This window comes from Cibotium barometz, chromosome 23, assembly GCF_041138505.1.
Source record: "Cibotium barometz isolate CiBa-2024 chromosome 23, ASM4113850v1, whole genome shotgun sequence".
Classification (NCBI taxonomy): Eukaryota; Viridiplantae; Streptophyta; class Polypodiopsida; order Cyatheales; family Cibotiaceae; genus Cibotium; species Cibotium barometz.
The window spans coordinates 9,474,344-9,546,432 of record NC_141068.1 but is presented as its reverse complement, the minus strand read 5'-3'; the positions used below and the strand labels follow the sequence as shown (position 1 = coordinate 9,546,432).

Sequence of the window (72,089 nt, the reverse complement as noted above, 5' to 3'; positions counted from 1 at the left end):
GTCACCTCACAGATTCCTGGACAGTAGATGATACTAGGAAGAATTCCCCAGGGCCAAAGAAAGCAAAACAATGAGGAAGAAATGAAAACCAAAAGAAATATAGGAATTTGCAGGAAAACGCGATATAGGGCTATTTGGAAAATGTTAAGCACTCTCCTCGCATTTTGTTGCAAACTTCTAGGTTCTATTGATATCCATCTCCAATCAAATAGATAGCTTCCAGGTCAGTAAGACTCTCTATATCCTTATCTTCTTGTTTAATAGTATAACACACATACTTTTGGGATGTGATGTAGCTTAGATATTAGGATAAATACCACAAGCAGGAAGACTTTTGAATTGGGCTGGTTGAAATGACTGAAGGCATGTTCCAGCAGGCTGCCTCATGAATTTGCAGCAGGAAAACGCGAGGAGAAGGCTTTAGGAATTTCAAACAGCCGAAATCGCAAACTAGGATGTGGAAATTTGGGATATGGGATGTGGTGGATGGGAATTGCCCAGATATCTGGACATCAAGAATTCTATGGATGGAAGAAATATATATCAAAAAACATTGAAAAGAATATAGAACTCTGACCTTTCTTTTCCTTTTCCATGCTGTTGGAGTTGCACTGGTGAATCTTCTGCTCTCTCCCAAACTTGAGCTGCAGCCTAGGTAACCTGGAGATCTGGCAGTGGTAGTAGTCTTCAGGCAGGTTGCAGTCTGGATGGAGTGTGTTGGGTAGGAAGGGATCAGAGAGGGAAGGAAAAGGATGATGGGAGAGTGCTGGCAAGGATGAAAGACGGGGAGGGAAGAGTGGTTATGGAACTGATTATGAAATCATGATTGGCACAAGTTCCAAGGCAAAAAGTGTCCCATTCACATGTGCCAAGTTTCAAACTCCAAGAGATCTGGGCCCCATCCACACGTGTGAAAAAACGACTCCATTCTACACGTGTGGTATTTAGTAGTTGCCTTGTTTGTATTTTGCACTAATCTTTTTCCTCCTGTTTAATCTCTCCTGTCTTGGCCCTCCCCTCTCAGCTCTCTTGCCTCCCTACCTCCCTACTCTGCACCATCAGCATCCTGACCAGTAGCACAGGTTCATCCCTAGCACAGGGTACTCATCAACAGCACAGCACACCCACCACACAGATAGCTTCCAGGTCAGTAAGACTCTCTATATCCTTATCTTCTTGTTTAATAGTATAACACACATACTTTTGGGATGTGATGTAGCTTAGATATTAGGATAAATACCACAAGCAGGAAGACTTTTGAATTGGGCTGGTTGAAATGACTGAAGGCATGTTCCAGCAGGCTGCCTCATGAATTTGTAGGAAAACGCGAGGAGAAGGGTTTAGGAATTTCAAACAGCCGAAATCGCGTTTTGTTGCAAATCTCACTTTTGGGACCTTTTTTGGCCGTTTCCGGGCCTCCGGATGTCCGATTCCAGCGTTTCCAGTGCCATTTTTGGGGTTTTGGGCCGTTCCGGACGCTACATTGTTAGAATCACCAAATTCTGCACAAAAAATAATTTTTTTAAAGATTCAAATTGGATCACCTTATTAATGTGACACGCTTCTACGAACATACAGTACTATTTATTTTTCTTATTTTCATCTTCTTTTGTTGAATTTTCAACATAACGTTGGCCCACTCCTGATTGGTTGAGAGCCTATTTTCTCTCTCTTCTAATGAGCTCCCTTTTTTCCTAATGTATTGTATTTAGTTGTAAAGACAGAGAAATCACTGTAGGAATGTACCAGCATGTTACTTCAAGTATTTGCAGGAAAACGCGAGAGTGAGCTGTTAGGAATTTCAAACTGTCGAAATCGCGTTTTGTTGCAAATTTATAAACGTTGCTTCATCCACCCCTGTCATTGCCTTTTTGTATCATTCCATGTTCTCCATGGCTGTAATCTCTTTCCATTGCTTTGTATGCAGCTTGTCAGAGTGATGGCAAGAACCAAGTCAACTGCAAGGAGTGCTGGCAAGGGGCCAGGGCTTGCAGTAGCAGCAGCAGCTGGGACAGGTATCAAGGAATTTAGTGTGCCTCCAAAGGGAAGAGTAGCACATGGCAGGAAGAAGGGGAAGCCAATGAGCCTGCTACAGCAAAAGGCCAAGAGATTGAAACATGGTGCAGGTGTGCTAAAGGAGATCAGGAAGCAACAGAAAGCTATAGGCTTTGCAATCCCCAAGGCACCTTTTCAGAGACTAGTGAAAGACATATGTGATAGTTGGCACCTTGGTTTTAGGTGGAACAGGACTGCCATTCTTTCCTTACAGGAAATGGCAGAGGATTACTTGGAGAAATATTTTGAAGATGCAATGCTGGTAGCAGCCCATGCTCACAGGATAACTCTGATGGCCAAAGACTTCAACACTTTGTCCAGAGTGAGATGGAGGTATGACAAGCTGGTCCATCCTGTGGAATGGCAGGACATCAAGATGAGAGACATATTATTAATTCCACCTACAAGAAAGTTGAAGTAGATGAGGTTAAGGTTGTTGAAGTAACCCACTCAAAGAACACCAGAGGGAAAGCTGCCAACCACTGAAGCAGCAAATAAAAGAATCCAAATCTGTTATAGATGTGGAGGCTGTACAGAGGGAGCTGCAGATACAGAGAAGGTTACAGGAGGTGGGCCCTAACACAGTTGTCCATATTGAGGATGAAACTTCAGCGAATAATTTTGACTTGACAAAACCATGCTTGGCAGCATTGGCTCATAAGAATGAGTATTGCTCAGATACTATCATTCTTGCAATGCTCTAGTAAGTGTCTTTTATTTTACATTTGTTTGCAAAACAATCCTTCTTGTACCTCCTTTACACCCTACCCTAATTATTGTTTGGTTTAATGCAACATGATGAGAAGGTGGCTTAACCATGCTGTACAGCATACAGTCATATTATTGATCCTGCCATTTCCTCCAGGTTAAGAGATGCAAAGGAAACTCCCATGATTATTGTTATCGATGTTTTGCTACTTCCATACCATAACAGGTATGTGGGTGACTGCTTCTTTTGGGATTCTTCTTTAAAATTGAGCACTCTTGTAGCCTTTGATTTCTTAATGCTTTTTTCTTACACAGTGACCACTGGAGCTTTGCTTCTATTGACATCCAGCTGAAGCAATGCTTTATATTCAACTCTCTTAAAAACACACACACAGAGAGCTGAAATTGTAAGTGGTGTGTGTGCTATTTTTAACTTTAAACTTCATTATTTTGATTTAATGCACACTAACTGAATTATATGTATTGCAGTTGTATTAGAAGGTTTCTAGATGCATTGGATCACTGTCCTCCTAATGTCAATCTTTTGGATTCAATAGAGTCAATAAATTTAGAGGTAGAAAGTCGTTCCCTCTACTGATGTCTATTTCATGCTATGCCTTTGAACCTATTGAATAATTTTGTTTTGTTCAGATGTTAACAATTTCTAACATATCTTTCCAACTGTACAGACACCACAACAAGATGATTCAAGTAGCTGCGGGGCTGGAGAGTGCTGATCAGTGCCAAATATATACTTTCAAGCTATTTTGAGATAGGACAGCCAGACCTTGTAAGAAAAAATAATTTTCATTTAGCTTCAAAATAATTGATATTGGTACAAAGTGTTCTAAATCATCATATGCCATTGCAGATGAGAGAAGATAGCTTCAGCTTGAACTATGTATATAGTTTCAGAGCTGATACAATTTGGAAGTTTTTGAAGTATGCCTCCCCCAAACCTATTGTACCAGCTACTGTCGAGTTGGGTGAGAGCTCTAAAGTCCGAGAAAGTGTCATACACCTTGATGACACAGATGATGCTGATGTGGTGCCACAAGAACAAGAACCTAGTGCTGATGAGGAGAAGCCACAGGAAGAAGATGGAGCAGCAAACAGATTCTCCAGGGGCAGTAGAGGAGACAATGGAGTAGCACCAAGAGATTGTACAGGACAGGATGGAGCAGCAGAAAACAGATTCTCCAAAAAAAGATGATACGGAGAGCTTGGACCATGTAGAGCAGCCTTTGGATCATCAGGCTGTAGATAAATAGAAAATGGTTGTCAAGAATATGTTCTACATATACAATTAAACACTTCTGTACAAAATTTTACTTTATTGAATATAATACCTTTTTTTATGGAGTCTGTGTTATCTCAATTTTCAAATTTTCAATGTCTTTGCATTTTATTGAACTCTCTCTTCTTTTGAGCACCTGCAAAAAAGCAATATGTTCATTAATAGGGTAAAGTAAACTAATAGCAGTGCCTAATGAGACTAGGATAAGTCAGATGGTCTTGTGTGTTAGCATTGTCCAGCAAAACTGATAAAAATGATCAGTAAAAAATATACCCGATTGAGCTAGCTCTGTTGCACATCGACCTTGGTATTGTTGTTCTCCTATCGATCCATGCAAAACATCTATAAATCCCAGAATACAATCGATGTTTTTCCATGTCTCATACGATGAAGGGTATAAATCTCAAATAAAATAACACAAGAATGTCAATAAGCAAAGAAAGAAAGCTTCATCTTAAAAATCCATACACCTCATAAAGAACAAAACCACAATAGAAAAATATACAATTAGGCCTGTGTTGCGGAAGATTATTTGGATAGTCTCGTAAGACAAGTTCTTTATGCATGTACACATGCTTAATCAAAACTTCTTTCACCGATATCTTCCCTCTAGTGATTTTAAAATCTCGTATTCTTCCCTTCCATGACGCCAAGAAAATGTTTTTTGTCTGGGGTCTCTTTCTTTTGCTAGGTTGCATGAGCACCCATGCTCCTTTCGAAACACTAAACCTTTCCCAAGTTCCTTCCGTTTTGATTGTACTTGAATTCTCTACCGAAGAAATAGAAGAAGCAGGTCGACGGGGTAAGGATGTGTGGTATAATTCTGCCTTCATAGCATTATCATCCACAAAGCGTCTTCCACAAGAACGGCCATAGTTTTTATTCACCATGGAGACCTTGTGAATCTGTAACAACAACAAAGTAATGTAAACAAGATAACAAAGTGAAGTTTCAAGAAAGAGAAAGTGGGCAGACAAACAGTTAACAAGAAACATCTTACTCTAAGCCAAACAGGATCAAGGGAGTAGTTTTGGAAAAGAAGAGGCTACTGCACAATGAGGCAGTGGTGCGCTTTCGAAGGAAAGGCAGCACAACATTTCAAAGTTCAAAGGAAGGTGGAAGCGGGAAGGCCCTTGTCAGAGAAAATGTCAGACTAGATTCTATCTTCATGTCCAAAGATCTTGTGAGAATAAAAAACCAATCTCCACATTAATGTAGCACGCTTGTACCTACATAAAGTATTGTTTCTTTTATCTATTTTCTCTTATTTTTGTGAATTTCCAACGTTACGTTGGCCCTCTGTTGATTGGTTGAGAGCTTATTTTTCCAAACCGTAAAAGGCCCCAAAATGAGCTCCCTTTTTTCCTAATGGCTTGTGTGTGTGTGTGTAGATTGAAGTAGAGGTAGATTTGTAGAGGGCAGGAGAGGTTGTCAGCAGTTAATGGCATCATCTCCTTTGCTAGTCTCCTCTCAAAGAGTCCACTTGAAGATTTCTTCAATACTCTTCCACATTTGGGATGTTTTCGTGCCTAGCCGGGTCACATGAAGCTTTCTCTGGTCCATCACGACTAGATTAGACTCTCCTATTCTATATGGTAAGAGAGAGTGAGGTGTACTAGCCGTATGCAGAGACCTCGAATTAACAACTTCATCATGAGATGTCCGTGGTTAAATAGAAACAAGGAAATAATTAGGGGCTATTTTTAGCCTAGGGGCTATTTTAGAGGGGTCTTTGATATTGTCAGACTATTTTACCAAAAACGTTTTTAGGAGAGATCGCCCAAAATTTTCTAGTTTACGTGGGTTTTGAAGACAAATTCGCCAAAAGTACACTACATACTACCATATAAGAGAGAAAATTTCAAAGATTCGCCCAAGTTTTTAAAGTTTTAGGTTCATATATAAAAACATTCACCAACCCATCTATACTTATACTATTTTACTCGTGTCTTATTTTTTTACCATGAATAGAAATGAATTGGTTTTCAAGAATGGCCCTCAGTGCTACGAGCCCAAATTGCTAATGGTGCAAGCCCTACAATCCTTTTGCATGTACATAAAAGATAGAAATCTTCACTCCTTTACATGGAATGTTCTAGAAAAAAGAGCCTTAAAATTTTTACATATTCTCTTTCCTTGTATGCATGTGGAATAATTTTGATGAGGTGGCTCACTTAGCTAACTAGCTAATTGGAATGTATGTATGTGTACACATGGAACTGCTACATTTTTGTAGCTATTGGAGCAGGCTGATGTTGAGTAGTAGCATAGTAGAGGACTTGAATTTAGAGAGCTGATAGTTCCATTTTGGTGCATCCTAGTATCTGGGTTGACCACCACTCTATTGAGATTTTGGGCCAGCCCTATGTACATACCTCAAGGGTTGTTTATATATTATTTTCCACTTTAATTTAATTATTTTCTTTTGACTATTATTTTAAAAAGTAAAGTCTCCTAAGGCCCTTACATTAAATAAATCTAAGGTAAGTTTTGAAAGCTATTCTTTTTGTGCGTGCACGTGTACATTTTTTGTATTACATGGGATTTACACTTTTACAACTTGGAAAAACTATATTGAATTATAACACAAGAATTGAAAATGCAATGACACAAAGGCATTATTACAAAAGCACTCTAAATGTATGCTAGTGACAACATAAATCATTTTTGATTGAAAAGAATAGAGTACCCTTGGGGCACTTATGAGCTCATGAGCCTAGTAACAAGGGTAAGGAGGCTAATAGTAAGGTGGCCGGGTTAGCTTCACATGGGGTCTTGTAGATGATTGAAAAATAGTATTACATGCTCTTCATGTGTGATCCATGCTATTATTGCAAAACCATATGAACTGATGTCTCTGCCCTCCTGACCACTCTCTCATACCATGGAAAGAAGGAGTTGGAACACCTCGCCCACAGTTTTTGATGTTCTTCTTACACTTGGCCACCTAACATAGTATTGTTTAGGTGTCACATTGATTTGTTAAAAAGGGCCATAACCCTAGTCTTGTGTGCTAGAGTAGTACGTACATAACCTAGAGAAGTTTATTGTAATTAAGCTATAGATAGTTGCATCTTTACTCCAAATATATTAAAATGGGATCAGATCTTCATTTGCCTCATAACAAAACAACCACATGGTGATTTCTTCTCTCTTTCTCTCTTCTATTTCCCCTTTCTTCTCTAAATGGTGGATTTCTATGTTAGCACGCTCTCTTTTGCATGCTCATTACCACACATGCACCACTTTCCTTCTATGAACTCGAGCTCTCTTTTACTCCCTCATCTAATCATGTCACAACTTTCTCATTTTGCTTTGTATCAGCTTCAAGCCTAGCAGAAGAAGCCTTTTTTCCTTCAAGGTATTGCCTTTAATGATTTTGGTAGTGTTGCTATAGGTATAAAGGCCCCTTTTTTTGTTAACAAAATCGTAGGCTACACAAAAATACATCAAAAATAGAAAGTAGGTTTATATTTGCACCACAAGTTTTTTCTCTATGTTTGCACCACAAATTATTATCAATACCTAGGCTTATTGACACTACCAGCGTGTCTTACACATTGGTAGGACCACCTAGTTTATTTTGAATATACACACAAAATAGACATTGGTCTCAAAATTTAAGTGCTTAGATACTCGTAAAGAGAGAGAGAGAGAGAGAGAGAGAGAGAGAGAGAGAGAGAGATCTTGTTCACTACAATAATTTCAACCTTCACTTAAAATTCTCTCTTTCTCTCCCATTTTTTTCTCTTTGCCTTATCATTCAATGTGCATATGCAAGTGTTGCATGTCATATGCAACATTCCCATCTTTACATGTATCATCCCCCTCTTTTACCTTCTATTGTAAAAAATATACGAGGTATGTAATCATGTATTTTCGTATATTACTTATTTATTTATATGCATGTCTTTTTCAGTATTAGTTCTGATTATCAATGTTAATTTGATTCGCGCTCTTGTATCCCAGTTCTAGCTACATTGAGTAATTTTGTGTGTGTGTGTGTGTGCACGTGAGAGAGAGAGAGAGAGAGAGAGAGAGAGAGAGAGAGAGAGAGAGAGAGAGAATCAAAATGATTGACTTTGTTCTTCAGTGGCTCTTGAGATTCTTCTCTTGTCAATGTGTTATTGTTAAACATTTTATTTATTATTAATTTTCTGTAACATATAGATTACTTATATGTTCTAAGTTTTAATCTCTCTCTCTCTCTCTCTCTCTCTCTCTCTCTCTCTCTCTCTCTCTCTCTCTCTCTCTCTCTCTCTCTCTCTCTCTCTCTTTCTCTCTCTCTCTTGTCGGATAGATCAATTTGGTCTCTTGGGATAGTTTCCTATGACGTTAAAAAGTTCTCTTCTCTCTCTTCTCTCTTCTCTTCTCTCTCTCTCTCTCTCTCTCTTTGTTGGCATGTAAGGGCATTTATAGTACAACTAATTGAGTTTTTTCCACTGGTCAGTTAGTGTGGTTTAGGGTCATTCAATGATTGCATATCTCAAAAAGCATAAACATGGACACTATACAAGATGACTATTGTTTTTGGCACTTCTTGTTTTGCATTAAGCCTCTCCTCTTTATTATTTTGAATTAGCCACTAAAGCTTGCTTATAAAGCGGTTGCTATCTATTGTATTATCTCATAGTAAAATTCACACATTTTTTTCTTTCTATAATTTCTTACAAACCTCTCCCTCTTTGGACATACAAGTGCATGCATGCACAAGTGTAGACGGTGCGTGCACATGCAAGCGCGCACGCTCGCGCGCGCGCGCGCACACACACACACACACTCGCATGCTCTCTATCAAACCAAGCATAGACGCGTGTGTGCACATGCAAGTGCACACGTGCGTGTGCACGCGCGCGCACACACACACACACTTGCATGCTCTCTATCAAGCTTCAAAATTGAACCGTAATGGTAGGTTTTACTGAGTATTTTGAAGCACAATAATGAAAATTTGGCAATTAAACAAGTGAATAAATTCAATTTGGAAGAGAGCCTTCTATTGACATTACTCTTTTAGTGTATACCATCAATGGAGTTTAAGCAATATAGAAATTATAAAAGTTGTTCAATCAGCAAATGCTTAAAGAATGCATTGAACAAAGCTATTTTATGAGCATCACAAAATATAAATTGCAACACAAATTTCCAAGGTTTAGCAACATGCACATACTCCTAAGCACTATATGTGCCACGAGCTTTAAGTGTGTGCACATATGAAATGGGAGTAAGGGCCAAAATTTAATGTGTGCCTTAAATTTCACATTTCATCCCTTCAATCTTCTCTTGACATAGTAAATAAAATGTGTGGCAAGACTTCGGCATTTTCAGCTCAGGTGCATTCAATCGCCATAAGTAGATCTAATTAAAAATAAGCCAATGAATCTTTAGTTAAAATCATAAGTTCTAATTTTAAATTTTTTAGATGAAGTAAATGATATTATATGTCAACATGTACAACATGTGCAAGGATTAAAAAAAACATTGTACGTTCTTGAGGTTTATGTTGATTTTTTAAAACATAAAGAAACATAAATCCTCTCCTTAAAAACTCGATGAAAAAGCTCACAATTAGTTCATTTATTTCTAAACCCTATCAATGAGGTGGCTTCGAAGACACCACTAAGAAACTTTCCCACAATGCTTTATCTAAGAAAGAGTGAAAGTTTAAAAGAAACCTCGTCTATTTTGAAGGCATAGCTAAGTGTGTTTTCTCACACTTGCTATTATTGAGGGCATAACTAAGATGAGGTTTTCCACATTGCCTTGTGCAATACACTAAGAAGCCAATTATCCCATTTTCAACTAAGAGGGTGTTCCCACATTACCTTGTTTGACTAAGGATCACATGTGTTTCACATTGAGAGTCTTTTTTCATTGTGGCAATGCTTTGCTATAGTTCCAAAAAGAACTTTACAACTCCACCTAAAGCAAATCAACTTCATAACTAAGTAGAGAAAATTTTAGAAAATTTTGGCAATTTTTTGGACACTATCCCGCATGTCGCTATAATGCACACACTCAAGAGAACAAGAGGCACAATTCACTACCACTTTTGTAATGCTTAACCTTGGGTATATCAAACATCACTTTGTACAAACGAGGTACATCATATAAATCAATGCCTTCAAAAAAACTCTATGCAATACATAGGAGAAAATGCCAAAACCAACGAGAAGTGAGTGAAACTTGAACAAGGATAGTGATTCTCAAATATGTGCTTCTCATGGAGAGAGAGAGAGAGAGAGAGAGAGAGAGAGAGAGGTTGCTTTTAGAGCGACAAGAGGTGTTAGTATACATTTAATACCCATCTCAGCATGTATCTCACATTGATGGATGGTGCACGTTTGTAAGGCCCCCATTATGATGAGGAGAAGCCATGGTGCACATGTCTTTGGTAGAAATCACATCTTAAACATTAGAAGGAGTTGTAGTTGTAACCATTGATGGTTAGGATATGGCTTAGGTAGACTTGGCACAATTCTAAATAGGATTTGCGCATATGTAGGCGGGTTAAGGCTCCTCACCTTAACTTGCAAGGCCCATACGATCCTAATCGTTGTGAATCTAGCCTCAGTGGTTGGTGACCCCAAAGTTTGTAAGATATATTTTATGCCTAGATTAGTGTTAGGTGGTCCGTTGGCTACGTTATTGATACCTGGGTGGTGGGTTGTATCAATGCAACGTAGTCGCCCATGCCATGGACACACTAATTACACCACCTGGAACACCATATATGGGTGCAGTGGTCACAAGCTCAAGTATCCAATGCTTGTGAGCACACACTATAATATATGAAAGATCCCTGCCCCCTCCGCGTAACGGATTCGGGGGTACTAGCAGTGGAAGTAGCACTTCTTGCGCGAATCGAACCCGAAAAAAACTTCCCCCTATCGGAAAGCACGGGTGATTACTCCAGGATATTTGTACTCTAACGTGGTCAGGGTCATTACTCTGACCAAACTGATCCGACCGAACCTGTGAGTCACTTGGTCAGATCAAGGAAGAAACTTGCACTTGGATCATAGAAACCAATGCTATTTTCCCCATCGAGAGGCACAGCCGTTGATTCTTTTTCCATAGAACAATTACTATCCGAGATTTACTTCATCTATCATACTTTAATAGAATTGAGTCTCGTTTTACAGATCCATCAGTCCAGCCATCCAGTCCCATGGGTTAACCAACCACCCAACCACTGATGGGATCCAATTATGAATTTGGTTAGGTTTTGTCCCGGGTACCAGGGAAAAGAGTTCCCAGGCCCCCTAGCCGGATATTCTATGCAAATTTAATGCCAGTCACACCACTTACACACCCAATATGAAATTGCCTTTTTCACAGATTCAGCTACCTTTAAAACAATCATTTAACAAAACCATAGTGTCACTGATCATAATCCTCCAAAATATCCGGTTGAATCCTAATTTCCAATCATTCCTTCAATGTCGGTGTACCTATGGCATCATTGGCAACCAGAACGCTCACCACCTGTCCCTCAGGGTCCTTGTTAATAGTTCCTAGCTCATAATACCCGACAATATATTCACTTATAAAAAACAAGATGGAATCTCCATTGAAGATCAGCAAGATCAACCAACAGATCCATATAAAAGAGCCATGGGCTCATCCGTTTGAGGACCAGCAAGGTCAATCAACCAGATCCATGCTCGGTTTCAGAAAACAACTCTTACTCCTTGTTCCAATATCTTCCCCCCGACACACGTGTGGGTATCTTTGGTGACCCAGAGCCCGAGCACCGTATGGTCAGCACCCTCTAGGATCCTTCGCAGGTCACCTAGCGCTTCACTCATAGGCCGCTTCCTTGGTCCCTCATCCACCGTACCGGCAGCTCACCATTTAAATCGAGGTCAAGACCTCGACCGACCTTGCTACGTGAGACGTCCTCCATTGACTCTCCGTCAGCTGTTGCAACTTTATCAGATTAGGTCTCCAAGACCTCATTCTCAAGACGGTCAAAATGCTTCCCCAGCATTATTGACATAAAACAGTCATTTAAAAACAGGTCATAAAATACAGTTTCTATAATGAACTCTCGTCTTTCACATTGTTCCACATCTGTCCACATTACTTAGTCTATATCCAATTCATATGTATTCCTATTCTCATCCAATCACATCATTTTTCATCTCATCGCATCTTTCCTCATTTATCCTCATCACATCTCATCCACTCGCATCTACCCATATTCACATCCCATCATACCTCATTCATTTACATCACATATCATTCATTCACATCTATCTCAATTTACATCACATTCATTTCACATCTCATCTCATTCATTCATATCCCAATACACATCCCATCACATCTCATCCATTCACATCCCATATCATTCATTTACATCCGATTCACATGACATCACATGTCATTCATTCACATCCTGATTCACATCACATTACATCTCATCCATTCACTCACATCTACATCACATCCTTTCACATACACATCCACATACATTCTTCCACATACACATCCACATCTATTCTTTCACATACACATCCACATCCATTTTCATTACCTCACATCTTATCACATCTTATTTTCATCTTATCACATCCATTCACATCTTATCGCATCCTATTTACATCTTATCACATCCATTTTACATGCTATTCCCATTTAGTAGCTTTTTCTAGTTTGATTCCGATAATGGGACTTTTTCTAAATTTCTACCAATTGTTTGGCCTAATTAAAGGTTCCTTTTCTCAAACGACTATTTCTATATCCTTCTCAATTCCTCAATTGAATTATATTCAATATTCCTCTTTTGAATAAAAGAATTCATGGGATTTACAGAAATCAATTCTACCCGTATTTCCACTTTTGATAAATAATCATAAATTGAATTATACTAAAAATTCCTCTTCTTTCCATTTAATTTCTTGGATCTCAAATACCATGGGAATTCCTCTTTTTTGCATTTAATTATTTGCATTCCATTGTCATGGGAATTTCTCTTTTATCATCATCAATATTTCTCATAATAAAATACCCATTAATTCAATATGCTAGGAATTTCTCTTTTCCCATCTAAATGATGAAATTCCAAAGTCATAGAAATTTCTCTTTTACCATTTAAATATTTCTCATAGATAAAATAAATTTATCTAAAATTCATCTTTGAATTTAAATAAAATACCCATTAATTTCAATATGCTAGGAATTTCTCTTTTCCCATCTAAATGATGGAATTCCAAACGTCATAGGAATTCCTCTTTTACAAATATTTCTCATAGATAAAATAAATTTATCTAAAATTTATCTTTGAATTTAAATAAAATACCCATTATTTTCAATATGCTAAAAATTACACTTTCTTTATTTAAATATTTGAATTCCAATATGGTGTGAATTTCTCTTTCATCATTTAAATTTATCTATGCAAAAAGATAAATTTAACTAAAATCCTTATTTAATTTTTAAATAAAATATACATTATTTTAGCATCCCAATTTTTCTCTTACTTCATTGGAATACATGGATTTCCATTGTCATGGGGATTACTCTTTTAACATAAAAATGAATTACTAGAAATTTCTCTTTTTTCTAATTAACTATTTATGCATAAACATAAAAATCAAAATTTCCATGATTATAATGAGAATCATTCAATTAATCTAGGATGATTAATCCTAGAATATGGTAGGATGTCCTCTTTTCATATTATGAATGAAAATGATTTATGTGTTTGCCATAGCTTCGCTGCTATTACTGATAATTCTCAATAATTTTGAAAACATAAAGTTTAGTAATATCATATGATAGAATAACCATTAATTGGATCAATATCCAATTATGGACTTGATTCCTAATTTTTTCATGAATTAAATAGCATAAAAGCATTAAAAAGCCACTTATTTGGCCTCAATTTGACAAGCATAGAAATTACTTTTAGATTAGAGAATTGCTTCATGAGAAGCTTCATTTGAATATAGAATAGGTCATAGGAATGACCATTCTTTGAGGGAGAGAGAGACATGATTTAAAAAAAATATTTAATTTAAACGTAAATGGAAATTTATGTGTTTTATCACTACAATTCATTAAAGAACTTCAATTGTATTAAAAAGCCATTCAATTGAATGCTTCTCAAGCTTGAGAGGGGTTGAGAAGAGAGAACATTTGGAGTTTTAAAAAAAGACCGTAAACCACAGTTTACCTCCTAGATTGCTTGATTCTTTAATCAATGTAGAGACCCCCAACCAATCAATTGGTTTGGTATGTTGATGAAGACTCCAAGGAAGATTGAAGAGAGAGAGAGAGAGAAACTCGAATCTCTCCAATTTGTAGAGGATTTTTAGAGGATAATAGAAAATATCATTATTTCAGTATAATACTGGCATGGTATAGTTCTCATATTTTTTTACAAAGGGCTAAGGATCTATTTATAAGTGAGGGAGGCCTCTAACCAAGTCCAACTAGTTTCTAGAATTTTCCAGGTTCAGTTTGGCTGAATTTGGACAAGATTTGGACCTAGTTTGGCTCCCTTTTGATTTGGTTTGATCCAGGAGAGGAGAGAGATAAAAATATCACAATATTTTTGAGTTTAAAACTCCACCACACATGTGAAATGGGCGCCTCCTTGAAGAGCCCCCTTCTCCTTACCAAGGTGTCAAAATTGAATCATTATACCCAAAATATCTGATTTTTTTAGTAATATTCATAGTTTTTTACTAATAAACCTTGTCCTTAGTTAACTCTTCATCTTATGTGAGTATTTGCTCATTTTTGGGGGTTTTTCTTTTAATTCTTCAATTTATCCCCTCCCTACATTTGGATTAATCTTAATGGTCCATAGGAACCTTAATTAGACCATAATCTAAAAATTTCTGAAAATCTGGACCCTTAGGCTAAGGTCCTTTATACTTATTTTTAATTAATTCCAAATGCACATTGGAAAGTTCTTTTTGAATTTCTGTTTCAGGGGAAACCATTTTAGACACTAGGAGGATTTTTATATCCAAAAATATCTCAATTTTGGATTACCTCTCTCTCTAGACATTTTCTCTCTCCAGGTCAAAACAGGGTAACATAGAATCTTTCTTTTATTTCAAAGAGGAGAATAATTACAAGATCAGAAGGGGAGGTTCTTACACCTGTACACCTCAAAAGCTAGAGGGAGAAATCTTACAATATATCCATTATAAATATAGCACATTAAGCATATCCCTTTGCAAATATAATTTAGGCAGTTCATTAATGATTGCATTTAGTGTTATTTTTATCACCTAAAAGTTGCTATTTTTAAAAATGAGCTATTTTTTGTTAGAAAATTATAATTCTGAATACAAATTTGAAATCTAGGTGTAGTTTTACACCCGTCAATAAGGAATTTTCTAGACTCATGGTTGGGCAACCAAAATAGCTTTAATCAAACCCAAGATTTAGAATTTGCAAACTTTTGACCAAAACTAGTATTATTCCTAAGAAATGAGAAAATTAAATAAAAAACAAAAATCTAAGCACAGCTTTACTCCAGTAGGTTTTTTCTTGAAATTGAAACGGGTATCCAAAGTGGCCTAAATCACACCCCGAAGTTTTGAAATCTGGCAACTTCATGCTAAAAATAGTAACATTTTGAACTTCCAAGTGACAAACAGACAATGCTCATGAGACTGCAAAATAATCCCAAATAGTTTCACTAAAAATATTCTTGGGTAGTGGCTGACGTGGGTGCCCTAGGGGAGGGCATTCTTGTTATTCCTTTTGTATTTATTTAAAAAAAATACTACATGTCATGCTCGCACTTCCCTTCCACCATGGAAAGATGCAGGGGAGAAGAGGGCTTGAGCTCTTGCAAGCACACACACACTCACACAAACCCTAGAAGAGAACACACAAGGTGAGAGGCTGAAAATTCTTCTTCTTCTTCATACAAAAAAAGAGGTCTACAAAGAAGATAAGATGACTAACACACATAATAAAGTATATACAAGTGGTCCATAATGTGAACATGCTAAGAGGAGTGAGTAGATGTGGACTAGTTGGTGTAGTCCAGTTGTCAAATTTTTGGCGAAGATATGTTGGTGCGAGCTACCAAACCTGCCACAATGATATAAATGTCGAACGGTCATGCAGGCGCCCTCGTGAGAGTGTTAGCTCATGTTGAGCTTGATATCTCAACACTCCCCCTCAAGCTTTACTCCAGCTCATGAACTCCAAGCATATCTTCAAATCTATAGAGATTCTCAACTCCCAAGGCCTTCGTGAAGATGTCAGCAACCTGATCCTGTGTGCTGACATATGTGTGCTGACATAGGCCAAGTCGATGTCGCCTGCCAAGACTCTCTCCCTGATGAAGTGGCAATGTACCTCAATTTGTTTTGTCCGCGCATGGAAAACTAGGTCTTGGCCAACTGTATACTACTAAGATTCTCACAATATATGACAACCTTTCTCTCCACATGCAACCCCAAGTAGCTTGCGTAACCAAGCTACCTCACACACTGCCACCGCAGCTCCTCTGTACTCTGCCTCTGTGCTCCACAAGGAAACTATGGGCTGCTTCTTGCTGCTCCATGTCACAACAACACTCCCCAATGAAAACATAAATCCACTGGTAGATCTCCTATCTGAGATGCTACCTACCCAATTTTCATCTCTGTACAGCCATATAGCTCCAATGGTACACCTGTTGCATAAAACAATGCATAATCAAGAGTGGCCCTCAAATACCGAAGTGTGCATTGCACATTGCCAAGATGTGGTTTGCACGGAACCTACATAAATTGGCTCTCTAAGCCAACAATGTAGCTCAAATCTGGCCTGGTGATCGTGACATAGATTAAACTCCCCACAATCTTCCTGTACATAGTGGGATCCTCCAACACATAACCTGAGTAGCTGACAGAGCGGAAGCAATCCCCTCATGCGCGGGGCAGGGTTTCTCACTCGGGGCCTCGCCCACGAATGTCCGAGCACGAGACTAGGCTGGTGGTCACTCCGAAAACCGAAACCGGGAAAATTTCCCATGCCCGAAAAGTGGGGACGATTCCACCTTTTTGAATTTTATTAATGATTTTTTTCTAACGAGATCAATTCTAAACTATCCTTCACCTGAATAAACCAGATGGAAGGAAATTATTGCTGATATAATTTAATCATTTGAGTAATTTCAACGCTTTTTTCCTTATCAAGATCAGGCACAACCGTTGATCCACTCAATTGCAAATTTTATCAGGGAATTAATTAGCTACTCGAATCCTAGTGTAATCCTAAGATTTTTCAGTTTGATTATTAAAACTCCACTGATTCCAGCCTACCCCATCCGGCCCATGACCCTACCACTAGAATCGGTAGAACCAAACAAGTACTCACCCACCCATAATTGAAATGCCTTTCTTAACTTTAGCTTTAGAAAATAGGTACGCACACACTCCTCTTTAAAACTTTAATATAAAAATAATCCATTGACAAAACAGATATGATCACACATTTCATAATTCAAAATTTCCATTCAATCCCTTGTTTCACAAAAACAGTACCACTCTGGACTCTCCGTTGTTGGGACCAACTGGTCAGCAACGAGATCCAGTAACAGATTACAATAGTCACTTCGTCAACATACATATATATATCTTCCTCGACATACGTATGGGTGTCCTAAGCACCGCGAGCCCGTGCATCGCTTGGTCAAAACCCTCCAGGATCCTCCTTAGGTGTCTTGTTACTTCACTCAGGACCGCTTCGTCGGCCCTCGCCCATCGTACCGGAAGCACACCATTTTTTACCATACCCAGGCTGGTCAAGTCCTGGAGGCAGGTTTTTGCCGTGTGAGCTATCCCTCGAACACTCCCCGCCAGTTGTTGTAACCGAACTTCCCTTAGATAAACATATATGCCAAATGCTCCCTCCACCTGAACTGGGCACATCGTCATTGATTGAAAGTCTTGGTCAATAGTCTGAATCAGAGTTTGGGTCTGGAAAGGTTCTTCCTAAGCTACCTTTCTCGAAAGGTACTATTTCAATTTCTCTTTTTCTAAATTTTATTCGACGAATATTTGTTTACACATTTCTAAAACATGAATTTCGTATGAGGAATAAAATAATCATTTATCTCGATCTCTGACTTCGATAGTTTTATTGAATTTTCTTATTACCATCTTAGTGAATATGAAACGGTAGCATTTCTTCTCATCACAGATTATCAACTTATTCATTTTTCTAATTTTTACGAAAATTAAATAGAGGATTAAGAGAACCCTTATTTAAATATAATCATTCTATATGCATCTTTTTATGCATAAAATCTAATTCTGATGAAAGTCACACTTTATCATCATAAAAATCATTTATGATAAAAATCACTCTTTTTAATATGAAAGAATTTCTTTTATACATCCATTTATGCATAAAAATCATTTATGATGAAAATCACACTTTTATTAATTATAAAAAAATATCTTTTATGCATATATTTATGCATAAAAATCATTAATGATGAAAATCACACTTTTAATATAAAAAAATATCTTTTATGCATATGTATGCATAAAAATCATTCATGATGAAAATCACACTTTTAATAAAAATATATCTTTTATGCATATATTTATGCATAAAAATCATTTATGATGAAAATCACGCTTTTAATATAAAAAAATATCTTTTATGCATATGTTTATGCATAAAAATCATTTATGATAAAAGTAACACTTTTATAATAAAAAATATTCTTTTATGCATAGAAATCAATAATGATAAAAGTAACACTTTTATAATAAAAAATATTCTTTTATGCATACTTTTATGCATAGAAATCATTAATGATAAAAGTAACACTTTTATAATTAAAAAAATATTCTTTTATGCATAGAAATCAATAATGATAAAAGTAACACTTTTATAATAAAAATAATATTCTTTTATGCATACTTTTATGCATAGAAATCAATAATGATAAAAGTAACACTTTTATAATAAATTTTTTTTTCTTTTATGCATACTTTTATGCATAGAAATCAATAATAATAAAAGTAACACTTTTATAATTAAAAAAATATTCTTTTATGCATACTTTTATGCATAGAAATCAATAATGATAAAAGTAACACTTTTATAATTAAAAAATATTCTTTTATGCATACTTTTATGCATAGAATCAATAATGATAAAAGTAACACTTTTATAATAAAAAAATATTCTTTTATGCATAAAAATCAATATGATGAAAGTAACCCTTTTGTAATAAAAAAAATATACTTCTATGCATTATTTTATGCATAAAAATCCATAATTAAGAAAGTAACACTTTCATAATAAAAAATTATCAATAAGTATCTTTCATAGAATTTAATTCTATTGAAAATCATTCTTTTATAAAAATTAATCAATATGCATCTTTCTATGCATGAATGAAAATGACACTTTTAGAAACGATGGGGATTACTCTTTTTTATTAATAAAAGATGAAATTTATTTCATAAATTTTCAAAACATTTTGCCATAACCTCCTTTTTATGGCTGATCATTTTTTAATTTTTAACTCACTAAAATTAATTAGAAGTTCACCAAGAGTATTTAAATCATTCTAGTGTAAACATTTTCTACTTAAGAGAACATTATGAAAAACTTGATTTTATCCAATAATCAATTATCTAGGATAAAGAATGGTTGGATTTACTAAAGAAGAGAGGGGAATGCCTTTTTTCAATGAGGCATAACACCATTTCATTTTAGAGAAGACAAAAAATCATAAAAAACCATAAAAGAAATAGAAAAGAGAAGAATCTCCAACTTACATGGATAATTTGAGAGCTTTCCTTTGGCTTGATGGTTTGAGGGTTCTACTCTTGTTGGAAACAAGAGTGGCCACCAATCTTTTAGAAGAGGGAAGGTTAAAAACTAATGAATTATGAGTAAAATTCACTGTTTTTGGCACTTGGGAGAGGCAGGGTAACAATGCAAAACACTATTGAGTTTCAACAAAGGGGAAGGCTTCTATTTATAGGAAAAAGTGAGCTTCTAACCAAGCCAACTGATTCTAGAATTTTCCAGATCAGTTTGGTCAATTTTTGACCATTTTTGGGTCAGTTTTGCTCAGTTTGCTCACTTTTTGGATCTAATTGAAACAAGAGAGAGGAGAGATAAAAATATCCCATTATTTGGGAGTTTAAAACTCATTCAAGCATGTGAAATAGGCACCTCCTTCATGAGGGGAATTCCCCCATACTGAGGTGTCAAAAATGCATCATTTCATCTAAATATCTCTCTTTTTTTAACTATTAACCGTGTCCTTAGTCAACTCTTCATCTTATGTGAGTATTTACTCATTTTTGGGGGATTTTCCTTTTATTCTTCTATTTATCTCCTTCCTACATTTGGATGAATCTTATTGGTCCATAGGAACCTTAATTTAAAATTTTGAAAAAATCTTGACCCTCAGGATAATGCCTCTTGAACATATTATACTTAATTTCTAATGCATCTTCTGAAAATCTTTTTGAACTTTTGTTTCAGGGAAACTTATTTTAATAAGATGAGATATTTTTCTATCCAAAAATATTTAAAATCCGAATACTCTCTCTCTAGAATATTTTCTCTCTCTAGGCCAAAACTGGTAGAAACAAGATCTTTTATATTTCTGAAGAGGGATTTGATTACAGGGGAAGATGCTGGACATCTTAAGAGGCTGGGGAGGAATCTTACACTTGTCCCCTTGACAGAGCAGGAGTCGGGCAGTCTTTCAGTTTGGTGACCAAAACCCTGACATCCAAAACATCGGTTCTCACTTCTGACCTCATCCCTATGAATCCTTGAAAGAGGTGGGGCTCTTGAGAAAGTGTTCTGTGGGAAGGATCTTCCTTCACTTCTGAATCTCCCAGTATCCTGATTCTGATTTGGGCCTTGCTGCCTCTTTAGGGGAGGAAAGTTTGAAGTACTTCCTGGGGTTTGGAATCTTTTAAAGTTAGAGGGTGCAGGCTTTGGCGGGACCTTAACAACAAAGGCTTTGGATGGCAAAGTCCTTTGCCATTCTTACAGCTTTGGCCATTGAGATAGGTTTGGCATTCTTCACTAAGGTGTCCAATGGCTCGTTCATTCCTCGAATGAATCTGGCCATCCGCTGCTCTTCATCTAATTGCGGGGAATATTTGAGGAGAAGGGCAAAAGCTTGATGGTACTCTTCAATTGTCCAGCTATCCTGCTTTAGTTCCAAGAACTCATTCATTTTAGTTTCAAGGAAGCCCGGAGGACAAAACCTCTTTCTGAGGTAAGCTTTAAGATCGGTCCAGGTCTGGGTATTCTGGTCGAGACGGTTAGTCTCGCAGTGATTCCTCCAAGCGACCCTGGCCGTTTCTACAATCTTTAACCTGGTGAGAGCCATCTTGCTTCTCATTGTAGCCAGTTACATCAAAGTATTCTTCCATAGCCTTAATCCACTTTTCCACTACTTCACCTAACTGTTCCCCTTCACCCTTGAAGGGACCAGGTTGGGATCTGTGCAGGGCTTTTCAAACATTCGGATCTAACTCTTCGTCATCGATTAGAGGATTCGGTTGCCTTGCACGGGCTGCGCGTCTCATGATTCTGATAAAACGAGATTTTTGTCAACTTAACTTTGACAACAGATTTATGATTATTTAATTTTTGTGATTTATTCTTTAAACAGATAATTATTTCATCATACTTCATGAAACAAGATTTACTCTGATAATTTTATTAGCCATATTCACAATCATGAAAACAATTTGGATTTTTTTTTGCAAAACATCATTTATTATCAAAAGTTTGAGATATATACATAGAGCATCACGGCTCTTAAAATTACTGCCTTAATCGCGTATGCATAAAGAAGCGAAACTGCGAAGGAGACATACCATGGTACACACGATTCATTACAGAAAGAGATGCTGTAATTCTACTTCTGTAAGAAGCCTAAAAACTCGGCATGAAATTCTGAAGTTCTTGGATGAATGATCAAAGAGTTGTACATGCTGAACAAGCCCTAGCCTTGCCCTAGCCTTATCAGAATCATGGCTAAGGAAATATTTTACCTGAGCCTTTGATGCTGACTGGTACTGATATTAATATATCGTCCTCCAAAGAACCACATATACTGATGTCGCTCAATAGGATCAAGAAAGTAAAGACTCTAAAAATGACGTGCGAGTCTCACTCTGCTTACTTGGGTCATAGCAGAGTTGATGAGGTGCTCGAATGCAAAGGCTATCATATCCTGACTCTGGGAGAGTTCAAGAATGCCAAATAGATTCGGGGTATCCATCTATAAATTTCCAATTCAATTTATGAGTTTTTAACTTTTGAAGTTCATTCAATATAATATTAACAAGCGAAAACATTATTTCCCATATTTACTTTAAAATTTTAAGCAATTTCTGCTGCTATTACGTAAATTTACAACAGTGCTCTGATACCAACTGTGAGATCCCACTGCCCCCTCTACGCACCGGCGGATTCCCGGATGGTAGCAGCGGAAGTAGCTTCAGGCAGGGTTTCTCACTCGGGGCCTCGCCCTCGAATGTCCGGGCACGAGACTAAGCTGGTGGTCATTCCGAAAACCGAAACCGGAAAAATTTCCCATGCTCGAAAAACGAGGACGATTCCACCATTTTTATTTTCTTAACGAATTTTTCTGAACTAACCTTCATCTGATTAAATCAGATAGAAGGGAAACTATTATAGACTTAACTTGAAGGAATCAACACTTTTTTCCTAATTGAATCAGGCACAGCCGTTGATCTATTCATCAGAGAAGTCTTTAGGCTTTGATTTAACTACTCGAGTTCTAAACGTATTCCTATTAATGAATTTTATTATTGAAACTCTACTGATCCTAGCCTAACCCCATCCGGCCCATGGGTTAGCCACCGCCCAACCACTGGAATTAGTAGAAACAGACAAGTACTCACCCACCCATAATTGAATGCCTTTCTTAACTTTTGCTTTAGAATACAGATACGCACACACTCCTCTTTAAACTTTAACTTTTAAAACAATCCATTGACAAACAATTATTGGTTACAGATGTCATAACTCAAAATTTCCATTCAATCCTTGTTTCTCACAAAACAATATCACTCTGGACTCTCCGTTGAGACCAGCAGGTTAGCAACAAGATCCAGTAACAGATTACAATAATTTTCTCGTCATCATACACATATATCTTCCACGACATACGTATGGGTGTCCTAAGCACCGCGAGCCCATGCATCGCCTGGTCAGAACCCTCTAGGATCCTCCTTAGGTGTCCTGGCACTTCACTCAGGGACCGCTTTGTCGGCCCTCGCCCATCGTACCAGAAACACACCATTTTTCACCATACCCAGGCTGGTTAAGACATGGGCAAGTTTTTGCCGCGTGAGCCGTCCTTTGAGTACTCCCCGCCAGTTGTTGCAACCAAACTTCCCTTAGAAAAACACATATACCAAATGCTCCCTCCAGCATTCTGGCGTAAGACAGTCCTTTAAGAAAACAGGATTTTTATGCAAGTTTTCAGTTTTGATTTTCTTTTGAATACAATGGGTATATCTTAAATCCGTATCCCAATACTTCTAGATCGCAGGTCTAAAATTCCAACAGAATTTCCTGAATTCTGTAACCTTGATCCTCAGATCAGAATCAAGGGTCTTAACTTGATTTCAGATTCGGTGGTGGGTGATTTGATTGAATTTTCCTGGACTCGTCACATCGTCTTTTCTTGAAACTAATGAAGGAGTTATGTCTTGGTCATAGTCTGATTCAGGGTTTGAGTCTGGAAAGGTTCTCCCTGAACTATCTTTCTCGAAGGGTAATATTTCAATTACTACTTTACTAAATTTCATTCATTGAGTATTTTGCTTAGCTAAATTCAAAACTAATCACGAATTCCTATGAGGAAAAAATTAATCATTTATCTAAAATTCTGACTTCGATAGTTTTTTCGGATTTTCTCATTACCATCCTAGAGAATATGAAATGGTAGAATTTTCTCTCACAGAGTATTTACTTATTTATTTACCAATATTCATGGGATTTAAACATAGGATTAAAGAGAACTCTTATTTTGATATAAAAATTATATATGCATCTAGTTATGCATAAAATCCAACTTCTATGGAAATAACACTTTTATATAAAAGGAAATGATCAATTTTGATGAAAGTAACACTTTTATAATAAAAAAACTCTTTTATGTATCATTTTATGCATAAAAATCAATATTGGTGAAAGTAACTTTTATAATTAAAAAAATTTCTTTTATGCATAAAAATCAATATTGATGAAAGTAACACTTTTATAATAAAAAAATTCTTTTATGCATAAAAATCAATATTGGTGAAAGTAACACTTTTATAATAAAAAAAATTCTTTTATGTATAAAAATCAATATTGATGAAAGTAACACTTTTATAATAAAAAAATTCTTTTATGCATCATTTTTTGCATAAAAATCAATATTGGTGAAAGTAACACTTTTATAATAAAAAAAATTCTTTTATGCATCATTTTATGCATAAAAATCAATATTGATGAAAGTAACACTTTTATATTTAAAAAAATTCTTTTATGCATCATTTTATGCATAAAAATCAATATTGATGAAAGTAACACTTTTATAATAAAAAAGTATTTCCAATATGCATCTTTCTATGCATAGAATTTAAATCTAATGAAAATCACACTTTTATAATAAAAAATATCCAGTATGCATCTTTCTATGCATAGAATTTAATTCTAATGGAAATTGCACTTTTATAATAAAAAAATATCCAATATGCATCTTTCTATGCATAGAATTTAATTCTAATGGAAATAACACTTTTATAATAAAAAAATATCCAATATGCATCTTTTTATGCATAGAATTTAATTCTAATAGAAATAACACTTTTATAATAAAAAAATATCCAATATGCATCTTTCTATGCATAGAATTTAATTCTAATGGAAATAACACTTTTATAATAAAATATTTCTAATATGCATTTTTCTATGCATAGAATGAAAATAACACTTTTAGAATACACAAACGGTGGGGATTACTCTTTTTGAATAATAAAAGATAAAACTTATTTCACAAAATTTAAGAAAAGTTTGCCATAACCTCCTTTGTATGGCTGACCATTTTTTAATTTTTTCTATCCTTAAGTTACTTAAAAATTATCCCAAATGGTTTAAAGCATTCTAAACTAATCAATTTCCACTTTTAAAAGAGAAACAATATGAAAAGTTTAATTCTAACAATTTGATTACTTAAAAAGGAATAAAGAAAGGCTGAATTTAAGAATGAAGAGAGGGGGAAAGCCTTTCCAACAAGGCACAACATCATTTTTTTCATTTTAAAGAAAATAAAAATTAGAAAACCATTTAAAGGAATAAAGAAAAAGTAGGATTCTTAGCTTACATGAATTTCTGTGAGCTTTCCTTTGGCTTAATGGTTTGAGGAATCTACTCTTGTTTGCAATAAGAGTGGCCACCAATTCTTTTGAAGAGAAAAAGGTCAATTATCAATAAATTCACTGTTTTTGGCTCTGGGGGTGGAGTAGAGTAACAGTGCATAAAACACTATTAAGCTTCTACAAAGAGGGAGGCTTCTATTTAAGGAAAAAGTGAGCTTCTAACCAAGCAAATTGATTCTAGAATTTTCCAGATCAATTTGGTCAATTTTTTTGGGTCAGTTTAGCTTACTTTTTAGAACTAGACTTGAATTAGGAGAGAGGAGAGATGAAATAGGAGAGAGGAGAGATGAAATATCTCAATATTTAAGAATTTAAAACTCCACCACACATGTGAAATAGGTGCCTCCTTCATGAGGGGGAATTTATTTTAATAAGAAGAGATATGTTTCCATCCAAAAATATCTAAAATCTGAATAACCTCTCTCTAGAATATTTTCTCTCTCTAAGCCAAAATAGGTAGAAACAAGATCTTTTATTATTCTCAAGAGGGGATTGATTACAGTAGGGGGGAAGATACTGGACATCTTGAGGGGCTGGGGAGGAATCTTACAGGTTACAAGATGCTAGTGAAAATCCAATAGGGAAGAAACTTGCAGGAAGCTAGTAAATCTCTAGGGAAGTTATGGGCAAACCTTAAACAGTTATCTCCTGAAAGTTGATAACATCTAACCCCTTAAAGATGATGTTTGATCAGCTCTGTTATTTAAGGTTTGCCCATAACTTCCGTAGAGTTTTACTAGCTTCTTGCAGTTTCTTCCCTATTAGCTTTTCACTTGCATCTTGTAACCCCATACTAGGCTACTGTCCATAGCATCTTACTGCCTTTGAAAGAACTTCCAGTTTGTGAATTCTATTGGGTAGACCCTTCTATCTTTCTGCCTCCGTAGACAAACATTCTGTCTCAGACAGCAGACACTACAACGCAACCCACTTGTAGTGACGCTTGTTTGGAGCGTCCCTAGTAGCAACACATACATACAATATCAAAGTACTCATTCTCTCTCTCTCTCTCTCTCTCTCTCTCTCTCTCTCTCTCTCTCTCTCTCTCTCTCTCTCTCTCTCTCCTCGAATTAGATTGAGCACACATTAAAGAACTCTTTCTCTCTCTCTTGAAGGTCGAGCACACAAGTGAGTAAAGATCAATTCAACATGGAAGATTATAACATTGATAAGCAAATTACATTTGTGGACAAAGTTGAACAAAAATAAAAGCTCATGTAAATATATGTAAGTGTACAAGAGTACAAAGTAATCAAATGTCTATAAACGGCAAAATATGATGAGTATAAATGGTAGAATGTGAAGCCGACATAGTCTACCTAATCCTATACTCATGTCTATGGGTAATAGTACGTATAACTATGTACAACGTTGCCTCCAAATACAAAATGGGGCTCGAAACAAACTAGGGATCTAGAGCAAGGAGAAGGAGGATCCTCTAGTCTCCATGGTATGTACCCTCTTCGTCCTCCATGATCATCATCCCCTGATGATGATCATGGATCTAGAGCAAGGAGAAGGAGGATCCTCTAGTCTCCATGGTATGTACCCTCTTCGTCCTCCATGATCATCATCCCCTGATGATGTAGGCTACTTCGTCGACATAGATTTGCACCCAATGGCACTCTGTCGATCTACCTCCATTATGCCCTCATTGTTGTGCAACTCCTACGATTTAGAAAACATAATTAGTTGATGTTTGAATACTTTAATTAGAAGTCGAATGACATTTAATTTAGATTACTTATAAAAGTAGCTGGTGGAGGTAGCTGGATCTTCAAAACTTATAACCCTAATAGGTGTCCATCTCTATCTCATGTGAGGAGTGGGCTTGTGAGTGACCATAGTCCTTCACCTATTATTTAAAAACCACATGAGTTATCAATTGATATAAAGAACATAAGATACACACCTACATGCATGTTTAAGACAAAATGTGAACATACAAAAGTGGCAATTAATCCCTTCTTGCCCATCCTGCCGCCAAGACGTGGTGTATGCCCATCCTATAGCCTAGCTTATGCTGCATTCTATAGACATATGTTCGGAATCAAAAAGCATGTGTATATAGACCTAAGATTTAAGACGGACACTAGTACATAGCTAGAGTATAGATATTACATACCTTCTTTTGATCCCAATGTGTCATGAGTTGCATCTCCCGTCGGAAGGCCCTTTACGACTCACGATGCATACTAGTGGGTTGGGTATTCTCCGTCACTACGTACCTAGCAATTGTTGAGAGCTTGTCCAATTACAACCTCTTCATTGAACCATTTTGTAAGATTCCTCCCCAGCCTCTCAAGATGTCCAGCATCTTTCCCTGTAATCAAATCCCTCTTCAGAAATATAAAAGATCTTGTTTCTACCAGTTTTGGCCTAGAGAGAGAAAATGTTCTAGGAAGAGAATATTCAGATTTTAAATATTTTTGGATAGAAAAATATCTCATCTTATTAAAATAAGTTCCCCCTGAAACAGAAGTTCAAAAAGATTTTCAAAAGGTGCATTAGAAATTAAGTATAATCTGTTCACGAGGCATTATCCTGGGGGTGAAGATTTTTTCGAAATTTTAAATTAAGGTTCCTATGGACCAATAAGATTCATCCAAATGTAGGGAGGATATAAATGAAGAAATAAAAGAAAAATCTCCCAAAAATGAGTAAATACTCGCATAAGATGAAGAGTTGACTAAGGACAAGGTTAATAGTTAAAAAAGGGAGATATTTAGAAGTAATGATGCATTTTTGACACCTCTGCATGGGGGAATTCCCCTCATGAATGAAGTGCCTATTTCACATGCTTGAATGAGTTTTAAACTCCCAAATAATGGGATATTTTTATCTCTCCTCTCTCCTGTTTCAACTAGATCCAAAAAGTGAGCAAAACTGACCAAAAAATGGTCAAAAATTGACCAAACTGATCTGGAAAATTCTAGAATCAGTTGGCTTGGTTAGAAGCTCACTTTTTCCTATGAATAGAAGCCCTCCCCTTTGTTGAAACTTAATAGTATTTTGCACTGTCACCCTGTCTCAAGTGCCAAAAACAGTGAATTGTATTCATAATTCATTAGTTTTTTACTTTCCCTCTTCCAAAAGATTAGTGGCCACTCTTGTCTCAAACAAGAGTTGAACCCTCAAACCATCAAGCCAAAGGAAATCTCTCAAAATTCATTAGTAAGTTGGTGATTCTTCTCTTTTCCATTTATTTTATGGTTTTTATGGTTTTTTATGCTTTTTGTCTTCTCTAAAATTGCAAGTGATGTTATGCCTCATTGCAAAAGGCATTCCCCTCTCTTTTCTAGTAAATCCAACCATTCTTTATCCTAGGTGAATGATTAATGAATAAAATAAAGAATTTCATAATGTTTCTCTTAAATAAGTAGAAAAATGTTACTTTAGAATGATTTAAATACTCTTGATGCATTTCTAATTAATTTTAGAGACTTAAAATTGAAAAATGGTCAGCCATACAAAGGAGGTTATGGCGAAATTTTTTAAAAAAATTGAAAATAAGTATTATCTTTCATTATTCTAAAAGAGTAATCCTTATGATTCTATATTCTAAAGTGTCATTTTCATGCATAGAAGATGCATTTTGATTATTTGTATAAAAGAAATTTAGTTTTATTATAAAAGTATTACTTTCATTATTATTTGATTTTTATGCATAGAAGTATGCATAAAAGATTAATTTTTATTATAAAAGTGATACTTTTATCATATTTGATTTTTATGCATAGAAGTATGCATAAAAGATTAATTTTTATTATAAAAGTGTTATTGTTATCATATTTGATTTTTATGCATAAAAGATTATTTTTTTATTATAAAAGTGTTACTTCTATCATAATTGATTTTTATGCATAAAAGATTATTATTTTTATTATAAAAGTGTTACTTTTATTATATTTGATTTTCATGCATAGAAGTATGCATAAAAGATTATTTTTTATTATAAAAGTGTTACTTTTATCATATTTGATTTTCATGCATATAAGTATGCATAAAAGATTATTTTTTTATTATAAAAGTGTTACTTTTATCATATTTGATTTTTATGCATAAAACTATGCATAAAAGATTATTATTTTTATTATAAAAGTGTTACTTCTATCATAATTGATTTTCATGCATAGAAGTATGCATAAAAGATTAACTTTTATTATAAAAGTGCTACTTTTATCATATTTGATTTTCATGCATAGAAGTATGCATAAAAGATATATTTTTTTATATTAAAAGTGTGATTTTCATTATAAATGGTTTTTATGCATAAATGAGTGCATAAAAGATATTTTTTTTATTAAAAGTGTGATTTTTATCATAAATGGTTTTTATGCATAAATGGGTGCATAAAAGATATTTTTTAAAAGAGTGATTTTCACCATAAATGATTTTTTTTATGATAAAAGTGTAAACTTATCAGAATCGGATTATTGTATGATTCCAGTGGTAGGGTGGTGGCTAACCCATGGGCCGGATAGGGTTAGGCCGGAATCATGGAGTTTTAATAATCAAACTGAAAAATCTTAGGATTACGCTAGGCTTCGAGAGTAGATAGTTAATGCCCTGATAAATTTCTCGATTGAGTGGATCAACGGGCTGTGCCTAATCTTGATTAGGAAAAAAGCGTTGAATTACTCACATGATAAAATTATATCAGTAATAGTTTCCTTCTATCTGGTTTATTCAAGTGAAGGATAGTTTAGATTTTGATCTCGTTAGAAAACTCGTTAAGAAAAATTCAAAAAGGTGGAATCGTCCCCGCTTTCCGGGCATGGGAAATTTTTCCGATTTCAGTTTTCGGAGTGACCACCAGCCTAGTCTCGTGCCCGGATATTCGTGGGTGAGGCCCGAGTGAGAAACCCTGCCTCGCACATGAGGGGGTTGCTTCCGCTATCAACTACCGAGAATCCAGTGCGCGGAGGGGGCAGAGGGATCTCACAGTTGGTATCAGAGCTTTGCTGAAAGCTAATAAAGATAAATAAATTCTTATTAGAAATTGATAATAAGAACTCAGAAAAAGCATTTTCATAATGTATTTTCATTCCGTAAGCTTCTTTAATGAAGAATTTTTAATCAAAGAAATTGTTTTTATAGATGGAAGTTCCCTATTTATCTGGTATTCCCGACCTCACCTAGTCTCAAGATATGACTGCGTTCACCTTCGAGCATCTCATCTCTTCTGCTTTAACTCGAACAAGCCGAGCAAGACTCGCATGCCATTTCGAGGATTTATATTTTCCTAACCCAGTGGAGAGACTACAGCATAAGTGGTTTGCAGGGCAATATGTCCACGCCTCTTGCGACCGCCGTGCAATGCTGTGGTAGAACCTCTCATTGGCTATGATCCTGTTAAAGCTGAAAATGGTACGTGGCGTCATTCTATATCATTCGACGCCTCGAAATTTCAGACTTTCATGCCAAGTCTACAAACTCCTTAGTTGCTTTATTCCTAAATGGAAGATAATAGCTCCCTTGTCAGTAAAGTGGACGTTTGTATCAGGGCATGGCTATGGCCCAGTACCGTCGTCATATGCGTCTCCCGAGAAGATTTTGAATTCTAGAGCCGAGCTTCTCTATGTACATATTGCAACTTTTATATAAATATAAAAAATGTTTTCGAAGAAAAATTTCATGTTGTATAAGTGATTGTTTACGGACGATATGATAAAGAAAAATCTGTTATCGAACATATGTCATAGATCTCCAATAAGATCATTGTCTTGTTTAAGAAATTGTTTTCTGAACCTCTTAAGTCTTAGGATCTCGTGGATAATATCAAAATAAAAATTTAATAATATATAAATTTTTGATAGAATCATGAGACGAGGAAACCGTGGCCGTCAGCCAGACCCTGTCTCTGAAGATGACAAGCTTGACCCTGATGTTCGCAAGGCTCTTCATAGGACTCAGCCAAGACCCTTTAAAGGAGAAGGGGAGAACTTGGCGAGGCTGTGGAGAAATGGGTGGAAGCCATGGAAGAGTATTTTGACGTCACAGGCTACAATGAGCAGAGCAAAATGGCTCTTGCCCGGTTGAAAATAGTGGAAACAGCCAGGGTAGCATGGAGGAACCACTGTGACACCAACCGTCTGGACAGAAATACTCAGTCCTGGAATGATCTAAAAACCTATCTAAGAAAGAGATTTTGTCCTCTTGGATTTTTGGAAACCAAAATGAACGAATTCTTAGAGCTAAAGCAGGAGAGCAAAACCATCGAGGAATATCACCAAGCCCTTGCTTTTCTACTCAAATATTCACCACCTCTAGATGAAGAATAACTCATGGCCAAGTTCATTCGAGGAATAAACGAACCCTTGGACACACTGGTCAAAAATGCCAAGCCAGTGTCCATGGCTGAAGCAGTAAGAATAGCAAAGGATTTTGCCAAAGCCTTTGTAGTAAAGGTCCCGCCAAAGCCTGCACCCTCTAACTTTAAAAGATTTCAAGCCCAGGGAAGTACTTCAAACTTTCCACCCCCAAAGAGGCATCAAGGCCCGAATTAGAATCAGGATGCAGGAAGATTCCGAAGTGAAGGAAGACCCTTCCCCCAGAATACTTTCTCAGGAGCCCCACCTCTTTCAAGAAATCAGAGGGATGAGCTCAAAACTGAAAACCGATGTTTTGGATGCCAGGGTTTTGGTCACCAACTGAAAGACTGCCCGACTCCTGCCATGTCAAGGGGACAGGGAAGTCAAGGACCCCGAGTTCAAAGACCAACCCCTTCATACCAGTCTAATCAAGGTCCGTCTCGCCCAAGCCAGGGAAACCCCAGAAGAACTCCAGCTCAGCCATCTGCCTCTGTCCAGAGTAATCTCAGAACTCCTTCCCAAAACTGGGGCAACCAAAGAGAAAGAGTTCCACCTCAGACTACAGCAGCCAGAGCAGTCACAATTTCAAATGTAGTAGAAGAGGAAAAAGGACAGATCTATGCTGCAATTGAAAATCAAGGGCCTAACCAGCAGTTCTCCATCATCCATACTCCAGCAGAGTATCAGGGTAAGCCTTTTAAGCTTTTGATTGATTCAGGCAGTTCTCATTCATTCATTTTCCCTGGATGCTTGCGTAAGCTAGTCTTAGAACAGAAATCAGGGAAACCTATGCAAGTTGAATTGGCCAGTGGAAAGACTCTTTTCACTCACCATGAGATAGGTCTTATACAGTTCAATCTAGATGGTGATGTAACCGATTGTCAGTTTAAAGTCTTACCTCTGGGAGTTTTTGACGGGATTCTTGGAATGGATTGGCTCCACAAAAATCAAGCTGACATACACTGTCACAATGGAACCATTTCCTTCCATGACCTTCACGGGAACAAAATTCAAGGAACTGGAGTTTTTGGATCCCCAGACCTTCAGTTAGTAAAAGCTTCGAGGTTGCTGAAAGGACTTAGGAAGAAGCAGCAAATTTATGTTGTCAAAATGAACCCAGTAGACTCAAAGCTTAAGGCTAAAGAACCAGAATGGTTAAGTGAATTTGATGATCTATTCCCAGCAGAGCTAACTGAAATGCCTCCAATCCGGGAAGTAGATCATGTGATTGAATTGACCCCCGGAGCTCAACCAGTAGCCCTGCACACGTACACAATGCCAGTTCCTGAAGCCATTGAACTCAAGGAACAGCTTAGACAGCTGTTAGAACAAGGGTTTGTAAGACCCAGTGTTTCACCTTGGGGTGCGCCAGTTCTCTTTCAGAAAAAGAAAGATGGAATGCTTAGACTTTGTGTGGACTACAGAGGTCTAAATCAACTGACAGTTAAGAATAAGTATCCTATCCCAAGAATTGATGAGCATTTGGACAGGCTAAATGGAGCCCAGATCTTCACAAAAATAGATCTCAAATCTGGGTATTACTAGATCAGGATCAATGATCAAGATATACCAAAAACAACCATCAATGCTCGCTATGGGCATTATGAATTTACTGTCATGCCATTCGGATTAACTAATGCCCCAGCTACATTCAATCGCCTAATGCAGGACATCCTCAGAGAATACTTGGATGATTTTGTTCTAGTTTTCTTTGACGACATTCTGATTTACTCAAGGAATGCAGCTGACCATGAAACTCATGTCCGAAAAGTTCTTGGGATTCTAAGGAAGCATCAACTCTTTGCCAAAAAGAGAAAATGCACTTTCTCTGCCGACCACATTGAATACTTGGGCTTTCTGGTATCCAAAGATGGAGTTTCTCCAGATTCCGCTCTAGATTTCGCAAAAGTCCAAGCAGTCATAGATTGGCTGGAACCAAAGACAGTGAAAGAAGTCAGAGGATTCTGGGGATTGACTGGTTGGTATAGAATTTTTATACCAAAGTATGCTCTCATAGCTTCCCCCCTGACAAAAAGATTTTCAGAAGGTGCATTAGAAATTAAGTATAATCTGTTTAAGAGGCATTATCCTGGGGGTGAAGATTTTTTTGAAATTTTAAATTAAGGTTCCTATGGACCAATAAGATTCATCCAAATGTAGGGAGGAGATAAATAAAGAAATAAAAGAAAAATCCCCCAAAAATGAGTAAATACTCATATAAGATGAAGAGTTGACTAAGGACAAGGTTAATAGTTAAAAAAGGGAGATATTTAGAAGTAATGATGCATTTTTGACACCTCTGCATGGGAGAATTTCCCTCATGAAGGAGGCACCTATTTCACATGCTTGAATGAGTTTTAAACTCCCAAATAATGGGATATTTTTATCTCCCCTCTCTCCTGTTTCAACTAGATCCAAAAAGTGAGCAAAATTGACCTAAAAATGGTCAAAATTGACCAAACTGATCTGGAAAATTCTAGAATCAGTTGACTTGGTTAGAAGCTCACTTTTTCCTATGAATAGAAGCCCTCCCCTTTGTTGAAACTTAATAGTTTTTTGCACTGTTACCCTGTCTCTCCCAAGTGCCAAAAATAGTGAATTGTATTCATAATTCATTAGTTTTTGACCTTCCCTCTTCCAAAAGATTGGTGGCCACTCTTGTCTCAAACAAGAGTTGAACCCTCAAACCATCAAGCCAAAGGAAAGCTCTCAAAATTCATTAGTAAGTTGGTGATTCTTCTCTTTTCCATTTATTTTATGGTTTTCATGGTTTTTTATGCTTTTTGTCTTCTCTAAAATTGCAAGTGATGTTATGCCTCATTGCAAAAGGCATTCCCCTCTCTTTTCTAGTAAATCCAACCATTCTTTATCCTAGGTGAATGATTAATGAATAAAATAAAGAATTTCATAATGTTTCTCTTAAATAAGTAGAAAAATGTTACTTTAGACTGATTTAAATACTCTTGATGCATTTCTAATTAATTTTAGAGACTTAAAATTGAAAAATGGTCAGCCATACAAAGGAGGTTTTGGCGAAATTTTTTTAAAAAATTGAAAATAAGTATTATCTTGCATTATTCTAAAAGAGTAATCCTTATGATTCGATATTCTAAAGTGTCATTTTCATGCATAGAAGATGCATTTTGATTATTTGTATAAAAGAAATTTAGTTTTATTATAAAAGTATTACTTTCATTATTATTTCATTTTTATGCATAGAAGTATGCATAAAAGATTAATTTTTATTATAAAAGTGTTACTTTTATCATATTTGATTTTTATGCATAGAAGTATGCATAAAAGATTAATTTTTATTATAAAAGTGTTACTTTTATCATATTTGATTTTTATGCATAAAAGTATGCATAAAAGATTTTTTTTATATAAAAGTGTTACTTCTATCATAATCGATTTTTATGCATAGAAGTATGCATAAAAGATTTTTTTTAATTATAAAAGTGTTACTTCTATCATATTTGATTTTCATGCATAGAAGTATGCATAAAAGATTATTTTTTTATTATAAAAGTGTTACTTTTATCATATTTGATTTTCATGCATAGAAGTATGCATAAAAGATTAATTTTTATTATAAAAGTGTTACTTTTATCATATTTGATTTTTATGCATAAAACTATGCATAAAAGATTATTTTTTTAATTATAAAAGTGTTACTTCTATCATAATTGATTTTCATGCATAGAAGTATGCATAAAAGTTTTTTTTTTAATTATAAAAGTGTTACTTTTATCATATTTGATTTTCATGCATAGAAGTATGCATAAAAGATTAATTTATGAGAGCCAACATTATTTGCTCAAAATTTAGAGAACTTCTCTCAGCCTTTGTCATCATCACCTTGCTTGCAAAGTAAACTGGATGCATAAAAGCTGTCTTTGGATCCTTTTGGATTAATACTGCACCAGCTGCATGAGAGCCAACACTTGGACAAACATAGAAAACCAAATTCCATTAGGGTGGTATGATGACTGGTAAAGAACTAAGCATGATTTTTACCTCATTAAATACTTCCTCGCTCTCATTATCCCATGTAAAAGTACTCTCCTAAGCGAGTCTTTGCAATGGTGAAACTATTTGTGCAAGCGAATGAATAAATCTGGCAAGGTACCTACCTTTTAAAGAAATGTGACCAGTTGCTTTGTATTTTATGAAGATGGGAGTGCTAAGAGATTTTCTTGCTAGAAGGCCCCTTAGATCCACATAGATTTAGTACTGACATTCTTGTTCCCCACCTTTGATCTGCATTCATGGCTATGAGCCAAGGCCTTCCTAGTATAATCGGGTGGCCCTCCCCTTTTCTAGAAATCACATACATGTCAACCTCTACCTCCACTACTACACAAACAATGACTCTCACATCCTTAATGAGACCCAAACACTTTATGTTAGAGTTGTTGGCCAAAGTTACCTTGAATGTGGATAGAGAATTGACCTCTAGACCTAACCTGTACATAGTCCTCTCTGACATTACACACGCCTCCATCTACATACACCCCGGATATCTTGTGAACCTTAACTCAAGCATCCAAAATTGGGACAACATCTTTGTGGGGATTGGATTTGATTAAATTGATAAGCCGAATATGTTTTTTTATGGGGATCCTAGTGCTAGATAGTTTTTTCCATTGCTTCCTCCTCAAAAGGGGTTTGTGGATAAGCAATATTAGGCTTTTGTGAACTTAAATCAATAGAAAGATTATAAGATTTGAGACTCTTACCTAAAGAAAAGACTTCCATGGTAATCTTTCACTTAGTCTTCTTGGTTTTCTTGACTCTCTTACTGCTCTCGCCTTCCTCCTTGGCTTGGCTTTTCTTCTCTCTCATGGTCTCCACCAAATCTTCTACTTAGTCTTCCATATGTTGAGTTCTAGTTCTCTTGACTACTGGCATGGCCTCCAATTCTTCTATGGGTTCTTTTCAAGTGTGTCAAGGCCTAACACATTGAGCACTTGATTTTCTGCGCGTGTCGTTTGGTGCGAGTGGTATTGGTGGAATTGCAGCTGCCTGTTGTGGTGGAGGCACATCTCTTAATTAGAAGCGGTTGAGGGGGGGTAGATACCTCCTTGAGGTCTTCTTGGATATGGGCAGTTATACATCCCATGCTCTGATTCATTACAATTTTAGGAAATGAGCTCTTGTGCTTGCCTTCTTGGTCCTCTTCTAGCTTGTTGTGGTGCTTGTAGTCTAGGGTTTTGCATCAAGTTGAGGTTCAAGCTTTCCAATTGTTGGGTTAATTTATGGAGAAGCTCATGTTGTGAGGTTTCAACAGGTTGTGGTGGTGCTCTTAAGGCCACTGATGCTCTTTATGCCAAGTTAAGTGTTGGAGCCTCATAAGTGTCTTCCTCTCTCCTTCCCACATCCAAGTCCAATCTAGGCCTATGTGCTTGATATCTCATTCTTTTATTTTTTTTCCCTAGCCACCCTAAGTGCCTCTTCAAAATTAGTAGGAAACTTGGACTTTACATTACCCCTTAAAGGAGGAAATAAACCAATAAACAAACTTGTCCCTCTTCAAAAAATTTGGTTCTGCTTTTGCAGGTGAAAGAGAGGCACTCTATCTATTCCACAAATCTTGAAATTTAGTTTCATACCTTCAAAACTCTTAGAGAGACTCATGTTGATGTAGGAGAAACTGCTGCCATAATCCTTCTAGAGTATCTCCTTTTCCATATTTTTGTAAGAATGCTTGGCTAAGGATCTTGCATCCATCCTTGGTAGCCTGCGGCGGCGGAAGGGTGCCATACCAAGTTCTAGCTTCCTCCTTTAGAATAAGGGAGAAATCCCTAACCTTAATGTCTCTCCCAGAAATGAGATGGGCCATCTCCAAATCATCCAGGAATTCTAGTGCATTTTCATTGGGCTTTCCATGGAAAGTTAGGAAGGGGGGGTAGCCATTGATGTAGGTTTTGGAAATATGAATAAGGATAAGAAACAAGATGTGGAAAACAAATTTTAGGACCCCAATATGAACATAAACACATCAAATGTGAGCTCATAATTGAGAAGGGGCAAAATGAAAGGCTAAGGTGATGTATTGATTTTTGCCAACCGCTCTGCTCCAAAGAGAAATGCAAGGCATTGCTGGAAATTGGATTTGTGATTTAGAACCACATGAATTAATAGGGTTAGAATAGGTTGATAAGGATGATTTGGCCTAATTGGCAAATCAGATAGAACAATTGTAAACTAAAGGTCAAGAGTTTGGTCCTCGATTGGGTCACCAATTTATAAGGGAGATTTTCTTGAAAGGTGACCTCTATCACCTCCCAAGAGAACCACACTCGCAAAGACAAACACTAGAGAACTCTTGATCTTAAAAGAAGCATAATGGAAGAACAAAACAAAGGCATCCACTTCATAAACATCCACTTCACAAACCAATGGAAACCAATGCTTGAAACCATGTGGAGGTGGACCCAAGCTTGCTTATTTAGTGGTTGGAGACAAAGAACATAGAGAGGGAAACTTGCAGGCTATACACTAATCACACATGGATGAGTTATACACACCTATCATCATAATGGTATTGGCGAGAACCACATGGTGGAGAAACACCCCCAAAGCACTAGCACATGGGTTGATAAGTAGAGATTTGTAGAGAGCTGGGGTGAGGGAGTGAGTATGGGGAGAAGACTAATGACTTAATGATAGCATGTGATGGGAAGAAGGAGGTTAACATTAACATTAGCTTGGGGGCTAATGAGGAAAGAAGGAAGATATGTCTCCCTTTATGGTAATAGATGGCCCCTTTTTATAGGTAGAGGGTTAGAAAAGATATAAGCGGTGTGAAAATGCTTGATGAAGAGGTTGTAATTGGACCTGGCTTAGCTATTGCTAGGTCCAAGGTGGTGGAGGAAGATTCCAAAAGATATTACAATTTTCCATTTGAGCCAAGGTTTTCAAAGGTCATATTAAATAGGTGTGGGGTGAAAACATTATAAAGTGGGGAGTGTGATTGTGGGTAAGAGAAGAAGTGAGGAAGAGATTTGAGTAAGCTGTCCATAATTTTTGCAAGCTAGTATTTTGGCTGTCCATAATTTTTGCAAGCCAGTATTTTGGCTGTAGCTTTTTTTGCATGGCTCGGATTGAGAAACTTCAAAAAGTAAAGTTGAAGTTTGCGACCCATCTTAAGGAAAATTTTGCATGAATTACTTCGTAGGTCGTTAACTTTGATTGCCATATTCTAAGCGAAAGATGCTCAAAAATTCAAATCAAATTTGCCTACCCCAAACCAAAAGTCTTCCAAGAGGGCCTCTTCATTTTTGCATTCTTTATTTGGAAGATTTTTCCTTAGTCACTCACCACAAAAGAACAAGGCATGTGAATACACATGGTGTATGGACTTAGCACTTTAATACAAGGTCAAAATAGTCCCCCCTTGTAAGAGCATGTCAACACTCCCTTGTATCCATCTTAAGCAAGATATGCATGTACCTCCCAATAATATTATGATATTGGAAAATATTGACTTGTTCACTCACTACATATTAATGCATATCAATAACTAAAATATGTCACCCACCCATTCTTGACTTCATTTTGTGAGTCCTATTGGCGTGCACTTGGTTCGTAAAGAGTTATTCCTGAATGCAAATATTTCCCCTTAATAGGTTGAAACTTATTATTCTAGATAAAACCACCCAACAATAGAAATGAAAATACTTAATGTACATATATATACATAGTGTAGAGGGAACATAGTGATGTGTATGATAAATAACAAGGAAAAAAATGAAAAAATATGTGATTTGTACATAAGTTATAGGGTATTTAAAAAAATACCCATAGTAATGACAAGGTGTGAAATAATTACAAAAAAAGGTTTCTATAAAACATGTCTCATATTTATATTAACCCATTTTATGGCTAACAAGGTTGCCACACCCAATTGTATGCCAAAGCATGAGTACTCTATATCAAGAATAGACATAACAAACTCATGTACAAACAAGCCATGAAGAAATGGTGTCAAAATCTCAAACTTGGACAAGTGCCCATAAAGGTCGGATGGATAATTAATGGCATTTTTCCTGCTCCAAAAGCGTGTGGTAGTGACTTAAGGTGTTCTCCTTGGTGTTATAATGCATTAATATATTATCAGATGAAGTGATGTACAAGCAATAGGCTACATAAAAGATTTAGGTGCCTGTGCACTCGGCCATAATTTAAGTGCTCTTCAAACAACACTCAAGCAAACATCATGATGAAAGAAGAGCTAAATGAAGGGGCTTCCCAAGAAGGAGGCCAATCATAAAAAAGACTTCTATTTTTTTTATGGAAGAGGGCACCCCTCTCACCTTGTGTTTAAACCCACTCATCGTATTCCTACCCTTGTGTAAAACTAAAGGTTCTAAGCCAATATTGTAGCCTATGAGGAACTATGATAGACCACTCTAGCAAATGGTTGAGTGTAGGTCTAGTGTATGTATGGTGGTAGTGGTTCATCACTTGAGGGGGAGTGTTGAAATAGCAAGCGATGTGGGGTAAATGTTTGAAGCCAGGGGGAGTGGTATGTGAACCTCAAACATTTGTATGAGGTGCATAAGTCATAGACTATGGTTCAAAGGGTCAAAGAGAGCCCAAAGATTAAAGAATATATAGAATGGCTAGCCCATGTGGAGGCCAAAAGTAGGTGCCTAGAAGAAGTGGAAATAGAAGCCAAGTGGGTGCTCACTTCAAGGGAGACGGTGTGCCCAAATCTAGAATAGATTAGGAGAAGCTTAATCAAGCTTATGGGTCATATTTAATGGCTAATGGAGATGTAAAGTCTATAAAAAGGCACTTTATCTAATGGATCAAACATAGAGCTTTTGAGCTAAACCTCTTGCCTTATCATTATGCTTCATTTTTATCATCATTACTGTTAATCTCTTTCTTACTTTCTAGCATGCTAAAATATTGATTCTAATCCATTTCTACACACCCTTATTAACTCTAGATGCAAATCTCAAGTTTTTTCAGGATGTAAATACATACCCTTAATCAAATAATTATAAGTTTTCATAGGCGTGAAAAACTAGTAATTTAGTTTTTCATGACGTGGAAAACTTCGTATTTTTATGGATAAGATTCTACAGATAATGGGCTTACTATTCTTAGCAAGGTAATCCCTACAATCACGACATGAAAGCCGGCATGAAAAATAAGTTTTTGACAATTCTCAAATTTGGAGGTGCAAATAGATGTTTCTCCTATGTAAAAGTTCCAGATCATGTCCACTAAGCATGAATTCTTCAATTTTGATGTCGATGATACTTAATTCTACAATGACTAGCTAAATTAGGAGGATTCCCCAAAAAATAGGATTGAATTTATTAGAGAGACGTATTTTTCTCCATAACTACATGCAAAAATCAAACAATTAATCTCAGTGTAAGGCATGATGATGTGTTACAAAGAGATGCAAATGGACCAATCAAAGATCTCTAATAGGTGATGGATTAGTGGTCACGTGCATGGGAAAACCATTGGCACTCATGAATGTAAACAAAGCCAAGAAACTTCATAAGCAGGTTATAAAAAGATGGTAGGATGTCTAGAATGACTAATATCAAAATTGGACGCACTATGGTGTCATATGTATAATCTCACTATGGAGGAGCATGTTTTTTTTAAAAGAGAAGCAATGGATTAAACCTTTGTAAGGTTCCTATATACCCACACACATACAAATCAAAATATCAAAAATCACATCCATGGGACATCATCCATCATTATCACAATTTATAGAATTTGGTATAAGAAAAAACCACAAATTCACAAAAACTATAGAGTTGGTCAAAGGTGCAAAATTCGCTAAAAAGTCATTGATTATGAATTGATGTATGATTTGGGAAAGGCACTCATGGGCGGAGCTTGAACCTCCCATCCACCCTCGAGCATCTCTCTCTCTCTCTAACTCACACTCTCACTCTCACATTCACTCTCGATCACACTCTTACTCGCATAATCTCCCCTCTGTAAAAGTTTGAATTGATTACAAAATATCCTAAAGCCACATAAATTTGATAATCACACTTTTAATCATGATTATGCATTAAACCCCAATCTTTATAATTGTACATATGGCCAAAATATATGTAAATTCGCCTTCTTTGGATGAATTCCTTGAAAAGTGTGTATGGTGATAAGAATAGAAAAAATGCCCATGCATGTGTATCCATACATTCAACTTTGGAGGGATAAAGGTGAAGTACACGTAATCTGCATGCAAGTAGTTTTTTTAAAAATGACACTCTTCGGGGAGATTGTACCTCCCACACTGTGTGTTCGATCGACACGTTCTAAAAACTTGCTTTTCACAGCCATAATGCAAAATCCCATCCTCCCTTTCACATTTAACCTGCAAAACTGCAGCACAAAATTCTAGTTGCAAAAAGAGATGAAAATGACATGAGCACCATATATGGAGGATGTAACGACGAGACCAAGGAGAAGGAATTTGGCCACAATCACTTTGATACAGTTTTAGATCTATGAAATCTTCAAACTCTGTCATATAGCCTTTTTCAAAATTTCTACACTAGCATGCAAAAAAATACCTCACGAAAAAACAAAATCATGGTGGGTAAAATTTTAATTATGCAATAATGAATCGAACGACTTTTTGGACCCATGCTTCTAATTTGACATGTTTTATTTTTGACAAAAATATACTCACAAAAATGGAGCATCACACCTTCAACAACAAGTTGCCTAGCTTTGCACAATTCTTGATTAGTGAATGGCTATAAAATTGGTCCAATACTTCAAAGGAGTTAAAGTCCTATCTTAAGAAAATGTTTTTATTTCTTTGATGCTTCTAGTAGACGTCAAAAGAGATTTTTAAAACTTGACATACTATTGTTTTTGTAAGGGCCTTGAGATGGCTTCAAAGTTATTCAATGAAATTTCAACTTTCAAGAAACTACACAAAACCTTACTTTCTTTAATTAGTTAGAAATGAAATCATATGGGTGATATTCAACTAAAACAAACTATGCAAATTAATGCACAAATGACTTGATTTGTAAGCAATTTTTAGAAAAACTATGCACATGGCTCAATAAATTTTAATGATAATATATTTGTATAAACCCCCCACCATCACGATGATCCTCATGAATGTTGCTACTCACATACTTTTAAAACCCCCATCATCACTGTGATCCTCATGAATGTTGTTGCATACTTTTAAAACCAATCAACTATTCCTTTAGTGAATTGGCACTTGACAAGACATCAATAATACAAACAAGAAAGTTTGTTGAAATGGCACAAGACATTAGGTGCTAGAAATCAGGGATGGGGATCGTATATTATAAAATATGTACATCAATTTGTACTAAATGATGACTTTGGACCATGAAAATTTTGTAAATAGAGTAGCAAGTTCTAATAGACATAGTGTCCTAGCACTGACATCAATAAAATTTACCTTACATGTACATTTTAATGAAATTACCCATCCATTTAGGACTCACATACATATGTGTACATGTCATGGTTCATTTATGAATTCACATACATATGTTTACATGTTATGTTGCATATTGAAATGTTAACGCCATGGAAGTTGAAAGTGACGATTGATGGAAGCACCTTTATGCATTTGAGTTTTGTCATTGAAGGAAGATGTACCATATAATGTGCACAGTTTAAATCCATATTTGCTATAATGTGCACAGTTTAAATCCATATTTGCTTTGAAGGATGGAGTGGTTATAAAGATAACATAGTAAAGTGTGAGGTATGCAAAGTCTTAAGGAAGTTGTGGTAAGACATAATGAGTTCTATAGAGCTTTAAGTAATAATATGAAGATACAAAATTTAGTACTCGCATTTCTTGTTTGCTATAGCCGTGGAGAATTATCCCTCCTATAACACTTACATTGTTTTCATAGTAGAGTGTGTCCCAAACTGAAACATCTCGAGTTCACATTTCCACTTTCATACCTCTTTAATACACATCACATTTATCTTGCCCATTTTTGCTTATAATTTTCTTTAACTAACTTCTATTACATGGCTATCCCCTTTCACATGTGCAAGCAACAACCTCTAGGCTAACTTTACCTCGTGAAATAGATGGAACCTGGATGCTATTATATGTGAATCACTCATTGCACCCCATGACTGATTGTACGTAGAGTCCTCAGCTTACTCATACAATTCTCATGTTCATACACACTCCGATTATTTCTTAATCTCTCAACGAGGGAGCAAAGATAAGGTATCCTCGAACATACTCTTCCTTATTTCCATGGGACTCACAGATAAGCTTTGAGTAGATTGAAAGCCAAGGGCACATCCTGTTCTACATATTTTTGGAAGATCTCATTACCTCCTCGCGTCGTCCTCTTTCTATTGATTGCAATTAAACGGAGGGACTTTTTGATTCAATCACATTCACGATGTACATAAGATTCATGACAATATAGGTGAGTAGACATTATCAATGTAAGAATTCAATGAAAATAACAATTGTGTTCTGTTGAAAAAGAGCATAAGTTGAAAGCATTCCATGTATGGACATCCTAGGTTGGAGAATTCAATGAAGGAAAAATCCCAAAAAGGTCAAGTCATAAAAAAATTTGTGTTTGTTGAAGTATTCAATCAATGAGATACATGGAGGAGTAACTTTTCAAGTAATGAATGAGAAATATGTGGAAGAATTCATAGGATTTGAGTGGGAGAATGATGGGCTGAAAAGGTTTCAAATGATGTGTGATGGAGGGGTAAAAAAAGCAGCTTGATTAGATGCAAGTATTTAAAAATTGCAATTGACATTTATATATATATATATCTATCTATCTATATTAAATATATTTAATGATAGATGTATGCAAAAAAATATTCAAATTCTTTGATTAGATGCAAGTATTTAAAAATTGCAATTGACATATATATATATATATATATATCTATCTATATTAAATATATTTAATGATAGATGATATAATTCTTTGGCAAAAAAATATTCAAATTGCAAGGGGAAAAAAAACGTTAATGGGATTTTAAAACTCGATTAATGGTGGGTTGCTCTCTACTCGGGGGGCAAAACGGTAAAGGGTTTCCCGCCCACCTCTCGATTTTCAAAAAACCCCCCGAACACATTCCATATCTGTCTGTGCGAGCCCTCAGATCGACCGCTGTCTTGTTTTCTGGCTTGCCTTTCTGCTATCGCCATAGCCAGAAAGCTTGCCAAGCTCCACACCCTCGTCCTGTGCGTTTCCCCATCTCTCTCCCTCCCTCCCGTCCAGCTTCGGCTTGCTGTTCTTCGTCCCTTGCTCTGCGCCGGAGCTTGGTGGCCTCTTTCTGTTCTCATTTCCTTTTACCGCACTTCCTTCTGTTCCGTTCTAGGGTAAGGGTTAGGTTTTTTTTTTCCGACCTCTGTGCATCCTTTTGGCCATCTTTTCAGCACATTTCCAGGGCAGAGCTGTAACTCTGCACATCCGTCTGTTGGATCCGTTTATCCGCTCTTTTGACTGTGTCGAGCTCGGGTCTCTTCGACCTCTCGCACATCGTTCTGCCCCGAGTTGGGTCTTGTTTTAATCTCTGCACACCATTTTTCTGTGGGTTTCGTTACATGTGTGGGCCTTGCTCTATGCGAAACTAGGCCTTCTCCGTCAAATTTGCACGTTCCTGTTTTCAAGTATATAGGGTTTTGCTGCTCGCTGCCAGCCGTTCTTTCTACTGCCTATCTTTCTCGACTGCTTCGCGCCCTTCCTTCGAGCCTTAGCAAGGATGCCTGCCCGCAAGGCCATCGAGGTTGAGAGCTCCAGTGATGGTGAGGATATTGTCGAGTTCAAGAGCAGCAGTAAAAAGCATAAACAGAGCTCCACAAAGAAAGAAGAGGGTCCCGGGACCAAGCCGAAAACCAAAAGCTCAGCGAAATCGAAAGCCGCAGTGAGAACCCCACCAGAGGCTCGTTTCGTGGGAGCCCCATTTAAAAAAGACGAGGCTGCACACAGATGGCCGGAACAGTATAGCAGCAAGAGGCCAAAGGTTTGCAGTACATCACTAATAGATTTCTTTCTAGCTTTTCTGAAAGCATCATGCGTAGCTTGACTAGCTCTGAAGTGTAATAGGTCAAATTAGCGTAGCTGTGTAGCTATGATCCATAGCCCTTTGTTAGTCCACATGATATTTCTGATCGTTGCATCTTACATGTAAAGGGGTGCGACATAGTCTCTCTGCAGGTCAGGTTGTGGACCGAGCTAGCATTGTGCTTGCCCGTAAGCAAGGTCCATTTTACACACCCTTTGCTAATGAGGGTTTTCATGCAATGTGCCGCAGCCTTTTGATTGCTACCTGGTCAATCTTCAATGCTGGCCCAAAATGAGTCCTTTCACCCTCATAAAGCTCATTTGGAGGGTTTTTTTTTGGGCGCTGTATTTGGAGTGAGCGTTGAAGGTTCTGTATTGAGGGTCTGCTCTTTGTTGGTAATAAGTTAGTGGTACACGAATCCTGAGGTATCAGGTTAACGGCTGTCCAGTCACATTCATCTCAAGGTATCAGTTTACTCGTTGTTACAGCTGATCCTTGCCCAGATTTTGCCTTTATTCAGGCGTGTAATCATGGCTGGATAATTCTTGAAACTAGGGTTGGGGCGTTGCTGGGATTTGAGCTTTGCAATAATTTGTTTGAGCGGTTCATTTGTGCAAAGCTTAATCTAAGAGATTGTGCCATGAATTTTTGCAGAAGCAATGTGAAGAGGATGCAAGTGATAAGAAGCGGAAGCTTCCAACTGAGGAAGTGTATGACTTTCTTCCATGGGTTACCTTAAGTTTAATACTTAATAGATTTCTGTCTCAAATGTTCCTTGTCTTTGCCTGTTGTTTTGACAGGGAGGAATATAAAGGCCCTGCTCAGTGTGCTGCACATTATTCTAAAGCTGAAGTTGATGGAACTGCATATGAGTTGGGCAATTGTGTGTTTGTCCATGTAAGCCTGAAATGGGTGTTATCACAGATTGTGTCCTTTTGTCATTTTCCCTTCAACTAATTGTAGCTGACAGTATGTGCTAATTTTAGAGGGTTGTTTGCCTTGACGGCCTCATGGGAAATATTTTTGTCAGTCTGGTGAAGGACAAGACTACATTGGACGCATCATTGAGTTCTTTGAAGATGTAAAGGGAGACTCCTGGTTCACTGCACAATGGTTCTTCCGAGTCCAAGATACCGTAAGTTTTCATTGGAATCAATGGGAAAGCTATTCCTTGTCTCTCCTGATAGCTGCTGAACAAGTGTGCTTCCTGCCAATTATCAGGCTATTAAGGACGCAGAAGAGAATAAGCACGACAAGAAAAGGGTTTTCTGTTCTGAGGTGAAAGATTTCAATCCCCTTGATTGCCTTGTATCTAAAATCAAGATCATTAGATTGTCCCCTCTGGTAAGCATCGTTCTTTGACCATACACTGGCCTTGTTTAGCTGCTTTGATTTTGGAGTAGCCCTGATCTGTTGCTTCTTGTGGTACTGTAGCATCATTTCAACGTCTTGAGCCCAAAGCCTCTTCCACCATGTGATTACTATTATAACATGGGATATGATTATGCCTACTCAAGATTCTATGCTCTTCTTCCAGGTGATTTTTAATCTACTGGTCTTTGACTACATCATATGAAAATCCTGTCTGATATACTGTTTTTATTTATTTTCAGAGTCCGAAGGTGCCAGCAGTGATTCGGATCTCACTAATTGTAATGACATGTCTAATGGGCAAGTGTCCAGTAACCACTCAGAAAACAAGGCCGAGATTGAAGTGAGCTCTGGGAGTCTAAAGGAATTTACTCTTCTTGATCTATACTCAGGTTGTGGTGGAATGTCTACTGGACTTTGCATGGGGGCATCCTTGTCCTCTGTGAAACTCACAACAGTAAGTATCAAAGGTTAAATTTCCTTTATTTCTGGTATTTCAACACCACACCTTGCTAAGGGCCATTCTTGTCCTTGTGGAACTTGTCGCAGTAATTATTATGGGCTCAATTTCCTTTGGGTTTTCAATATTTCAACAAAGTAGCTTATGGCAGTGATTATATTGCTTTCTTTTCAGTACCTGCAATCAAAGATCACAGCTGTGTAACTTATTTCATCCTTGTTATCAGAAATGGGCGCTTGATCTGAACCCAAATGCCTGCAAAAGCTTAGAATTCAATCACCCAGAGACTCAGGTTTGTAAAAAGTGTGTCAACAATCATATGTTCTCTCTAATGAGGCATCTGTGGGTTTTATGGAATGGTGCTAACAAAACACATTTCTGAGGCAGGTGCGGAATGAGTCAGCTGAAGATTTCCTAATTCTTCTTAAAGAATGGAAAAATCTATGTGACAAGTATGTCCCGAATGAGAAGGTGGATGACAGTAAAACTCGTGGACGGTGCCGTTCTCTTGTTGTATCAGATGAGGATAATGATGATGATGATGATTCTGCACCCACTGAACCTGGTGAGTTTGAAGTGGAAAAGATTGTAGGCATTCGACATGTTGGTGAATCTGACTCTAAGAAGGCTGGGATTGAAATGAAGGTCAGAATCCCTCTCAGAATAGACTTGCATGGGTTATTGCTTTTTGACATAATTTTTCATGAATTTCTTATGCCTAACACATTGTTTGGCTAGGTGCGCTGGAAGGGTTATGGGGCAAGTGATGATACTTGGGAGCCTGTCGATGGGTTAAGGTAAGTCATTTCTACAACTATCTACCTCAAATAGAATTTCACTAGAAAATTTTGTTTGCAAATAAATTTGATAAAACCACTGTTTCTTTGATGCAGTACATGTGAAGAACGTGTCAAAAAGTTTGTGGTGGAAGGAAAGAAAAAAATGATCTTGCCACTACCAGTTTTGTTCCTGATCTGTTGCACCTAAATTTTGCATCATGTTTCAAAGTATTTTATGGAACTGTCTGATGAGCTTCCTATTTGTAACAGGGTGATGTTGATGTTGTATGTGGTGGGCCTCCATGCCAAGGTGCTAGTGGTTTCAATCGTTTCCGAAACAGAGATAACCCTCTGGCAGATGCCCGGAATAAGCAGATTATTGTGTACATGGACATTGTAGACTACCTCAAGCCCCGATATGTCCTCATGGAGAATGTTGTCGATATTCTTAGGTTTGCCAATGGGCTACTGGGAAGATATGCTCTGAGTCGCCTTGTGCAGATGCACTACCAGGTTGTTGGACTGTGAATCTCTATGAAGACTTGATTTAACTGCATTTTGTTTAACACCTTTACCATCATTACAGGCAACACTTGGGATGATGGTTGCTGGTTGTTATGGATTGCCACAATTTCGAATGCGTGTATTTCTCTGGGGAGCTGCACCCACGGAGGTGAGTATCATGTTGAGTAGCCAAATCATGATTTGTGTTAGGGATGAGATCCTTTCTTTGAAGCTTGTATGTTGTGAATTTCTGTTCATATATATGATTACACTCTACACTTCAATGCAATCAAATTCCTTATGCTTTTGATGGTAACTAAGAAACTATTCTATTTTGGCAAACTCCCTGCAGAGGCTTCCTGCATATCCATTGCCAACCCATGATGTTGTTCAGAAAGGAGGAATTCCACAAGAGTGGGAGGTAAGAAATAATAACATGTTGATTTAATTCACGGAGCACCTTAAATCTATAAGCCAGCTTTAACAAATTGCTATTCTATTTGATAGCGCAACATGGTAGCATATGATGAAAAAACAAAACCTAAGTTACTTACAGCCTTGACTCTGGGAGATGCTCTAAGAGACCTTCCTCCGGTAAGCCATCTTTCAAATGCTGCCTGCTTACTGTAGGTGTTATAGTAGTAGTTTTTAGACTGTCTATGATTGATGACTGTGTCCCTCACCAGTTTTTGTTGTGTAAGTCACTTTTCACTTGACATATGCAGAGAAATAACGTCAATGTGAAATTACGCAATATAATGTTATGTGCAGGTTAAAAACTCAGAAACCCGTGATGAAATTAGCTATGGGGGAGGTGCGCGTACTGAGTTTCAGCGGTTTATCAGGCTTCCCAAGGATGGTAAGGGGTCGTTTGTCGTAAGCCTAAAAAACCTGTTTCAAGGGTTTCTGCCAGGAGCTGATCACAACTTCTTGCAATGCTGCAGTCTTAACAGGAGCTAGCTCATTGGCTTCATGCAAGAAGCAGAAACTGATGCTGCATGACCATCGCCCACTTATTCTGAACCAGGATGATTACCAACGTGTTTGCAGGATACCCCATAAGAAGGTAGATACAGGCTGTCTGCCTTTTATTAAAAAGTTCTCTTGTTGCTCATTAGGATGAAAGATTACCACCGTTGCCAACACCATTGCCCATGGTTGTTGCTCAGAAACATATTGTAATGGACTGCCTATGCCTAAATTTATATTTTGACCATGAAGGTTTATCAACTAACACATTAGTTCATGGTTTTGATAGGGGGCAAACTTCCGGAACCTACCAGGAGTAATTGTGGGGGAAGACAACACAGTAGCTCTTGATCCAAATGTGGAAAGGGTGCTGCTGCCCTCAGGGAAACCCCTGGTATGTTTGGAAAGGATTGCCATCTAGTTTCAAAATGAGATTCCAAGACTTCTTACATTCTTCTTCTGGCTATCTGTTATGTCTACTCAACCTTTTTTTTGATTCATTTCAGGTTCCTGACTATGCAATCACCTTTGTAAACGGTCGGTCTCCCAAGTGAGTCAAATGGATTGTGATGTTTCATAGTCTCTTAAACAAAAGATTGGTTCTTACTTGATTTTGTTTTGGACAGGCCGTTCGGTCGCTTGTGGTGGGATGAGACTGTACCAACTGTTGTCACGAGGGCTGAGCCTCATAATCAGGTGCTGACTTTGTTTGCTTTACTACCATAGAGCCTCTGTAGATGGTTTGTGCATTTGCATTCTTTGATTTTCTTAGATGTAAATAAGCTCAATGTTTGAACTTTTCTTAATCTGCCATCCTTCTGTATGCCCTTGCAGGCTATCCTGCATCCAGAGCAGGATCGAGTGTTAACAATTCGGGAAAATGCTCGATTGCAAGGGTTCCCTGACTATTACAAACTCTTTGGCCCTGTTAAAGAGAGGTTAGCATGTAGCCTTTTGAGTACTGGTGGAGAATGTGGCATTTAACTTCTTTCTGTTGTTTGAAGTATAATACTTGGGTCTATGATGCAATACCTGTTTTCTTCTTGCAACCAATTAAAGGACTCATGCAAAATGGAGATGAACTCTCAGGCAAGAGAGATGAGCTAGATCTTGATCAGGGCAGACTTGTGGATGCAGGTATATTCAAGTGGGAAATGCTGTGGCTGTTCCTGTGGGTCGAGCCTTGGGTTACAGTCTTGGCTTGGCTGTGAAGCAGTTGTCTCCTTCAACTCCTGTAATGGTGCTTCCTAGCAAGTTTCCCCAAGGGCTGATGATCTCTGCCCAGCAAATCAATGACATTCCATTAGAGTTTCAGGAAAATGTCGATGATACTGGTGAAGGGACTTCCATTTGAAAGTATTCAGAGAAGGAAGAATTCCTCAACTGAAGGGGCATAGTTCCACCACTTTTCTTGTATCTAAACAGCTGAATTGGGTTTGCTTTAAACCCAACAAGATCATGGCCGAATTCGGCAAAGCCTTGAGCTCATTTATTGTAACCCTTTCTTATTGTGAAAGAGGACTTGCTTTCCTACGAGAAACAGAAGTTGATTCTCTCTTGCCCAAGTGCAGTTCAATAGTGTTGGTTTATAGAATTGTTTTGTTTGTTCAAGTTTTATTTTATTTTTTTTTTCAAAAAAGGGGCATATGAATTATAGAGAAGGAGAATCCGAGGTTACAAATGCCACGTGGTGGCTACTGGTTCAACATGACCAATTGGCACACTTAGTGCATGTGCTTGCATGCGTGACGCGTGCGAGGGGAGAAGCAGATTTGTCGATCCACGCGGGGTATCGTTGCATGGCGGCTGCCTTGTTGGTGATGAGATCGTGGACGCCGGCTCCTTCTCTCTTCCTGGCCTGGAAGGGGGCTTCATCCCCACCTTAGTCTCTTCCATCTCAGGCGGTTCTGGTTCGACTCTTCTCCTCTCTAGGGGGATGAAGGTGCTGGTTCTTTATTCTGCTTTGCAGGCTCCCTCGCTAGATCTCTGAGCGGCAGAGCTTTTGCGCTCCTGCTTTCTTTTCTTTCTCGCTGGAAAAAAGCCTGGCTTGTGTAGGCATCTGGCAAGGGCTGCCTCTTTGATAACTGCCGTCGACGCCAATCTGGAGGAAATCTGCAGGAGCTCCTTCCCGTCAGTCGTTTGCAGAGGATATCAGAAGAGGAGCTCGACCTTACGGTGGCGATTCAGAGAGGGTGAACTCCTCCCTTGGCAGGAAATTTCCTTCCTCCGATTTTGGTAAACTCTTAAGGTGTACTCTTTTGTGTTTCTTCCAAGAGGGCTAGATTCAGGTCTGTTTGCTTTCAGCTTGATCTGTATTGGCGTCATGCATCAGCTTGTAGCCTTGATGTTACCTTTTGTCTCACTCATCATCTGAGTTTATGACCTTGTGCAGAGTGCAGTTCCATGTAGATGGTGTCGGTGCCACCTACTCCCCGCTGCGGTGATGATTGGCTTGAAGCTACGCTTCTCTGTTCTGTTGTACTCCACCATACTTGCAGGGGGCAAAGGGGGCATCGCGGGTATCTGCCCTTCTTGATGTGGCGGGACTTGCGGTCGATGTATAGGCTGTTATTGACATTTTGGTCTTGCAGGTCACTTTCCGGGACTTGTCTTTCTTTGTTTCTGTCGACTTGTAGGCGACTGGTTATCATATGTACTGTGCATGAGTCCTGAAACATTCGTCCGTTAATTCCGATTGCGGGTTTGCAGAGAATCTGCTGGTGTCTGCGACCTGTATGAAGAACAACTTTATTGCTTGCAGATTATGTCTATCAGAGTTCTGTCTTTGGTCATGACTAAACTGATTTTACCTCTGATTGTTTCCAGTTTATGTTTGATGAAGTCTGAGGCTTTCTTGTTATATTTACTTTCTAGCTTTTTCTCTAAGCTGCTTAGGTAGGGTAGTCTTTGAGACCAGTATCTGCTGCATGTTGTGCTTAGACTGACAGACAGCGAGGGACCTTTGATATCTGGATTGTTAAATGTTGCTGCTATTCTAAGCATCCATGCATGCCACAGAAATTCGGTTCTAATGACATTCCATAGCATGTCTGAGCATCCTATGGTTTCTCCCAGTAATAACTGTTTCCAGGAAAGATCTGTGCCCCATTTAGATGCTGTGTTTTGTAGTTCTTTGAGAGATTGAGAAATATGAGGACACTGTAAGAAAATATGTAAATCGTCTTCTGGGAGTCCACATCTGGCACATTGGTTAGAGGCCACATTGAATTTGGCTGCCTTGCTTTGGGTCCATAGTGCTCTATAAGCGATGAGCCATGCTAGGCATGACTTCTTGGGGTCAGAGTGGGGGTTCCAGAGGTTCCTGAGGCTGTTGTACCATTTTTTGCGGTCCCACTGCAAGTGCCATCTACGGTTGAGGGGTAGGTGGATGGGTGGGGATTTTGTAAATTTAGGGATGGGGAGGAGAGGTTTACTACCTGACCATTGGTAAGCACAGATGTTGAAGGCTGACGGGAAGTTTAACTTCCAGGTCTCCTGCAGGTCCCACTTCGAGGTTCTACTTTGTACAAGGTCCAGCTCTGGGATCCTGCAGTCGTATTTTGCCACCAGGTCAGCTCTTGAGAGCCAGGTTCCTAGCTGTTGATCTTTGAGATCTGCCCATGTTACTATGCCTCTCTTGTGAAGATTAAGCGCTAATTGGGCTTCCTCAGGTTGAAGGGGGGGGATAGGGAGATTGGACCACCAGCAGGAATCCCCAGTCAGCTCACCATTAGAAAGGCGAAGGTTTGGGGCTGGGTTTAGGAACATTTTGACATTGTTCCAAGCTTTCCATAATGAGGACACAAGTTGACTGCCCTTGGGGGAGATGGAGAACTTAGATATGATTATGGTTGAAAGGGGTAGGCTATTCCATTTATTGAATCCCGTGATAACAAATCTGGGGTTATCCTTGAGGAGAAGCTGGGCCCAAACTTCAGAGGGGTTAGCACATGCTCTTATGATCCATTTAGCTGCCATTCTATTGGCAGTGATCCTGATATTTGTATACCTAGTCCTCCCTTAGCTTTAGGGGTAGTGCATATGTCCCACTTGACTTTGGGTATGCTCTTGTTCCAGGGATCACCGCCCCAGAGAAAGTTCCTACACAGCTTGGTAAAGTTGTTTAGGTCAGAGTCTGGTGGCCGCCAACAGCTGATAAAAAAGATGGTGTAGGGCAAAATGAAGTGTTGGAGAATCATGATCCTCCCTGCCAAGGTGAGCTGTCTTCTTTTCCATCTCAGAAGCTTATTGTCTATCTTTTCCATGACCCACTGCCATCTTTGTTTTAGAGTGACCTTAAAGCCCATGGGTATTCCTAGCAGCCTGAAAATCTCCCCGTCATGGAGTAGGTTGCATCCTGCTTCCATAAGCCAATTAGGTGGAGGATCTATGAGAGATTTGATGCTTGTTTTACAATGGTTGATCGAAGAGCCTGAGGCCATGCAATAGACTTGTAAGCATTCCCAGAGAGCCTTTATACTTTCTTCCTCATTGGCTATCAGGCAATTGGTATCATCGGCAAACATCTGTGTACACATCTGATCTCCATTAGGGAGCTTTATTCCAGCTATCTCTCCTTTTTTCATTTTGTCCTTGATGAGCCAGTTAAGGCCATCTGAGGCTATGGCATATAAGAGGGGGGCTAAAGGGCAGCCTTGTCTGATGCTCTTTTGGAGAGGGAAGGGGGCAGAGAGCTCTCCATTGTAGATAATCTTGGCTTTGGCATTCCCGAAGAGGGTTTTGACCATGTGGGTGAACTGAGGTCCCAAACCCATATCCCTTAAAGATTGGAGGATGAAATCCCAGTGTATTCTGTCATAAGCTTTTTCAAAGTCTATCTTCATGAAGAGAAAATCCTGATTAGATTTTTCAGCATGTTCAAAGCCTTCCCAAAGTGCTATGATGGCGTCTAGTATATATCTACCCTTGATGAAACCTTTCTGCTCTTTATTTATCCAGCTATCCATGTGCTCGGACAGCCGGTTGGCAAGGGCTTTGGCGATGATCTTGTAGACACTGTTAGGCATTGTAAGAGGTCTCCAGTTTCCAACTTCCTCCTTGGGGCCTTTTTTGTGAATGAGCTTGATAAGACCTTGATTAGCTTGGGAGGGCAGTGCTCCATATTTGATCGCTTCTTGCCACACCTGGAGGATGGGGTCCACTACAACCTCGTTGAAGGTTTGGTAGAATTCAGCAGCCAAACCGTCTTCCCCTGGGCTTTTGTTAGGCTTGAGAGATGCTATTACCTTTTTAATTTCCTCGTGAGAGATGTCCCGCTCCAGCACTTTTGCAAGATAAGGGGGAACAGTGGCTTCCCTTACCTCTTTAATGATCTGCATGGCTTTTAGCTTGCTTTGAGAGGGGGGTCCAGATTCGAGGAAGATGTCCCTGTAGTAATCAGTTAGGAGCTACTTGTTCTCATCATGATTGTTGGCCTTGACACCATTCTTGAAGCAGAGGAGGGGAAGATGTTCTTGTCTTTGTTTTACTTTAAGCATCTTGAACATTTCTTTGCTCGGTCTATCAGCTTTACCTGCCCACCAGACTCTGGTGAAGAGTTTTGCTTGCTGAAGGGCTATTTCCTCCTCCCTTTTGATTTGAGCTCTGATTTGGTTTAGATTTTCAGGGTTGGAAGAAGGCTCCTGTATCCGAAGCTGAGATTGCAGTTTCTTGAGCCTACTGGACCGGTGGGCTGAAACTTCCTTCCTTACTTGCTTGAGGAGGTTTTGAGTGGACTTGATGGCGAGGTTCCAGGCTTTAGCAGGGGGAAGGCTTAGAGAGAAGAAATGTTTCCAGATTTGGGCTATCTCTTCCTTGACCAGGGGTAATTTAAAAAGGGTGGGATCAGTGTGGAACCATCCAGCTTTGTGCCTAGTGTCCTGATTATCCATAGTGATGATAATGGGATAGTGATCAGAAATGCAGGTCGTAGAGTCAACCTGACACTCACATCTGTTATGATTTGCTACAATTTCATTGCTAGCATAAGCTCTGTCCAGCCTGGCTTTCCTTTTGAGCTCCCCTGTTGAGTAGTTCTGCCATGAGAAAATTCCTTCCTGGCCTAGGTCTTGCAGCTTGAGTTTACGTTTGACTTTCTCCCAAGCAAGCTTCTCTCTTCCAAATAGGACCTGTCCCTTGGCTTGGAACCTGTCTTGAAGGGATTCTACCATGTTGAAGTCTCCCAGAATGAGGGTGGGGGCCTGCAGGCTGAGAAGGGAGTTCCACGTTTCAGTCCTTTGTTTCTGGGGTCCGTGGGCATAGATTCCCACGAGAGTAAAGTTGTTGAGATACATTGCAATCCATTGGTTGTTGTGTCCTATGTGGAAGCCCTTCAGCTCGGAGCTAAGGTCGAGGTGAATACCCACAGCCAAGCCTCCACTTCCGTGGGTATGCAGGGTGTGAATCCAGAAGTGGTCGGGAGAGACAGAGTTGAGCCTTCTGGTCAGCTCTTCTCCTGTAGTCTTGATCTCAACTAGAACAATGATGTCCAAGAGGCCTTTGGTTTTCAGCCACTGTCTGACCAGTTGCACTTTGTTCAAGTCAGTTAATCCTTTTACATTGAAGCTGGTTATTTTCATTATCTTTTGTTGGGGGGTTTGCTAGTTCCTCCCTTGGTGGTTGATTGGGGGGTGGCTCCAAGTTGAGCTCTCCCTCTCTTAAGCTCTTTACTGATCTCCATGTCATTCGGAACATCAGGCTGTGCACCAGTTCTGATCCCCTTTGTTGGGCTGGATACGTTACCCATTTCTGCATCGTCAAGGTTGTCCACCTCCTTCTCTAGTCTTAGCTTGTTGAGTGGAGTACTTTCCACGCAGTCCTGTTCCTCTTCAGTAGCCCCTGGTTCAGGAATGGCAGCCAGGACTGAATACCTGTTAGGCTTAATAATCGGCACAGCGGATTTGGGTTTGAGTGTTGGCTTTCGTCTGCTGCCTACTGGCATATCAGGCTCTTTGGGTAAGGATGGCGGGTTGGATGAGGGGGGGGGGGATTGGTCCAAGGGCTGAGGGGGGGGAGCTTTGCTAGCTAGGTGAGGAAGAATGATTTGAGGATTCTTTAAGGGACAATTCCTAATGAGGTGACCCTGTTTTCCACAGTGAAAACAGGAATTAGGAAGATGCTTGTAGAGAATTGGTTGGGAAATGGAAAACTCCCCGCACCCAATGGAAATCTCTTCCGGAAGGGGGAGAGACAGGTCTAGCTCAACGAGGACTTGGGGGTGCCAAGCGGGATTGTAATCAGTGAAGGCTTTGGTGCCTAGAACTTGGCCCAAAGGAGCTAGGATGGCTTTGATCCAAGGAGTAAGGTGAATGGGGAGGTGGACTAAAGACTTCAACCCGGATGGCCCAAAATCTTCAGTTTACCCTGTGTGGGTAGAGTTCAAGTTTTATTTTGTGTAGTTGACTATCCATAGCACTAAATGCTGTTGTACATAACATACATAGATTATGGAAGGCAACGGTATAGAATCAATGCATGTGGCACACTTGTCAAGACCACTGAGGTTTGAAATGAGTAGTGATCTGTGAGTCTCAATTTTTTTTGTTGGGGTTGTGCAGAGTGCTTGAAAAAAATAGGTTTTTCAACCAATCAAAATAATGACAAATCTTAAATTTATCCGGTTTTTTTTTAAAATCTCTACAATATGTAGGTTTATAACTAAAATATATGAAGAATCATCCCTTAAAGCAAGGGCTACTTAAAATCCTAGTTGGTTTTTCTTAATATTGGTTGGTACAAATACACTAGAATGCCAATAGAGTCTTCACACACTAGAATGTCAATAGAGTTTGCATTGGTAGGCAAATACTTTGATTTTGAGGTGCCTATGGTATGTGCCTAACACTTGCAATTTTTTTAAATTATGTTTCATATATATATAGAAACTTAGAGGATGACTTGGGTGTGAAATCACACTTGCAATTTTTTTAAATTATGTTTCATATATATATAGAAACTTAGAGGATGACTTGGGTGTGAAATCGTAGATAGCTAACATAATTAATGTAGAGTAGCAAGACAATTGTTAACATCATACTTGAAAACATCAAATATTTGGAATTAGAAGACAAGTACTTCTCCATGTTCTTAAATTAAAAGTTTCAATTGGAACCAAGGATGATTTTTGATAGGTGGGGGTCACTACAAAATGACAGTTGTAAAAATAGTGTCCATTGTTTTACATTTTATCTAATTTCTTGATGGTCACTCTAAATAAATTTGTAAAAACCAACCTTGATGGGAATTAATTTCATTAGCAATTGATTGGTTCTTATTTTGTAAGACCTTTGTTGTAAGATGTTAATCCCATTTGGATTAATAACATGATCTTCAATTGAGGACATTAATAAGTGTCGTGAAAAGACACTATAAAGGTTGTATATTATGAGATATTGGCCATCCAAGGCCTAGTAAGTAAGTTTTGGGCGCCCAAGTGTGAATAAGGGCCAATTGTATATAAGGCATTTTTTTATAATGAAAAGGACACAATCCCTTTGTGCTATTGAGAGCTCTTCCTTGGTGACTTGAGAGAGAGGAAGGAGTGAGAGCATTCTAACATTGTGCCTCTTTCATACTTGTGTACTTATGCTTGTATGAGATAGTGAGAGAGAGTGTGATTGGTCTATGTGATGGTGTGAGCGACTTTATGGTGACAGTGTGGAGGTGGAGCTTGGAGTTTGGAGCTTGACAAGCGAACTTGGAGGCCTCAAGGGACTCGAGATCGAAGCATTGGTAAGTATCCCACGATGGTTGTGTTTTATTGCTCATCCATTAGGTGAATGTGTAGAGTTCCCTCTTGGAGGTGTAGTAGTCCATAACATTTTTGGCACCGTTGCTAAGGAAACACCTTTGTTTCTTCCATACTCTTTGAGTTTTAACTCCCATTGCATAGTGTTCATTATTGCCTTTGCATTCTGGTAGTGCATTGTGTGGAAAATGAAGAGATAAGGTGTGTGGTTGAGAAAAAAGATATGGTTTTGAAGCTCTGAATGTTGTAGTGGAGTAGTTTAGGAAAGGATTCATTGGTTACTTTGATAATTTTGAAGATAGCATCACTAAAAACACCAACGTGAAGGAGCAGGTTGTGTGTTGTTTTCTTCTTTTTCAAAAAATTTATAAAAATAAAAAACATAAAGGACCATTGATTGAGCGAAGATCTTGCATTTCATTTCTTAGGAGTGGCACAATCTAATTTTCATTATTTAGATAAGTATTATATACCCAAAACTACAGACTGTCGATGTGGAAAATTCCACGTGAAAGTGCAGGAAAGTTGTTCACGCCGTGCACTTTCACGCCGCGAATCATTCACGTAATCAGTGCCGAAATTATTGTCGAAAATCATAGGATTACATTCCAAAAATAGAAACTCTTATCTTGACATCTCTGACACGGTGCAATCCGCCAAAATTTTGAGCACGTGAAAGTACTGTAAACCTTTCATGGCATGAACCATTTCTGAAGCGGTTCATGGCATGAAACACTTACTGTTTCACGACGTGAAATAAATCTTGCAGATTCATGTGTTGGCCAAACCAACGGATTGACAATACCAAGGCTATAGAGGTTGGCTAAGGAAAGGGAATTTGACTAAAGGAAGAAATTTAACCCTAAGGAGGAAATTTTTTGAGCACGTGAAAGTGCAGGAAAACCATTCATGACGTGAACCATTTCCTGTAGTTTCACGACGTGAAATAAATCCTGCAGTTTCACGACGTGAAACGAATCCTGCAGTTTCACGACGTGAAACATTCTCTGCTATTTCACGCCTCCGAAACAGAGCGATAGAATCAGAAATTAAATCAATTTGGGTTGATTAATAGCTTATCAAATCACACATACATGCACTTAAGATCTGGAAAACTCATCGGAGACGATCTTATGCTTGACAATAGTGCATCAAATCACCCAGGAACTTCCTACCAAAGAAGTGTGGGATCAGGACATTCTGCAACAACAAGCACACACGTGAGTGTTTTGAGAAACCTGACCACCGCTGAAACTAGTAGTAGTGAAGAATCCATGGAAGAGGAGATGAGATACACTAGGTCTGGGGAAGAAGATAAACCACACTCCCCAACCAAGTCCAGTGGGATCATTTGTTGAAAATACAAGTGAATAGGGTGTGTGCGGGAACAAGCCCTTGGTTAGAGGTTGTAAAAGAGAAGATGTAAATGTGAAAGAACCTGTGAAAAGGTGAGAAGAATCTACTGGGAGAGAATAAAGGGTAGCATGAGAGAATTTAAGAGGTGGAGATATTCTGGGAGTGAATCATGGAGAAATCAATGGGATTTGATGCTTGATGTAAACTCTATAAATTGAGGCATTGTCCTAATGAGAATTTCCTGGTTTTTGAGTATCCATGCCTACATTAATCTATTTGCTAATTATTCACTAATTACGTCTTAATCATTTGTTAATCACTTTGTTAATGATGTTGATTCTAGTGTATGATCCACCATAGCTCATCATTATGCTCAAATTTCAACATCATTGATATCGCCCCAGGATTTTTTGGTCTCCAAACTAGTCACATGAAGAAGCGCAATCTGCGGGCATGGGTCCGTCAACTAACGCTGGACTTGGTCCAACACAAGAAGTGCCATTCCAAGCGTTGAATTCTAGGCTGTCAAATACTGGCACCTCTCGAATTAGACGAGGTGTGGAAAGTGCAGCTAGGACGGGTCAAATATTCTTTCCCACCACCGAGGAAGTGGAATTGGACCTCCAACGAAGTGAGGTAGAACGATAACTCTGAGAATTGAGCTTAAGGAAACAAGAGCTTGATACTCGTAGGGCAAGAGCTAAGAGAAAGGAGACGGGAAGTGTTAACTCACTCCAATCACGAGGAAGTGTCAACCCACTCCAATCACGAGGAAAAGAACCTGAAATTTTTACAGGTAGAAGTAAGGGAGAAATTTCGAACTTGGAACCCATCAACGAGGAATCCAGAATGGAGGAAGGGTTTACAACCAGAGACGAAGAGGGTAATCTAGCTAACTTGGTTATAGAAGTAGAGGACCGACTCTACACCAATTATTTCTAATACAAACAATAGGAAGACCTTTTGTCATCGATAACTTATTTTTAATAACTAGTTTTCCAAAGCAAGGGTGGTCCATCTTTATAAATTTGGAATTGAGTTAAGATGATTTGAAGCTTTTATAATAAATAAACTAATTGATCAACATAACAACATTTTTTACAAAAAGTTATCCTTTAATTTTAGCTCAAACTTTTTATTAAAAACATATAGATTTTTTTAGCACACCGACAATCATGAGCGATTAAGAATGTGTTTTTCTACATGGAGCAACTAAGTTAATCTCATCTCTGCCCCATCAAATTCTCCATTGGCAAGGTTCAGTTTGAAGTTGAAACTGCCATCCATGGAGACACTATGGTGATGACGAACCTGTCTACCTCGAGACACAGCACTGCTCTGTTGCACATCATTGCCTTCCTTCAAAGAATGCATAAGACAATCCATGGAGGCACTGCACAAATGGAGAGGGCCACCAATCTCTCCTTCTACTTTTCCTTTCTTCTGTTTGCCATCCCCAGTGGTTTCTGTGCCTCTCTCGTTACTGTCCCCCATAAAGCTGTCCTCTTCCTTCTCACTGTCTTCTTTGTCACTGTCTGTAACCTCTTGGAAGCTTTCCCCTTTCTCTGAAGACAACAATGGTGTCTTCTCGTTGTCCTGGCTTGCAGCTGGAGAAGCTCTTGATCGCCCTCCGTACTGATCGAGGGGGGGGGGGAGTACATGTCTAAAGAGTTTGATGCATTTCTGGCTAGTCGTGGGATAAAACACCAATGTACAGTGCCGTATACCCCTCAGCAAAATGGTGTTGCTGAGAGGAAGAACAGGTCACTTATGGAGATGGCACGATGTGTGTGAACACATCGTGGACCGCCGGGGCACTTTTTCCCTCTTTAGGAGGTTTTTTCCCCCGGCTTGTATATACGCCCATCCTTCTAGGGCTAACTTATCTTTTGTACATTGACACAATCTAATATACTTTGTGTTGTGTGCATTCTTGCTTCTTCTTCTCCAAGCTTTGTGTGCTTTCCTGCAACCCTAATTCCAACACCAAGAGCATGTGAACGAAGTCCAAAGTGACGATGTACCTCAATTTCAAGGCATATCTGACATACTGCAAACAATGGGCATAAACCACTCAACACAATGCCAAACCAAATGGCAACCAATGCAATCGATGCCAGAAACCTGTGACACTATATCCTGCTCGAAATCAAACACCTGTATGTGGTCACTGCAAAGCAATGCTACTCGCATCCGGAGTGCAACTTGTAAACTACAATGACATACATGCCATGTAGAATGTGTGTGTGTGTGTGTGTATACACGGGCATGTTCCAATTCTAAAGCATTACATCCATATGCAAATCGCCACCACACATTCTCTTTCTCTCTTTCTACTGTCACTCTCCAAGCAAGTGTACCGAAAACTGTCCTGAAAAAAAAACAGTCTCTGTGTTTTGGATTTTCGACCCACCTGAACTCTAGATCAGCTCACGTTTTTTTCTACAAAGTCGTAGATCTCAAAGCGAGCTATGTTTCGATAAAAAAACTTTTGAAATCGGAGCTTGCTAGCTCAAGTTATGAGCAAAACAGTGACCTACTGTCAATCTGCCCTGAACTGAGCGACCTGCTTCTTTCTCTCTCTCAGCTCACACAAAGCTCAATATCTCTTACCTTGTGGATTGTGAAGGTTAAGCCCCTTGTAACCTTGATGAGTGAGCTCTATGTGCCAAGCTCACAATGCCTCCATAGCCATTGAAGCTCCGAGCTTCAATCGGTTGCCGATGTAGCAAATGTGAAGCTCACTGGGAAAAGAGAAATGCCGAGAGAGAAGGAGCACCGCAACCAAAGCTCTGATACCACATGTGTGAGTCGAAGGGAGTGAGTGCGAGATAGAGTGAGAGCAAGAACACACAATGGTGGGTGTGTTAAATGAGAGTGGTGAGGGGCACACCACAACCCCTCATGTTTTATATTAGAAAGGTACAAAACCCTAAGTACAAGAATGTACACACATAAGGGTGTCATAGGGGTCTAGGCATAAATGGGCCTTTACCCCCAACACATAGCACCACAACCTTTCAACGGTTGATGTGCATAGCTTTTAAGGAGTACTTGCAAAAGTGGTTGGAGGTGTTCATTGATGATCTATGTGTACATTCTCGATGGGAAGATCATCTGGCCTGCTTGAGGAAAGTGTTTGAATGTTGCCGATTATATCGTATATCACTAAACCCCTTGAAGTTCCTGTTTTGGGTCAAGCATGGTGTGATATTGGGACACATAGTCTCAAAGAATGGTATATCCACTAATGATAGCAAGGTCAAACTGATCTTGGAGCTACCACCGCTCACCAACTACTACAAGGGAGTGCAAAAGCTTATGGGTCATGTGGGGTATTATCGACGCTTCATCATTTTTTATGCTGAGATAGCCAGACCCTTGTACAAACTTCTCATTGTCTTTGAGTGGATTGAGGAGTGTCAAGAGGCTTATGATCGTCTGAAGAAAGTCTTGGCAAGCGCGCCTATTTTGCGACCCCCCAATTGGGATCTCATATTTCACATACACATCGATTCATCAAATTTTGCTATTAGTTGCGTGCAACCTGGTGAGTTCAAATTGGACTATCCAGTTTACTTTGCTAGTCAATTGAATGATGTAGAGGTGAACTACACCACTACAGAGAGAAAGATTGGCCATGGTCCACGCCGTCAAGAAATATCAACATTATCTCTTGGCCAACAAATTCATATTTTTTGTAGACCATCAAGCCTTACTATATCTAGTGAATAAACCTTGCACCATGGGAAGAATCACCCGGTGGCTACTATTGTTGTTGGAATTCAACTTCACTGCACAATAAGGAAGGGAACACAACGTGTGTTGGCCGACCACTTGTCCAGAATTCCAAATGGAGAACCAACAACAACTGGTGTCGATGATGACCTTCTGATGCTTGTTTATTCAAGTTGGATATGGTACCTGAGTGGAGCAAAGAGATCTCAGAGTATCTGGCTTATGGTTTTCCACAGGACATACCCTTGAACAAGGATAAGATGCAGCGGCTTATCAAGCTTGTGGGAGAACTATATAGGATAGGCAAAGACAATGTGCTCAGACGGTGCATAAGAGAGGATGAATTCGTAACCATACTGGAAGAATCTCATTCAGGGATAGCAGGCGAGCATTTTGATGGAGAAATTACAGCTCGAAAAGTGCTTCAAGCTGGACTCTAGTAGCCTACGTTATTCGGGGATGCCATAGAGTTCGTCAAATGATGCGAGGAATGTCAACGTTTTGTTATTCCACAACAGAAGGACAAGATGCCGCTAACCCCCATCATCGTAAGGCAACCATTTGAGAAATGGGGATATATTCAACAAACAAAGAGATTTGATGGCTTACATCATCAACTTCCCGATCGAGCTAGCACCACACTTGCTCTTGTGTGGAGAGGAGAAAGAAAATTCAGCCAACTGAATTGTATATAAGGCATTTTCTTATAATGAAAAGGACACAATCCCCTTTGTGCTATTGAGAGCTCTCCCTTGGTGAGTTGAGAGAGAGGGAGGAGTGATAACATTCTAGCATTGTGTCTCTTTCATGTTTGTATGAGAGAGTGAGAGAGAGTGTGATTCCACAGTGACAGTGTAGAGGTGGAGCTTGGAGTTTGGAGCTTGACAAGTGAGCTTGGAGGCCTCAAGGGACTCGAGATCGAAGCATTGGTAAGTACCCATGATGGTTGTCTTCTATTGCTCATCCATTAGGTGAATGTGTAGAGTTCCCTCTTGGAGGTGTTGTAGCCCATAACACAAGAACGGATACTAACAAGCTACCCTACCCCTCTTCTCTATATTATCTTAAGGAAGAGTTTCACAAAGCTGCCATGTGGCAAGAATTTGGAGGTTCAGGAAGGGGAGGAAGAGGTTGAGGAGGTTTAGGTAGAATGTCTCAAAAGACGTGTGAAGCACGGGTTGCCCACTAGTGTATAAATATAGTTCCATCATCACAATCTTCTCATGTGCATGTGATTTCTCTAGAGATTGAAGTATGCAATCTCTCATAGCAAATACCTTCACCAAAACGTGTAGATCTTGGCTTTTGAGCTTTAATTCTTATATTATGAAGTTTGTTTGCATTAAGACATGTATTTTATTTTTCATCTATTCATAGGAAAAAAACTTGATTTTTTTTGGGTGATTTGAATGAAGTTGGATTTCAAGAGGCTTAGATTTCATGGCTTTGATCCAAGGATTAGCTTAGCAATTGTAATTAGGTTCAGTTCCCAGATTTTCATGTCCCAAAGATTATTTTATACAAGGAAAGTACATGATCCAAGTTCATACAAAAAAGACGTGACTTTATAGGCATGAGCCTAGAGACGTGAGTCTGGAGACATGAACTTGGACATGTGAACCTAGAGACGTGAGTCTAGAGACATGAACCTAGACACCTGAACTTGTAGATGTGAGCCTATATAGATGCGACTCTAGAGATGTGAACCTAGACATGTGAACCTAGAGATGTGAACCTAGCAGCAGAGGCAAAAAAATAACTTGTATGAAACCATTTTCAGATGATCTAGAAAATTTAGGGACCTTTGATGCAAATCCGATCTAGACTAATTGTTAGAAATGGTAGTACAGTCAACTATTTCCCTTGATTTTTGTGAGAGAACCATTGCAAAGGATCATCTCTTCTTTGTTAGCTCACACAAAATAAAGCTGGACTCACATACACACAATGCTCAAAGACAAGAACATAGAGGTGTAGAGTGAGAGAGATTGGCAAGCTCAAAGGAGAGAGATGAAGCTCTCTACAAGTACAAAGAGAAATTATAAATGAGCTACCTCCCTAAACTATGAATAAGATTGCTTATATACTAAATAACCCTAAGGTGCCTATTTATTCACACCAAGATGGCCATGGGAAAAAACCTAGTGGGACAAAAGTACCCATGACATAAGCGCATGACCTCACTATGTAATATTACCAAATATTTAACAAACCCCCCTGTAGTGTAAATGTGAGATTTATATAGATTATAGATCGGTGTTTGATAGAGAAGAGATTACAGAGCAGTCTTTGATAGGGAAGAGGCCCAAGGCTTTGTGGAGGCCTTAAAATTTACACGATAAGGCTTTAGTGAAAAGATCTACTACATTATCATGTGCACTGCAATAGATCAGATTGATCATGGAGCCTCTCTTTGACATAGTGGCAATGCACTTCAATGTGCTTGGTCTTGGCATGAAAGACATGATTCTTTGCAACAATTGCCATTGCACTCTGACTGTCAGTGTGAGAATAAGAGTAGGGGTGACAAAGATCCTCCATCAAATATCTCAACCATGCACATTCAACTGTCCACGGTGAATGTTGCTCTGTATTCAGCTTCATAGGTTACCATAGTTGGTTGTTTCTTACTTAGCCAAGATATGCACGAATTGCCAAGAAAGAAACAGTTTTCAAATGTGGATTATCGTGTATCTCCTACCCAATCAAAATTATCGTGTATCTCCTACCCAATCGAAATTATTGAGGGCATGGAGTTCTAAATCACCCCCCGTAGCATAGAACAATCCAAGATCTTGAGTGCCTTGCAAGTATTAGAAAATACATTTAACTACCTAGCAATGCTTTATACTTGGGTAATGCATGAACTTTGAAAGTTGTGACACACCATACTAGATGTCTGGCCATGAGTTGTATAAATAAATTAGGCATCTTGATAGCTTGACCATAAGTGGCTATGTCGAATGGTTCATTGACATCCTGCAGACCAAGTTTTACACTAGGTTCCATTGGTGTAGAGATTGGTTTGCAACTTTCCATACTGAATCTCTTGAGTAGCGCCTCAATATACTTTAACTGCTTAATGACTATACCCTCTTATTGTATAAATTGCATACACAAGTAGGAGTGCAAAAGACTAAGATCTGACACCTCAAAATTTGAGGCAAGGTCAGCCTTGAAAGCTATAATGAAATCCTCATCAATGCTTTTTCACTAGCATGTCATCTACATGAGAGTAAATCTTGCTTATCCTTTTTTATATATAAAGTGCTTTTCGTAAGACTGCTTTGAAATCCCTATCTAGTCAAATAGGCATGAACTTTCTGGTATCAAGATTTGGGAGCTTATTTCAAGCTATATAAAGCTTGCATACCTTATGTTCTTGACCAGGTTGGGCAAAATCTAGCTGGTTGACTCATATAAACTTCTTCTTGTAAGTCACGATTTAAGAATACTATTTTGATGTTTAATTAGTGTACTTTCTATCCTTGATGGGCTGCAAAAGCAATAACAAATCATATGTTGGTCATACGGGAAGTGGGAGCAAAAGTTTCATCATCTCTTTTTGCTAGGTATAACCTTTTGAAACAAGTCTAGCCTTGAATTTGTCAACTGATCCATTTGCCTTTCTCTCGACTTTGAAAACCCATTTAGTACAAATATCTTTCTTGCAAAGTGGTAGATCCACTAAATCCCCAGTACCATTTTTTTGAATGGCATGAATTTCATCTTGCATAGCTTTCACCCAATTTGGATCTTCTTAAGCCTCTTCAAAAGACTCAGGTTCATCTACATCTCATGTAGAGACGAGAAATGCAAACTAAAGAAGGTTTGAGCACTAGATCTTGTTCTACTTTACAAAGGAGCATACAATTTGCTATCCTACAATTTGCTATCCTACAAAGGTGCTTCTAATCGCATAAGCTTAGATTCAACATTTAGTGCATCTTCCAGCTGATCTCAAGTTGGTGCATCAAATCCTTGAGTATTCCCCCCTTGCCAACAATAAACAAGGACAAAATTCTCTGAGAAACAAGAGATATAGGCACATGTAATAACCCCTCACAAACATGACCAGAGAATTGGCATAGGCATGCTTATGGAATTCCATCATTGGATAGATAAACTCCTTTGCAAAAATTACATCCATACTGATATTAATCTTTATTATGAGAGGCTTGTAGAGATAATAGCCTTTGCTTTTAGCACTATAATCCTCTGAAGAAACACATCTCTATTGATAATAATCTTCATTGTGAGGCTTGTAGAGATAATAAGCTTTGATTTCAGCACTATAATCAATAAGAATGTATTTCACTGCCTTCTCATCAAGCTTAGTTCTGATTTATGCTGGCACATGTGTATATGCCAAACAACCAAAAACACGCATGTGTTCAACCTTATGTTTTTAATGGAACCGAGTCTCATAAGGAGTGATAGTCTTCAAAGCTTTAGTGGTGCACCTGTTTAGCACATAGGTAGTACAAAGAACTACTTCTATCCAAAACTTGTGTGGAAGCTGCTGAGCTTTAACCATGTATCTAACCTTTAGCCATGCATCCAGAACTTGTGTGTGGAAGCTGTTGACCTTTAGCCATGCAGCTAACCATCTCCATGAGAGTCGTGTTTCATCTCCTAATGACACTATTTTGCTATGGTGTATAAGGACTTGTACATTGATGCTTAATGCCTTTTTGTACTAAAAAATCTTTGAGTGCATTAGACATATATTCCCCCCCTTTGTCTGAATGGAGAGTCTGAATTTTGAAGCCAATTTCATTTTCAACCATAACAACAAAGTGTTGAAAATGAGAAAATACCTTTGATTTTTCTTTCATAAGGTAAGACAAGTTGTACGTACTATATTTATTAACGAATGTAACGAAGTATAAGTTTCCTTCCAAAAAGTAGTCCTCATTGGACCACATACATCACTGTATATGAGTTATAACTTGTGATTAGTATTTTGAAGCCAACCATAGCAACAAAGTGTTGAAAATGAGAAAATACCTCTGATTTTTCTTTCAAGATCCCCATACTTGCTATAGTCATCAATGAATGTAACAAAGTATAAGTTTCCTCCTAAAGAAGTAGTCCTCATTAGACCACATACATCACTGTGTATGAGTTGCAATTTGTGATTAGCTCTATATGCTGCATTGTTTGGGAAAGGTTGGCAAGAAGTTTTACCTAGGATGCAATCTTCACAAACATATCTTGGTGGTGGAATAAGTTGAGGAAGATCCTCTTAATATCCCATGTTTCTGCAAAAACATCAAACCACCAATAGAAGTGTGGCCAAACCTAGCATGCCATAACTAGGCATCTTTCATTATATTAAAAGTGTGCCAGATAAACAACATCACACTTGTCATACATGTCCAATTTGTACAAACCACCAGTGGTTAAAGATCCAATAAGTATGATTTATTTGTCCTATTCTCTATCGTCGCAGACAATGCATTTATCATCTACAAATTCAACATTAAGACCCCCCTTGCTAGAGTGGCATAGAAAGTAGATTCTTATGAATTCCTAGGATAAAAAGTACAAAGATCCTCACCACTAATAGTAGTGAGAACTATCTCACCAATACCTTTGACGGGCTAAGAGGCATTATTGGCACACATAACAGTGTGACCTTGTGTAGTCTCCATATGTTTGACCAAACTTCTTTGAGGAGCTATGTGCTTAGAAGTACCACTATTAAGAAACCACTTGCCATAGATAGTTGTAGTGAGATGTGCATGTTTAAGATTATAACTACAAATAGCCATTAGTGAGAAGTCTTGATGGACAACCACATTAGTAGAGTCCTCTTTCTTTGAACTCTGATTGTCAAAGGTAGAACTGCTGAAGCCCTTGTTGGATTCTTTTCTCTTCTTTTCCTTGTTTTGAACTTTGAAGCAAAGCAATTTTTAACTACATGGTTGGGCTTCTTATGCAATACTGGCAAGTCACCTTCTTTGGCTATTCAGAATCACCCTTAGCCTCAAAAGTTATGTTTAAATCAGTCTTCCGTTGAAATTTCTTGTCCTTATCCTTGGCTGCTAGAGCTTGGCCACTTGCTAGAACTCTCAAGAGGAATTCTTTTTGGACTGTTCTTCCTGTAACATTAAGCTAACAAGCTCTTGATAGGTAAGAGGGGTTGCATTGGCTCTCAAAGAAAGGTAGAGGAAGTATTGAAACCCAGTTAAGATTCAAACAACAAGTTAATCATATCCTTTTCATGAATGACTTCGTGAATATTGAGAAGTTGCTCTATCAAGTCCTGTAATTTTGTTAAGTGTTCATTCAGGGACCCCTTTTCTTACATCTTTTCATTATTAAGTTGCCTTCTGAGATATGCAATTAGCCGATACATAATTTCTAGAGTGTTCCAAGAAAGTATGGATGTTTTACAACAAAAGAGAACGTATGAAACAATAGACCTTTTAACTAATAAGGCAATCAATGTGAATCTCAAAGAGGAGAAGAAAGCCACCGCGCGGGGGGGGGGGGGGGGGGGACAAGGCTAGCATAATAGACGACATGGATGAGGGGATGGAGATAAGGGCCCGCGCGAAGGAGGGGGGCCGCCGACTGCGAGGGGCAAGGGGGGTTACCTACGAGACAAAAGTGGAGGGGGAGGCACCGACTGCGAGGGCCACAGGTAAAAAAAAAAAGAGCAAGAGTACTCCTTGCAGAAGGCAGGCCATGTTTTTTATTTTTTTGTTTTATCTTTTTAATTAAACTTATTATTAGTATTGTTATTATTATTATTACTTTTATTTTTAATTAATTTTGAAAAAATGTAATTTTTTATTTTTTAAAAATTAAATTAATTTAAAAAATAAAATAAAAAATGATTATTTTTTTACTTTTTAATTTTATTTTAAATTGGGATGAGCAAAAGGATGTTGGGGGAGGGGGGATTAGAAACTAGGAGGGGTTTATTTTTTTAGGAGAGGGGGGCGTTGTGCTAGCACACATGAGGAGGGAGGGGGATTTTTTTATTTTTATTTGAAAAGAGGGGGCTTTGTGTCTCCATGCTACGGGTGCATGAGGTGCAAATTGGAATGTTGGGGGTGAAATTATGCAAATGGATGCAAGGAGTGTGCACGGTACAAGTGTGTTTTTAGTTATTTTTTGACATGGCTTACCATGTTTTTGGGTTTTTGTGTTTTTTAATCATTCCTAGTGAAGGTAGGGCGGCGGGGAGCTAAGTTACATATGTACACATGGGCTTAGGTTTCGTGGCTTATCATACATGCACTTAGTTGATGAGTGAGGGTGGAGAATCACTTGCCCATCTATAATGAAAGCTTGGCACCACCACGGTCACATTTACTAGTGTACTTGTCTGAACTTTGGCCTTCCAATTGTGGGTGAGTTGATGTTGTGCCATGGCGCATGGGCATGGGCATGTTGTGGAACCATGGGAATACCACTTTGGGTTTAGGGAGAACTTATGAGGTACAATGAAACACTTGGCACCTTGGGTGGCTCATTTGAAATTAGAACTATCGAGACGGGGTGTGACCACTATGCACGTGTTGGTGGGATGGCCAAGGTTTCTTTTATCTACTTCATTAGTAAGTCTGGCACACACATCATGGGTGTCTTAGATTCCTTAGACTTTAAGGGTGGCATTAAAGGCAAGGCCTTGGGTTTCCACACCCACTTGGATTTGTTGTTCAAGGGTGGGGTTTGCAAGGGTTCGTGGCATGGGTTTCTTTGATCTTGGTAGCTAGATGTTGGGGTTTCCTTCGTAAAATCCTTGTGCTCCTAGGAATTTTGTCGAGATCCAATGAAGTGTCAACTTTTGATGTGGTACTGGGTACTGTGACTATCGCTTAGATGCTTTTTCCTTGGCAAGGTTTGTGTGGATGGTGAGGTTTTTAGGACCCAAAAACGAACAGGTTCCCTTTATAGAAGCCTTGGGTTTCTAGAAACTTGACGAGGATCCAACAAGGCTAAGGTTTTATAACATGGGGCTCCCACTTGGAAAATCTTCTCTCATGATTGGGATTTGGGCCAAATGGTGCCAGGTCTTTGCTTGGGCATCAAATTTACCTTCACTAGCCAGGGTACTCTTGGGTATCCACTCCTTAGTGACCTCCTCAAAGGGTTTCCAAAGTCAAGGTTTGGGGGGTGGTCTTCTTCTTCACTAGTGAGGTTTTTGGATCTCCATAATGGTTTGTGGGGATGGTCGACACGACGAGGTTCATGTGTTGTGTAGTAGTGGCTTATAAGTGGAGAGAGAACAAGGCTTGGGATGTGTTGATATATTCAGGATGACCTCATTCACCAAGGGTACAATAACCATTCCATAGGAGGGG

The 72,089-nt window shown here is 38.3% G+C and overlaps 1 protein-coding gene across 1 annotated transcript; it reads left to right on the top strand.

Annotated features, from left to right (window-relative positions):
- The first annotated feature begins 44,885 nt into the window (after positions 1-44,885).
- Positions 44,886-51,493, top strand: LOC147625605 (DNA (cytosine-5)-methyltransferase CMT3-like). The gene is made up of 22 exons (XM_086817128.1): positions 44,886-45,803; positions 46,500-46,555; positions 46,646-46,742; positions 46,876-46,980; positions 47,067-47,189; positions 47,280-47,382; positions 47,459-47,673; positions 47,903-47,968; positions 48,064-48,321; positions 48,415-48,473; positions 48,570-48,636; positions 48,726-48,968; positions 49,042-49,128; positions 49,312-49,380; positions 49,467-49,553; positions 49,731-49,818; positions 49,904-50,025; positions 50,218-50,322; positions 50,435-50,478; positions 50,555-50,624; positions 50,763-50,866; positions 51,066-51,493. The coding sequence occupies exons 1-22, from the start codon at positions 45,543-45,545 to the stop codon at positions 51,280-51,282; spliced, it is 2,646 nt and encodes an 881-aa protein (XP_086673254.1). The 5' UTR covers positions 44,886-45,542; the 3' UTR covers positions 51,283-51,493.
- Positions 51,494-72,089: the final 20,596 nt, after the last annotated feature.

Excerpts from the sequence above, each read along its gene's own strand:
- LOC147625605 (XM_086817128.1), top strand. The coding sequence starts at position 45,543 with ATGCCTGCCCGCAAGGCCATCGAGGTTGAGAGCTCCAGTGATGGTGAG. Across the intron at positions 48,474-48,569 it reads GAGCCTGTCGATGGGTTAAG|TACATGTGAAGAACGTGTCA; the intron begins GTAAGTCATTTC and ends TCTTTGATGCAG. Across the intron at positions 50,867-51,065 it reads TTTGGCCCTGTTAAAGAGAG|GTATATTCAAGTGGGAAATG; the intron begins GTTAGCATGTAG and ends TTGTGGATGCAG.